Here is a 72,089-nt window from a genome sequence, read left to right as displayed (position 1 = left end):
CGATGTTATACGACGAATTTTGTCGTCTCGCCAAGTATGTGCCCTTTACCGGTAGAAAGCAGCAAATTCAGATATTTCTCGATATTGTGCCACTTATTCTCCTATTGTATGAACATGACATACGTTTTCTCAACATACGACAATAACGAAAACAAAACGTACATGTATGATATTTTCATGGTACACCCGTACGGATACAATACATAGGCCTATATCAGGGCTCGACACTAACTTTTTTTTTCCTCAGCTGGCCCGATCGGACCACTGATATCTTTAGTTTAATTTCAGTTTTTGGTGGTCCGAAAACAAATGTATTGGTCCGTAATAAAAAGAAACATAATGATCGATTTTGAAATTTAGTCGTCCGATCGGACCACCAAAGATAACCTTTTTGGACATTTTGGTGGCCCGACATAATTTTTAATTGGGCCCGGGCGCCACTGGGCCACTGCTAATGAGTATGAATACATCTGTGTGTGTAATGTGATGTGTGTGAGCGTTTTCTCTGTAAGGCATAAAATGAAATCCCAGAACCAGTGGTTCATTCTCCATATTCCTCGACAAGACTACAACTGGGTAGACATCGTGAGTCACACACCCCGGCCTCTGCCTTTTCTCTCGGATACAGCGTTCTCCTAAATCACCTCCAGGTTGTCTAGAGACGATTATGTCACACTATCTGTTTTTTTTTTAACGCATGCATGGACTGCGCACGTTTATAGCGCCAGGAAACAGGAGTACCTACACGCGGGACTACACTCCCATGCTGTCAAGGAAAAGACCTGGAGTTCTAAAGATAGACTGTGATTAAAGGTTGCAGCAGTCAGGCCCCGATGTGACATAATGTTACGTCATGTACAATTTGCGATCCACTTTGTACAATTATTGTTGCTATGGCATGATTTCAAGGAAGGTCATGAGATGCCGAGAGATTTAACCTGCATATGAGATCATGAACCGTTCAAGAGTGTCTCTACCTGGATAACCAATCACATGAATATTCAAATCGATGTATTTTGATTCTGATATGCAACTGATTGACACATGAATATTCATTACAATATCTAACCTTCATTTCATCGGAATACGGACCCATAAATTCAGTGAGGAATGTTTTGTGTCAAGATTTGTATAGCATGCCATTAAGAAGCTTTCGATTTGCAGCGCGGACGCTTGAGGTCGTGTCACACCTTTCCGTGCAAGCCTTGCGTGCGATTTGCGAAGAACAATTGTTACTACCCGGAGGTCCCCCCGCAGATTACCCGCACATGACAGTACCTGGCACGTATCTCTAGCGTAGTCGCCCGGAGGTGCGCACGCAAATCCTTTTTACCCGCAACCATGTTGAGGATGACGTGTGGGGATTTTCCAGCATACCGGACAGTTTCTGAGGGCGGACAAGGATTTGGGCGAGTTTTGCATGTGTCTTACTTGCTGGACGCATTCTATTTAAGTTCTATTTGCCGGTATTTTGTGTGAACTGCGTGCCAGGCGTATGGGGGCTGACAACTCAGTGAAGGACTTCTGATGGAACAGCAGAAGCCTAACAGAATGCCATTATCTTGGCCGCATACGGGGACTGCGAAGTACCTGCGTGGGAGTTGCCTGCAAGGTGCTGCTGCTAAGGGCCTAGCTCCTACTGGCGTTCTGCGTGGATCTTTGCGGGCAGTCCCCGCGACTCACCCGGAAAAAGTTTTGGTCATGCTCAAAACTTGGCTGCTGGTAAATCGGACTTGCGTGATCACCTCCGGGCAACTACGGGCGAGATACGCACTATAGGCACTGTCAGGTGCGGACCAACAGCGGAGAGCTCAGGGTAACAAATTTGTTTCCCGTCAAGTCGACCCGCAAAACATCCCCAGATACTGTATGACAAGGCCTTGAGCATGCTCAAAACTTGTTCCCAGTCACTCGCGGGGGTTAGCCCGCAGAGGTACACGAAGAACACCGGTAGGAGACCCTTACCGGCCGCACCTCGCAGGCAACTTCAAATTAGGTACTTCGCAGTACCCGTAAGTCGCTCGTAACAGAAAACGGATCGGTTCCAAAGCTCTCACGCAGGTCACACGGAATACACGCAAGTAGAACGTAAGTAACACTCATCTAGCAGGTAAGACACAAGTGCGAAACTCGCAAACATTCTTGGCAGCCCGCAGAAAATTCCCCAGCCTGCTGGAAAAATCCCTGCTCGCAACAAGTCCGCGTAGATTGCCCGGAAAGGTGTGACACGGCCTAATAGATTACGCTAGGACGCAACCTATGAAAAATAAAATGGCGCTGATCGGTACAGGAAGTAGCTCTCTACGTCGTGAATTGAGCGGACGTAAAAATACCCAAGAACGCGTAGTGAAAACTCAGACGACGCAAGCTATCAGATCGACTCGATGTGCGCTTTTGCGCATGATTAGATCATTTTTTTTTTGTCCTCTGCACGTCCCCGTCGCGAAATCTAAAGCTCCCTATTAAGTCTTTCATTCCGCTTAGTGATATTTTCATGATACTTCTATTGAAACAAAAAGTAAAGAAAATTACTCTCGGAATGAGAATACAGAAAGCTAAACAGCTAACCTTGATCAAACATAATAAAAGAAGGGAGGATGAACAATATTTTTACGAACTTTCTTTAGCACCAGGTGGCATTAGCTTCTCCTAGCTCTTTATAGGACAAAACATATGTATCCCTGGCACCGTCTGGTATGATAAAGACGGCCAAAACACAATTATATCTTGATCTTTACATTCGGATCCAATCAACCAATACTGGGACCTGTACGGTTAAAAAACTTGTTTTTAACTAGGTTCCACCATATTTCTTTAGTATTCATAATTAGATTCAAACTTTCATAGATTGACCACCATCGTCTATCATGTCTGCAATTGTGCATCCTGGCTGGATATCACGTTTTATTTTGTTAAACCATTCGGTGCATTTTTCATTTAGAAATATGTAAATTTAAATGAAATGAAATGAAATGAAATGAAATGAAATGAAATGAAATGAAATGAAATGAAATGAAATGAAATGAAATGCAACGAAACGAAACGAAACGAAACGAAACGAAACGAAATGAAATGAATTCAATTTGTCTATCATAGCAATTGCCGAAATGGATGCAGTGTGAGTATGACATGTATGCTTATATTTGTATATTTCCATATGGGATGTTATAAACTTTAATAAGCGTCGTGCAGGTCATAGCCACAAGCAGTCTCCTGCAAACAGTAAAGCTTATAATAGGCGCAACACGATGTCATAGTTTGAGAAGGCTGCCCAATCCTTCCGAGGGATTTCGGGCGTGAGGCATTGAGGGAAAATAAATCTGCTAAAGTGATACTCTAAAATCCTGGGTGGGCGAGCTAGAACAAAGATCTGTTTTCATTACAGTTTTTTTTTTTCACATTAAACATATCAAAGTCATGTGATATACATATATGAGCTAGCGTGTTAGTAATGCGTTTGTATCAAATTTCGTTTTAGAGTGCTCTCCCCATAAAGGCTTCAATTCAAATGCTTAAAGAGAAACGAGTTTGTCTATTTGATTGAGCAACTTTTAATAGTTATTGGTGAGAACAAAAGTATACATAACTTATCTATTTTTTTTTTCCATTGCGGAACGACCGAATCTTGATTGCCGTCCATAGAACGAGACCACATGGCATCTCGTTGCTCCATTCTGGGGGAGGGAATTCCTCGGATCTTAACAAGTAAAAGCTGACTCTATTATAGGGGTAGTGCCAAATTATTGTAAAGATACGAGATCACTATTGTCTTAACGCAGATGAGATCGTGGCGCTTTTTCTTGCATGCACATGAATGGAAAACAAAACTTACTCAGGAGTTTTGTTGATTAAAATAACGCACCACTGAACGGCTATGATTAATCTTGCGTCAGAACGCGCTTCATGTGCCCGCAGAAACATAGAAGTTGCGTAGGTTTTTATACGTTTAAATAGTATTAACGTCTTCTACTGCAGAGAGTATTTCTGCAAAGTATTTTTTTTTCGCACGGATCGTACAAAAGGGGAACTCGAAGAGGGCACTGCCTAAACTGGTACTGCTCAAGGCCGATGCACCCCTCTCTCTTGCCAAAAATGGTCCCCTCTCATTTCTAGGCGTCAAATCCACTCCAAAGCCAGACAAGGGGACGGGACTGAAATGAAAGGGAGAGTTTTGAACGCGATCCAAGCTAAGCGAGCGAGAATTGCATTCGTCATCCACAAATCCGTTAACCTGGCATGATTAGTGCACGGGGTAGAGCATGAAGAGACATTTGACAAAGGCAATGCTGAGCATGACTGCGGAGATATCTTTCAGCGTAGAATTTGATAGTGGCCTATTCAGGGCAGAAGAAGTAATTCTTGATAGTTATATTTTCATTTTCCCGCGAAACGGTGATATATGAAATAATGATAATGCTATCAGTGAAAACTAAAATACAGCAATGTGTACGATAAAAGAAATGACGAAATTATGTCATATATTACTGTGCCATCATTTGCTCGAATTGAGTATTCAAAGAAAATTCGAACCTCTTGGATAAGCACATATATAGGATTCCTTCAGTTGAGAAGCTGCTTTTAACATGATGTTTTCTTCTCTCTGTGTGCGTGCGTGCTGAATGTTTGTGTGTTTGCGCAATAATATGTATATGATAATATAATGACCATCAGTTTCATTATCATTTGATTATGATTATCATTTGCTTCGTAACTGCAGAAATTGACCGTTTAACGTCTTCAATGATTGGAAAATATATACCTGTTGAGAATATCATTCGATCTTCTGCAAGTGCATAGAATTTATAAAATAGTGGAAACTTTCAACATTATGCGATTACATATAAAAAGCCCTCCAGTCGCACTTTATTCGAACACTATCAAGACAAAAAAGATGTTACTAAATGATGAATTACTCAAAAAAGAATGATAAAAAATCGCTTCCCATATATACTGTCTCTTGTCAGCTGCATGCAGTCCACAGCCCCCATCGACCCCTCCTGTGAACTTTCCTTGTTATTCTTGTTTTGCGTGAAAACGAGGGTTTGTTAATGCTGCCTCTGTCAGTACCGCAAAATAAACTGATTAGTGGAAGGAGGTAAGTTGGTGACACCACGACTTACCAGGGAGCACTAGGGAACTTCGACCTGTACGTATGGCACCATATGTGGGAGTTTAAGAAAGTGATTTCCGGTCAGCATCCCTCTCTGGTTCTGCGGGGCCGTAGTCCGGTGATTAAACGCGGACCTGTCCATCCGGGGTTCCTCTTGCTCGGCGGGGTGGTTGTAAAGCCCTGCGATTTGTTTGAAGGCCCCGATCGGACTGTCCTAACTCAGACTGACCCTTTTCCGCTTTTTCGTGGTGATTCATTTTGCTTTAATTCCCCTGGATTTCAAGAAAGAATTAATACGAAAAAGGCCAATTACACAGGGTTTAGCAGATAAGCATCTTGCGATATAGGTGAAGTCAAAGTAAAACAGATCACCTCGGTCTCGTTATATCTATGAGATTACGTCTGTCTTGAAATCAACATCTTTGCCGAACACTAACACATACTGACATAATCGTCATCGAAGAAAAAGGACGGCTTTACAATTTCGGGCCTCATACACAGTATGTAAAAAAAAAAATTGCATTGATAACTTTTAGAATAATTGAACATTTGAATAATTGAATCTAAATGTTATTTCAGAGTATGAAACTATAACTTGTTTCGTACATCTTGCAGAAAAACCCATTCTATTTCGTTCAGTGGTCATCATTGGTCATGGAGAAATGCGGATCTTCGTAATGCATGTCATGCATGGGTCCATTTCGTCCAAAGTTTAGCAAATGAAATGAGTTGATAATTTCACATTTTTCTTTAATCATTGTCATACTTTTACTTATGTTTGCAAAGATCAGATATTTGCATCCTCTTTGATGGCATTCATTTTTCTTTTCTTTGGTTGAAAATGAAAAGAAACAAGCACTCATTTTTTTTTTTCAAAAGAGATTTTTGTCAGAGAAAACAAAGAACAACTTGATATCTGTAAGGTGTGAACACATGGACAATGCGTCTCATTACAAAACATGGAGGGAAGTTACTTCTGACATGCTTTACAAGCATTCCGCAGGACGTAGGTAATGAGTTATAATTTCATACTTTGAAATTGCATTTTAATTGAGTCACTACTTGAAGGTTATTGTTGTAGAAAGTCCGATTGCATTTTTCTTTTTCTTTGTTTCTAGTTTTTTTTTGTGTGTGTTTTTTTCTTTCTTTCTTTTTTTTTTTGGGGGGGGGGGGGGAACAGTGTATACGGTATATCGCAGATATCCGAATTCAAAACAGGAAAGGTAGTGTTACTATTACTATTATTAGATTTCTTGCCTTGGCGACAAGTCAGAGTTGTAGATACAATTTAAGTGATACAATTTGTGTAGGAATGATTCCGCATTACGAGCCATTCCATTTCTTCGCCCACACGTCGCGAATCAGCTTTCAGAGATTGAAGCTCTCATAATGTGGAAATTTCGTAACGGGTTAAGAAGTACGATCTTTCATGAAAAATAAAGCAGCATAAAGATGTGCATTTGCAAATTAAGGTGAAGTTCTGTTAACCGATTCAAAGCGTCGTTTGTAATGACCTTCATACAGCATGCAGAATAAGTTGCACCATATAACTTTTGGCTGATTTTAGGACATCTAGAATACTGGAAATAGAAGATGGTTAAATTATTAAGAGTTTTTGTTTTGTTAAATGGCCCCTTGGGTTTAATGACTTAAGCTGGTCAATCTCTGCAAGGATAACACCTGTGACAAAAAAGAAAAAACTTTTTTTTTTGGGGGGGGGGGGGACGACGACGTTGAGGTTTGGGTCACTCTCATCAATGGTGCGAAGAAAAGTGTATCACACTTGAAACTGACCTTCGTGCACTTTACTGCCGATTATGTATTAAGAACAATGGATGGCACTCTGGATCTTTAGGGGGTCAGGTGATTGTGAAGCGCCTGAGAAGTCAAGGGAGATGTGAAAGCTAAATCTACCATCTAAATTAAGATGCAAGGATCCTGGACATTGTACAGAACGATCTCATCCGGTTCGATTATATTATACAAATCATATCAAATTCCTCATATAGACCTACAGGGACATAGCTGTCCAGTGTGGCGTCAAAACAGAGCATGATCCGTAAGGATTTTAAAGGCCAAGCACCCGTGTAATTGGCCAAAGGTTCAACGGAACCTGTCTGACAGCACGACATCGCCCCAGGAATTTGCTGTCATCGCCGTTACCATGGCTACGAGAGCTGCGGGACAACACGTTTATGAATTGAATACTATCTTAAGTATAGGGCACACAATCACTTACCTTAGAACCATAGCAGAAGAACGAACTGAGTTATGGCTATATTTCGCGGTCATTATGTCATAAACTCAAGGGAATATCCTTGATATCCTCGTCCCTGTACTTCAATTTCGAGAAATGACAGATATTGCCCTCTTCCATTCTCCGATAAGACACACAACGTTAACTAAACATTTAAAATTTAACAAACTTTACATGCTATACATATCATTCATATGATTATATATCACCGTTAAGGGATTTAATATCTTGAAGAAATACAAAACCTCTGTGCATACATTGAGGCTCACTCAAATCTCACATTCGTCTTCCCTTCTGATAAAACATGATTTCTTAATTCGTGAGTATTGAGTAGCATCACTGAGCAGTATCTCTTATCAAGTTTATAGAGCACACCCTTGCTGCGGTATATTAGAACCCTGCAGTATTCCGCCATTCAATATTCACTGCAAACAATCGGCAAAATATCAATGGTCTATCAAACCTTCCACTCTTTTGTTCACTCTTTTGCTGTGTTGTATTTCAATAAAACCTTGGATATAATTATAAACATACTATTTGTTTTGACATTTTTATTATGGTATCATCAATGATGCTGTGATTAAAAAAAAATGATGCATCTCCGTCATGAAAGAGAATGAGTTTTGTGGCTGGTTTTTAAATTCATTGTGCTTAATTTGGTCGAGGAAAACAGCAACTGTGTACGAAGATGAAAAGGAGAGAGGTGTGCCCTTCCATAGCAGTATTGAGCGTGACTATAGTGAAGGAAACGTGGGGGGCTAATGGGACCGCAGATTAGCAGCAGGATTACCAGGATTCACCTGATTTATGCTGAACTTGGGGATCTATCAGTACGTGAATCGCAGGTCGTTGGCTTTAGGCTATCATAGTTGTTGATCAAAATGACCTGATGGAGATACCCCTTATCGATTCTCTCTATTCGAACGGGTTTTTTTTCATTATCACTGCCAAAGAACAATGCATAAATAGAAATACTGCCAAGAAAGCCGATCCGTCGCACAAAACGTATAGTCTCGGGAGAAAAAAAAATGAACACAACGTGGTGACGAGATGAAAGGATGAAGGAAGATTAGTGACTTGTCGTCAGGTGGTTCTTTACGTGGGGGACAATACTTGTACCTCTGACGAGTGTGTAACGCATATAAGTGGCTTTCAATTACTATGTAATCAGACTGGAACTATGGAAATCATACGCTGCGATGACTTCATTAAAAAATATTATTACTAACTTTGCTTTGCTGTGACACCTGATGAAATTATGAGGAATAGGAACTGTAGTCAGTTAATACTTTTTATTACGTATTGTTTTCAGTGGAGGCAATGATCGGGTCTATATATAGCTCAATCGGTAGAGTGGGGGAAGATTTATCATCATTGACAAATAAATACTGATACCTCCCAGGCCAAGTTCTTCTTCCCAAAATGCAACAGCAATTATTGGAAGCAAAGCAAATATTGTGGATTTGATCGTCGTGGATTTTACGACAGTGCATGTAAACAATAAGAAACAGATTTTTTTTTTTCTATATCAAATATCGTGTGTTATATGTGTACATATTCACGAATTTTCATGATTAGGTCTATACTTGAATTTAGGATCTTTAAAAAAAAAACCCATACATACGTATCAAATATTACCCAGATGATATGTTAAATATCATTTACAATTTTTCCATGTACAGATCGTTTTGTAGATTACCTTAATATTTATGACAGAATGGATCATTCATTTACTAGGATACGGTACCATCTACCAATGATGGTATTTTATCGTCGCCTGCATTCGAGAGTTATCGTTAAGGTTCCATTAGCTTCTTTGCCCTATAGAGTGTTATAACTATTGGTACATCACTGTCTCTGCATTCGCTTGTTGTGAGAGGACTCCATCATAAGACGTTCCACATTCCATTTATAGCTTACAATGTTGTGATGCTAATAATAAAACTAGCATTTAATTTAGTTTATACGCTGCATAATGTATAAGTGGAATACAGATTCTGGTTCTCACAAGAAAAGTTTGTTGTCACTAAATGCTGCACTTTAATGCTTGACTCGTTAGTGACGCACGCCGAACAGAAGACATGGCAGAGCTTTAATAGTGCATTACTCTGTAGGTTACATCAAAGGAGGCCTGCTACAAAATGTGACAAAAGACAAAACATCTATTAGTGAAGCAAGTTATTTTAGGTGCCCCCTACGACTTCTGGCTTTATAGATCTTCGCGGATCTTTTACGGGGAACGCCACAGCAAGTCAGCGACAGGCGAAACCCAAAACGGAGTTGACGCTCGCGGAAATCACTATTGTCTGCTGCAAAACAATCGAATTCCCTGGGCAGAACGATATGACTCATTAGAAGAGGAAGGGCCCCCTAAACTCCCTAAAGGCGAAACTCTATCCATTTGAACATCTACTATGGCAAACAGTACTGTGATAAGTAAAGCTATGTTAATTATCATGTCTTCAGGACGATATATTCATTAACCCTAACACACGGTAAAGTCAAATATATATTTGCCTGTAGTGAATCTGAACATATATCTAATTTCATGTTGATTAAAAAGGATAAGAGTCAATTTATTTTTGAAAAAAAAGTTAGTCCATTTAAGAAACAGATTATATTTGATCAATATATGTGTTTTGAGAATATAGGAATATGAAACAAAAATACAATAATTTCATATAGATCTTGATAATAAGGTTGGAACTTCTATGAGGTCATATCAAAGCAGAGATTTAAATAACAGTGACCAAGTATTTCTAGATTTTGTTGGGTCTTCAACTATCATAAATCGTCGACTGGAGGAATCCAACTCCATTCCATGCTCTGTACGTTCCAGCGCACAAAATTTTCCTATTATCCATACCCTGATGTTAAGATAACATTTGTGATGTTTGTATACACTTCAAATGGTGTTGTACAACCATTTGAAGTCTTTGAACAGGATATCATCCTTTCTGAATTGTGCGCGAGCAATTTGTTTCTGAATCTTCGGAAGACCGCACCGGATGTTGCATTGATTAGTTCTTATTTCTGAGTGTGCCCCATCCATTCTTTCGTGCCTTTTTAGGGGGAGAGGAAGAGAACAGTCACTAAAAGTTCCATATGCCGCTCAATCGTCGCCTCTTTAGGCGGATTTACCCATTATTGAGCGCTTCTCTGATTAAGGGGACAAACTCTTCATTCCTGCATGCATATGCACGCTCTTTCCAGGTTTCTCCATTATTGCAGGGGCCCCGCGCGGAATCTCTCGGTCCGTGGTAATCCCATCGCCGTAACCATGTGTTCATAGAGTTAATCTAATTTAAGCCGACATAATTTGCGCTTCATTTAGCATGATTAGATAAAAAGTGCAACCAAGGAATCTTCTCAAAATCATAGTGTACGTCGTCGATCAACGAAGAACAAATTACACTTGGGTTGGGTGTATGAAGATAGTACATACTTTTGCATGAATGTATTACGTAGATGCACAATTATGAACACACTCACTACAGATCTGTCTGTATAAAATTCGTACTTCTTGTTTTGTCTGTATGGTTGTCTTTTTGTCTCTCTTTCTCTTACATTAGTGTGCAAGCTCCTGAACAAGTAGACAATGAAATTACACTAGTAAAATTAAACAAAATATCACAATTACTATTTCTATACCGATCTGTCATCATTTTTCACAGTCTTTTCTGTACTCTAGCTGTACTCGATACAAATAGCTGACAAAAATCTTTATCTCTCCGTATTTTATGAGAGAGAGGGAACTAGAACAGATTTATAAAGAGGTGCTGATTAATCTAGGAAAAATGCTGATATGATTTTAGCCCTAATATCAAGTTCCAGGTCCGATGTGATTAAAATATTGGATATCTCGTTGACATCATAGAATGCAGTCACTGCCGTATACGGCACTGAACGTTATAGTTATTGGAGTGCATGACCGGTAATAATAATGTACGAATGGCGCAGTAGTATAAGCAAAATAGAAACGAAGGGAAAGGGAAAAGTTTGCGAAAATGATAACAGGATTGACGTACAATTTAATGTACATGAGGTTAACGAATGTTCACTGACACGCCGTCTGCTTCTGCTCATTGCAGTTTCTGTAAATATGTGTATCAATTATTGTATTCTTATAATTATTATCAATTTAAGTTATACCATTTCGCCGGTTAGTTCCGTATTTAGGAACGAGTTGTATGATTTACATAATAATGGAAGGCTTATCGGCTCTGACTGCTTTAACAGAGTGCCTTTATGTACGTTTTTTAATCTATTGTTTAAAGCACACTTTGAAAAGAAAGGAGGTCGGTCTGAACTTTATATTTCTGACACTGTGCCTGTGGAATATATTTACCTGAGTGAAGGATTCGGGATCCAAGGTTACAGCGTTAATTATCCTTGATTAGCAAAATGATGTATTGACGAATATAAAAGAGCTATGATGGGGGAAGGGAAAGGGTGGATTTAGATTAGTGATTTCGGAAGCTTCGATCAATATCAATTGTTTATAGGGAAAGTAGCACGATAGAAACAACGAATTAAAAGGATATAATGACAAACTGGTCTGAGATGTGTTATTTCATCTTGGTAATTAAAAGCAAGAATTATTCTCATGAAGTAACATCTCTGAATTCAATCATAGTTGAGTTGTCTCTAGCAAGAGTGCAGGAACCCTACGTTTGCTTCACCGTGTTCTCCATGATTCTCATGACGTTTTCATTTTTTTCCGGCTCCCTTTCGAAGTCAGGACACCTACGATACGACTTAAATCATGGAGGAGTTGACAGTCATATAACATTACTATGATTTCAATTACATTAAATTCAAATGGTTTGCTAGTTTTGTGTTATATTTTATTTGTCATCTTTGTCGTTGATGTAATTTGTCCTTCATATAGAAATGTGTTGGCTTCGTGCCACTAGTTCCTCAGAGTATGCGCAACTCAGTGCCGTAAGGAATTGGCCACTTTGCTGTAATAATGCTTGTAAACATTATTCCAGAGTTTGTCGGTCGACGCTTTATTCGGTGTCGTTGATTTCATTGAACTTTAATGAAGATGTGTCATCATGATATAAATCGTGTTGCAAATGGATAACTTGATAATCAATATCACACACGTGAAACTGCTTCTTAAGATGAAATTAAGGCTATATCAAAACTTTAAAAAATCGTTGATGTTTACTCTTGGAACGGAAGCGAATCTTAATGAGGAATTTGACGTAGATACCTAATGCAGTTAGAAACTTGGCCGGTTCAGTGAATACAGCAACGAGCGGCCCATTCAGACTTAAATATCATCTCATCAGGAAGTTGAGCATCAGTTGCATTTAACCCTTCGAATCGTTTTGAGACAGGTCGTGACGTCATAACCCTTTCAGTGCGCCATGAAGCATAGTTTCCTAGTTCGTAGAAACATGAACTGTCATTGGAGCTCAAGACGGCAGCCACCTGTGACGACACTTTGCGTTGACATTTTCACGTGTCCTGGGTACTTCTCACTTAAAAATCATCCACTCCTACTTAGATCCGAATGATGCCACTGTGGCGAGGCGATCATAAACGGAGCAGAAATGAAATCTAAGATGATGTCCTTTTACACACATACAAAGTAAATATGTAATTCCATCTGTAATTATGTGAAGATGCTGCCAGTAAGGAACAAATAAATATATCAATCAGGCTCATAAACCGACATTTATCGGGAACATATCAACCACAACAAGCACTGACAAGTAGAATATAAACGAGTAAAAACACACGTGAGAGCAGTTTCACTTCTCATGTTTTGAATTGGCTTTGCGAAATTAAAATGAAAAAAAAATGACGAAGACCTTCGAAGAAGCCTTTCGGCTGTAAAGCAACCGCTGCCGCGAACAAAAAAAAAGGAGAAATTATCGAGAATAAGTATTGTCTTTGATAACAACAACACTTCAAATATGGCGATACAAGTGACTTTGGTAGTGATGACAGTACACAGAAATGGGTAATAGGGAGCTTTAGATTTTAGACGCGCGGACGTTCAAAGGAAAAAAACATGTTCTGAGCTTGCGCAGTAGCGCGCGTAAAGTCAATCTATTTTTAGCTTGCGTCGCCTGGGGGGCGTTTCATCAACGAGTTTGTCGGAGTTTTCACCGACGAATTTGCTATCAGCCAATCAGACGCAAGGATTTACACTGACAACTGTCAAAAGCTAATGAAATCCTTGGTCTGATTGGCTGATAGCAAATTTGTCGGTGAAAACTCCGACGAACTCGTTGATGAAACGCCCCCCTGAGTTGTTTACTACGCGTACTGGGCTATTTTCACGTCCGCACAGTTTGCGACGTAGAGAGCTTCTTCATGCACTGATCATATGGGGGCGCGATTTTATATTTCATACGTTGCGTCCCAGCGTAATCTAAAGCTACTTTTCCACACGACGCAGGGAGAGGAGAACGTCCAGCGCAAGCGTCGGCTCAAACGTCCGCGCGTCAAAATCTAAAGCTCCCTATTATCATCTATATAGGACGTTTTAGCGGCGCATTAAAAACGCGTATTGTAGTCCGCTCAATTTTTACCGTTCAATATCAGAGCATATTGAACGAAACGCATAGGCCAACGTATTAATTCCCCATAGGCTACCGTTGTTACTTGCCGTTCAAGATCACACCATATTCAATTCTGTCTCGTTTATTGCGCGAGCGCTTGCTGAATGCGCAAATGCTTGCTACGTACTAGTGCGCGTCATTTTGTTACAATTCACAAGCGCGCAAACATCTTGCCTGATACGCAGTTTTAGGGGCTTCCCCTTTTCAGCGCTGGGATGTGACTGCCGAGTCAACTTCAAAGACGAGTAGAAGCCGGGTAATTTTGTGCAGTTTGTGCTTGCTCTACTTGATTGTATAGATGATAATAATTATATTGGATGGCCTTGATTCATGGAATACCAGGGAATATTGCACTCGTTAGGGCCAATATTGCACTCATCTTCGATTCGTGCAATATTGGCCCTAACTCGTGCAATATGGCTCGTGCAATTCATGGCTGAACTCACATTCTTTGAACTTGAATACGGATAAATCTGAGTTTTTAATGTTTGGTTCGAAGACACAATTAGGTAAACTTGACATTAATTTCATCTCCTTTTCCGGCATGTCAATTAGTGTGTCCCAAACCTGTCGCAACCTGGGTGTAATGCTAGATTGTAATATGACTATGTCTCATCAAGTTTCTAGCATTTGTAGATCTGTAAGATACCAACTTCGTAATACTGGCTTCATTAGAAAATATTTGAACCGCTCTTCTACCGAAAAATTAGTCCATGCCTTGATATCCTCTAGGCTCGATTTTGGAAACTCTGTCTTATTTAACTTACCACAAACTCAGCTCTCCATGCTACAGAAGCTTCAAAATGCGGCAGCACGCATCATCACACTATCCAAGAAGCACACTCACATCACCCCTATTTTGAGATCACTTCATTGGTTACCAGTCAAAGATCGCATTATTTTTAAGATTTTACTTCTGACTTTTCATTGCATTCAAGGCACTGCTCCTCAGTATAACATTGACTTACTCCATAATTACATCCCTGCTAGATCTTTACGCTCATCCAACTCCGGTTCTCTGATAATTCCAAGATTCACTACAATATGGGGCACACGTGCCTTTGGCCATGCTGCTCCCACCTTATGGAATAACTTACCTTCAGCTGTAAAAAATTGTTCTTCATCAGACTCCTTTAAAAGCAGTCTAAAAACTCATTTGTTTCAAGCCTCAATTTGACTACTCATTACATGTACTTGATATTTGTATGTCCTTCATCTCCTTCACTTTCTCTTCCTTCCGCGCCTAGAGCACTCTGCAGAGTGGATTTGGCGCTATATAAATCATATCAATTATTATTATTATTATTAATATTCCCTGGTATATAGCCATCCAATATAATATAAATATTAGATTACTATGAGAAAAAAAAAAGGACAGGTTGAATTTCATACTATTTGAAGACTTTTACCTTTTCCGGTTGGTAATTAACACAAAGATTATAATTCTCTACGTTTAAAAATTCTCCTTTTTTTGACAAATCGTCTCATATTGGATATTCTCTAGGCGAATATGATGGCACGGTGGTCTCTTTTTCATTGTTGTTTACCTAATGCAATGGCTATGCCGGTGACTATGTCTGATAACTTTCATATTGTCATCGAAGCGCTCTGTGACACATCTTAGTACGTGATGACCTAGAAAAACAAATCGAGCTCAGTCGATCAATTGCCATCTGACATTATGCAGATGACTAAACTCGAATACAATGCAATGAATAATACCATCCAGGAGCGCGTTGGTAACAGGCCAGTTTCGACTTTCTAAATATAACGCCGAGCCTTCAGATGCAAAATTACGATCAAGTCACTTCGGAAAAGTTGAAAATGCGTATGATTATAATCTTATTTGTACTCTGTTTGCCAAGAGAGTTACATAATTCTATTTCTTTTTTTATAATCATCTTAATTTCCGATAGATGACTGTCACTGAAGGCTGAAGCCATTTGCAGCCAATTTCTGAGCTCGAATTAGGGCGATGATATCAGGATTCTTACTCAATCTCTACAGTCTACCTGCACTCTGCCGGTCGTCTTCCGCAGAAGGATACTTAAATTCAATATCTACTTTAAAGAGCGACAAAGGAGGGGATATGGACATGATGGGGACGACACAGAATTACTGAAATGTCATGAGAGTTTCATTCTGTGTGAGCTGACCTAAATACCAACTTGCACAAAAACATCTAAACCTCTGATCCTTCTGGTCAATTTTAGCTTCTCAGTCAACTTGCTCTCGTTTCTGCAATGACTCGTTAATCAATAAATCAAATCAAATCAAATCAAATCAAATCAAATCAAATCAAATCAAATCAAATCAAATATTAACCTTCTTCCCGTTTCTTTCTAACGTTGCTACAGATGTTTCTGGAGTCGTTCGGCTACATGAAGAAACACGCCCCGTCACACTTAGTAACCAGAGAGGAGATTAAGCCGCACCTTGCTAGAATGCAACGATTCTACAACATTCCTGAAACCGGCGAGCTCGACGCCATGACGATGTCGATGATGAGGCGGCCCCGGTGCGGGGTCAGCGACGTCAGCCTGGTCGATATGGCGGTGGAAGGGGGAGACGCCGCGGCCGCCTCCCCTGTCGAGGGGAACAAGTACAATTTGTTCATCCAAGCAAGGCGGAAGAAGAGATACACCCTATCGGGAGCGAAGTGGGGCAAAAACACAATCACTTACAGGTAATAATTATTGTTGAATGGCGGTGTCTAAAACACACAAATATTCAGGTTGTCAAGATAACTGGCAAAAACAAACTGGAGGGGAGGGTACATGAATACAACATTGTTATTTGCGTGTTCATGCTGTTACCAAGACCAAATTCAATTTGCTTTGAAAGGAATTGGAGGGGTGTGGTGGCAATGATCAGCATCCGGAATTTACAACTCAACGGCACTTTTAGGTGATGAATACCAGTGGTGATGTTACAGAGGACTCATATAGTCGATACAACTCACAAACGAGCTGAGGCACTCGCAGCAGAGTTTTTGTGTATTCGACCAGATGCACAGTTCAGTTTATGCCCCAATATGTCCAATTTCAGTTCAAATTTGAGGTGTCGCATCTTGCCTCATTTGAGTTCAAACTGTCGGAAACATGCAACTGAAATTAATTACTAGTAAATTAATCTTAACCTGTATCAACTTTTCATGATAATGACTACAGACCATTCGAACCGGACTTTAACATCACTTTTTAAGAAAATTCCAGACACGGTAGGGCATTGATTTTCTAGGTCAACTAGGCTAATGACAAAAGCGAGATACGAGATTCTTTCTATAAGATATATTACTTTTGTTCAGTTTTTTTTTTTTTGGTTTGATAAACAACAAACAAGCATAACAAAGTTACAATGAATATTACTGAACAATAATATTTGTCTTTGTTGATGCACAAAAATACTAGTAATCGAAACGTATATTCTGATAACATATATGTATAGTACATTATATTGCAACAAATGTTAGTCATTAGAACCAAAGTGGGAGAGCGTAAATCAAAAGCAAGTTGCACTTTTCTTTTCCTCAGAACTGACAGACAATAAAGTGACTTTTTAATAACATAGTCAAGTGCAGCTTTAACATTTGTGATCCCGACCACGATCCGGAACTTGAAATAATTGTTTCAATTTCGATAAATAGCATGATTATACGTGGTAATATATTAGCCCTGATGATCTGGCGTTGTACTGAGAATCCAGGTTCAGCTCTATAGTACTTGGAACACCTGTGGCGCAATGTTGCCTAACCAATTATTAGTATACCTCCTTGCATAGGGTGAGTAATCCGCCGACGCGATGTAATAGCAAAGCTGCAGCTGCTAATAATGCGAAGAGTCATCTTGTATCATTCAACAAGGAGCAGACTTTGCTAAGAAAACCGGGGCCAGGTATTCGTACGAAGACTCGACATAAGGCACCCGTGGGTCGACACGCGTAGGCGATAAGTCTTACAAGAACCATTTGTAATTTAGCCCTTCTCTTCTTCTTTTTTTTCCTGCCAGAAATTTGACTGTAATCGTTTTCGACACGACAGTTTCTCAACATGTCAATACATTCCTTTTTAGGAAATATGGGGCATGTGTTTCGTGATTTCCCTCCTACCAAAACCTCATAGTGTATACAAGGCCTACGTTCTTGAAGCAGATAATGTCGGTGATCATTTCATAACTACACAGCGCTGGGTGAAATGACCACCTACATCGCCGTTTATGCATCTTTCTCTCTCCTCCTCCCTTCCTCTCGTTTTCTTCTCCCTCTCTCTCTCTCTCTCTCTCTCTTCTCTCTCCCTCTCTCTCTCTTTCTCTTCCTGTCCCTCCGCTTTTCTAGCTCTCTATCTTGTTATTTTGGTAGCAACAATTGTTACCCTACAAATTCCAATTCATCAATGTAATCCACCTTCTATGAAAGAAGAAGGTTTATTTTTTGTTTTTCTTGGGGGGGGGGATAATTGAATTTTCGGTCACATCTTTCAGAGAAAATTACTCTTTGGAGTGATGTACACTATACATATGCACAACCACGCACGCGCACCCGTCTGATAAAAACCTCAACAGAATTAATCAAAAACTTTCAAAATTGTTGAAGAATGGAGGCAGTTTTAAACATTTCAATGGCTAACAAAAGAAACACTTTTTCTGCTCTAACCATGTTAGCAGCGATGCTTGTCGACTGTAACTTCTTTTGTGTAATATTTGGTAACATGAAATATCTTTATATCTTTACATGCACAATTTCTAGTTTGTTTGAAAAAAAAAATGATATACATACTATGCTTTATAAAACGAAAATAATTGATTTAGGCAAGGGACTATACGCAGAGTAATGTAATGATCCTGCATGTCCTTACAGCTTCCATTGGGATTTACCGTATATCCCCTGTGCTAGATTATCTCATAATGTATAAGGTGTGGAAAATATGTTTCGTTGGGCCTCATGCAACACCCTTCGTCAAAGTGTACAGAGTGGGATTAAAGGAGAACTACTCCCCTACACATGATACTTTCACTAATCGATTTGCACTAAATTAATGAGTTACGGAATATAATATGTCACCGGCTTTAATCCTGTTAAGAAAGATCCATCAACGTTTTAACAGGAAGCTAAAATGGTGAACGAGTAATCACGTATAAAACAAAAAGAAGAACAAAAATATTCCGGCTTACTTTCAAAGACATCTCCCTATAGATATTTCCAAGAAATATCCGTCAATAAACAAAAGAATGTTATCTTGTGGACCACTAGCATTATTTGTGTTATTGCTTCATGCTAGAAAAAGTGACAATAAAAGTGAAAACGGCACAGTGCCGTATTTGTTACTTGCTCAATTCAAATTCAATTCAAATCAATTCAATTCAATTCAAATCAATTCAATTCAATTCAATTCAATTCAATTCAATTCAATTCAATTCAATTCAATTCAATTCAATTCATTTCAATTCAATTCAATCCAATTCATTTCGATGGAATAATTCATAAGGTGTGAAAAATATGTTCCGTTGTGCCTCATGCAACACCCTTCGTCGAAGTGCACAGAGTGGGATTAAAGGAGAAATACTCCCCTACATATGATACTTTCACTAATCGATTTGCACTAAATCAGTGAGTTGCGGAATATAATCCGTCACCGGATTTAATTAATCCTGCTAAAAAGGATCCATAAACTTTTTTAATAGGAAGGTAAATGGTAAAAGAGTGATCACGTGTAAAAGAAAATTGAAAAAAATGTCGCTTATTGTCAAATACACTTCCTTTCTAAACAATTTCCGTCAATAAAGAAACACATCTTATCTTGTGGGCTACTAACATTATTCGTGTTATTGTTTCGTGCTATACGTCATGAGAAAAGGTGACAATAGAAATGAAAACCGCACAGTGCCGTATTTGTTGCTTGTTCAGTTAAAATTCAATTCAAATTCAATTCAAGTCCATTCCATTCCATTCAATTCAATTCAAGTCAACTAAATTCAATTCAATTCAATTCAATTCAATTCAATTCAACCCAATTCTATTCTATTCTATTCTATACTATTCAATTCGATTCAAATCAATTCAATAATCTATAAGGTGTGAAAAATATGTTCCGTTGGGCCTCATGCAACACCCTCCGTCGAAATGCACCGAGTGGGATTAAAGGAGAACTACTCCCCTATACATGATACTTTCACTAATCGATTTGCACGAAATCAATAAGTTGCGGAATACAATCTGTCACCGGCTTTAATCCTGCTAAAAAGGATCCAAAAACGTTTTAATTATAGGAAGTTAAATGGTGAAAGAGTAATCACGTGTAAAAGAACATAAAAAAGATAAAATCTCGCTCACTGTCAAATACATCTCGTGTTACTGTTCTATGGTACACGTCATGAAAAATAGAAAAAAGAATGCCGATAAAAATGAAAACGGCACAGTGTCGTTATTTGTTACTTGCTCCTCTGCTTCGGTAGAGCGTATTGATTACATAGATATTGGATTTAATCTTGGAACTACGTAGTAACGTGCAGGCACATACATGCAGAGTACGTGGCAATCAGTTGTGTATGATATGACTGCTAACGAATACGCCCATATGTTAGACCTTACACACCCAGAGAACCAACGTTGTTTAATATTACTAGTATACAAAGCGGTTATGTTGCTTTTATTGAGCCTTACATGCCTTCGTGTTGTATAGTTCATCAACACTTTCTCTTCAAAGGCTGCGAAATGAGGATTTACCACACTTCCTTTCCAGCACATTTACGCCACCAATGCTTTCTTTCTCAAATTCCAACCCAAACATCTCACAGATAACCATTAACAGAATATTTTTGTGAGATCCGACATAATGCATCACGCGCATTTCAGCCACATCAGTGTGTTAGATCTGAAACTTTTACATACTCTGCTCCAGATTAACTAGCCTTTAAAATCGTAAATTAGCTAAATCCGGTAACGTTCCCTGAAACCTGCCTTCAACCTTCAAACTAGCAGTACCTAAGAGTTCTGATTCAGCTGCTCAGAACATTATTTCAGAGACATTATATAAAGCTTATTATTTTGGAAGTTAAACAAGGAAAAGCCAAATGTGAATTTGCTCAGTTTTAGATCGACCTCTGCCGTCGATCACGGAGAAAGAACTTTTCCGGTTGAATTTATATCAAGTACCAGATCTTAGCAGCTCAGTGCTTCATTGTCAGAATGAGATAACCATCAAAGCAAAAAGCGACAGCTCGGCACTCTGTACGTGATTCACCGTCGTGAGATTTCCAGTTTCCCTGCGGAGAAACGTAACTTAAATACAACTTTTTCTTTTCGCAAGTCTGTAAAAGATGATAATAATTGTCATGACTGTTGAACGTCAGCAGATCTTCGATCGGATCGTGGATTGTTTTAGGGCACACATTCTGTGAAATGTTCTTAGCTTCGATTCAAGCAATGTAGAGCAATGTAGAGAGGGTATATGGAGCACAGCGAAGATAGCCACGTAAGACTCACAGTTTACCTTGTTGCATTCACATCCTTCACGTTTGTAGGTCTAGAGCAAAAAGATCTTATTTCCCGAGTGTCCATTTTGATGAGTTCGTCAAATTCGTTCGAGAATCTCTTTTCTTTGTCAATTTTAGTTCGTAACCCTCACCAAAAATTTGATGAAGCCACCTCAAGTATAAACAATCTTGTGAGAACAGAACGGAGACATGCAATGGGCAGATGATTTTCGGTGATAAAGTGCACCCACTTAATATAATACTCTCTCACACAAACACTCACTCGACATAAACTTCAGGTGTATAAAAACAAGAGAGCGAAGGCGATAATTGATTATTGTTGTTTTTTGTGTGCTTAATTTCTTTTGCACTTCGTCAAGCGTTCCTCATGATGCTAGAAATATATTCTGTCGCTCATATCTCTCCTTGCCGGCCTCTTTGCGATGTACACCGAGTCGGATAGCCCACTCTAGTGTCACCCTAAATGCGCACGATGAAAATTATCTGTTTCCAAAAATACGTCGACAAGCTTTTCTTAATACTTGCGCTTCTACAGTGAACGACTGGTGAACTTTCGACTCTCCTACCCAGGTCGCTCGGGAAAAAAATCGTAACTCAAACCCATCCTGAACTAAAAGGTAGACGGGGAAGAGCCCCTATCATGTTGATGAGAGCGCATCACCCACCTCATTTCATCATGGCGCGAACCGTTTTTCCGCGATTCCAATCCGACAAAGCAAAGTTTAATAAACCTCATTTCCCACAATCAGCCGGTTTCCGCTGCCTCGTAACATACCATAGAAATAGAGGAAAGTAAATGTAGCAAGTACGAATCCAAAGATGCATTTTGTTCGAATGACATGATAGCAGGGAAACCAATTAGCAGCAAAACATGCGATTTTTAATGACTGTTTCGTTAGTCAGTTTGTTTGTTGCTGACCCGCAAGGTCTTATCTTGGAAAGACACTGAAAAGTTTGAATTTGCAAGTATGCTGATAAGAAAGAGTCATTGTTGCCGCAGTACATGGTTCTAAACAGTTTAATAGCCCTTTAAAGCTTCGCGTGGCTCTGAATCATATCCCTAGATACTTTTCTTTTCATTTTTTTTGTGTATTTTTTCTTATCTCCTTTGTTAGTCCAGTGTTCTTCTCGCCATAATGCCGCCTTCCCATCAAGTACATTAAACCTGGCAGGTGTTTTCCTCATCTTTTGTGAACAATGATGAACATTATTGCAAGTGGACCTACATTTAGGTTTTTTTTTTCTACTCCAGAAAGAAAAGAAGAAAACCGGTCATTTTGTATGGCTCCACACCTGTTCATTTTACTGACGTATTTTCCATTCGATAACCATAGAATTACATGACTCAAATCATCTTTTTTTTTTCTTTTTGTTTCTTCATGCAAAGCCACTACTTGTGGTAATTTTGATCATTTCATCAAAATCGTCTATCACCATTATCGTCATTGCGCAAGTGATAGTTAAAGCAATAGTAGTAGCACTAAAAGTTGGCGAACTTTCAGTAATGGTACAGGTACTAACTAGAAGTTGAAATAGCACTGACGGTAGTATATAGAAGTAGTAGTAGTAGTAGTAGTAGTAGTAGTCAGTAGTAGTAGTAGTAGTAGTAGTAGTAGTAGTAGTAGTAGTAGTAGTGGTAGTAGTAGTAGTAGTAGTAGTAGTAGTAGTAGTAGTGGTAGTAGTAGTAGTAGTAGTAGTAGTAGAGCAGCAGTTGTTGTTGTCGTTGTTGTTGTTGCTGTAATTGTAGTAGTAGAAATATATTAGTAGTTTTTGTACTATAAAAGTCCCGTAGAAGTAGCAGAGTAAGTGGCATCATGTTACTATATATTTTAGTGTAGTAGAAGTGATATTCTGCTACAATGACTCTATTGTTAAAGTGGTTTGATGATTAATAGAATCAAGGTCAATATGAATGTGTTTCGCATATTTCCCTCTCGTCTTTTCCCCCGCCCCAGTTTCGACAACTACACGCCGGACTTGCCGATCAATCTAGTTCGACGATCCGTTCAGGACGGACTGAAGGTGTGGAGTGACGTCACGCCGCTTAGGTTCCGTGAGGTCAGTTACGGGCAGGAACCCGACATCCACATCCTGTTCGCCGCCGGCGAGCACAACGACGAGTACTCGTTCGACGGACCCGGAGGAACGCTGGCACACGCTTTCTACCCCGGCCAGGGACTCGGAGGGGATGCGCATTTCGACGAAGACGAAACGTTCACGGCCGGCACTCACGAAGGTTTGTATACTGATGTGATATCAAAAGCATATTGTTTGTTTGTTTGTTTTCTTTCTTTCTTGTTTTCATCTGACAAGAGAGCGGGGTATCCCATATTAAGGGTACAATAGAAGGGGTGTCACATGAAAATTCAATGTACATCAACAAAATAAATTGTAAGGACCGAAATGGATTGCTCTCGAAGCTAAGAAGCTCTCCCCGTCATTTCCATTTTTTCTTGGCCTTAATTCTATATGATCATCAATATCATCATTATCATTCTTACAACAACGACATCGGGTTAATTATATTCATGCAGAAGGTGTGTACCCAGGGCCCCGTTTTATCAAACGATAAAATCGATTATACATTTCCTTACTACACAGGCTGCATAGACTTACAGTTGAAATCAACTGTCTAGTCAATTGTAACTCTTCACAAAACAGGGCCCGTGTGAATATAATACAAAAAAGAACAAGTTGATATGGAGAGTTACCTTACATCATAATTTTGTAGTTATGATTATACGTTGTAGTTTGAAAGATGTTAACATGGCGGAATATTGTTAGTGTCATGTTACCTATCAATAGACATGCTATCAATGGCAAATTTATACATACTGAGAGGATGAGAATTCAATGGTAAAAGCGATTTAGAAGCTCCTTTAATTGACACCTTTTAGTAATTAGCAAGTTTGTTAGCAAGGTTTTGACACCAAACCTCACCCCAGAAGCGATATTCATGTTGGCAAAAAGGATACTGCTGTTTCATGTTCGGGTGTGAACGTGACGAAATGACTCTTAAATATGAAGAGACATTTGGGGTTCAGTTAAAGGATTAACACGTCAGCAAGCATTCAGATAACATGAGCACATGTGCACACATCACCTCTCAATACCGGTTACGCATGGAGTCCATTCGTGCGTCGCTCCAGATCGGTACAACCGCGTTGCCATGGCGATCTCAATTACAGGGAAATTAGTAAATCCTTGGGAGAAGGGGGCGGAGGAGGGGGGTAAGGGAGCCAGGATGACACCATTCTCAGGGAAGAGACGGGGGCGGAAGTCACCTCCTCCTTTGCCCAGGAACGTTAACCCAAGCAAGCCGAGGGGGATTCCAAAACTACCGGTTCTGTCAAAGGCCGATTCTCACTTTTAACGACTGGGGAGGACCAGAAGAACGGGGGTTGATGAGGAAGCGAGGAGAGCACCAGACATTTTTAGCACGAATGTCAAACGGCATTAAACCTTGAGTCATACATGTGTATAGTTGATAAAATGGCTGTCCCCTTCTCAGCTTCGCCGTCACTCTGAATACACAACGACTCATCAGTGCTGTGAAGGAACTTTTCGAGTAGATTGCTCTGTTATACAACACTGCAAGGGGGTTGGAAGAAAGGGGTGATCAGAACGATCTTTACTTTAGAACAATTAACATACCCCATTTATACAGGAAATGAATATGAAAGTGACAAAAATATTGACTTGGCTTTTTAGAAAATCGAACATTATAATGCCACTGAAATGAGTAAACTATGATTGCCAAATTTTGGGAGTACATTCGTTCCAAATATTAATACAGACATAGATGTAGCGTATCTTCCAATTTTGCCGTCTGCGGTAGTCCATTTGCTACTTTTATTCTCCTTTGGAATCACACAGTCTCCAAGTTAAAGATTGATGGAGTGGCTCCAATTTCGCCTTATACAATGGTCTGCTACCAGATCGTTAAGGATGCTCATAGAGAAGATCTGGTAGCGCATGTCCAGCATTTTCTCATAAACTTGGTTGTTCTGCTTGTCTAGATTTTGACTTAACTACTGGTTGCACAAACAAAGATTTTTTTCAGATAGTGAGGCTGGGGTACACAAACTAGGAATAATTATGTTAATTATTTTCATATTTATACCAGAATAGACTTGTGTCTGGGAATTATCGTAACCCTTTCTCACCGGCTCAACTCAGATAGAAAAATACCAATTTTCCCGAAAGATTCACCTGACGAGCATTTTCACCCGAAATTCACATGGAGCATGAAATATCGCTATTATATATACATGGAAAGTTTCGAGAGTTTGGTGAAAAAAAAATGAAGGAGATACGCTAAGGTAAACTTTCGGGAGTTTTTGTCTTTCGCTTAGCACGGTGATTCAATGACCGTTACAAATTCAAATGCCTTTGCTTCTTTTCGCGGAGTTTATTGCACGCTATCGCTGATCCCTGGACCAAGCAGGACCATCCAGTTCAACCTGCTACATACTTATTTCATCGTTAGAGGGCGCTGATATTCTGGGAAGCCAGACTTGATTCACTGCAGCTCCATGATATCACTATGCTCACATTGCCATTCCCTCCTATTATGCTTACCTCCTTCCAGGCACAAACCTATTTTTCGTCGCTGCCCATGAGCTGGGCCATAGTCTCGGCCTCGGCCACTCTGACGTAGCAGGGTCGTTGATGGCGCCCTATTACCAAGGCTATCAACCTAACTTTCGGTTGCCGGAAGACGATCGCTTGGCCATCCAAGAACTCTATGGTAAGTATGGCCTACTTGGGTGTTTCTATCTCATTTGTTGATATTTCAGTGTCAAGAGAAATAAGTTACAATTTTTGTAAGTAAAGTGACACAACTTTGCTTCCTATCGTTCCAGCGTCAAAGGCTAGAATGCGATCAGATATATTGGAAAATCCAACGAAATATAAGCACACTAGAATCTCAATAATCCAGTCACTTTGTTGTGTTTCTACAAGTTTGCCATAAAAATCTTTGTTGGTAAAATGTTCATCATCAATCAAACCTGAATCTACACAATTTTCTATGATTTTTTCTTGTTTTGTTTTAATGTCATCATTTAGATACCAATCTATAAATTGGTTAACATATCTGTGCATTTGTGGTGCTTTTTTTTTCGGACTGGAAGCTAAGAGTGAATGTGCAATTATTTGTCTTTTTCACTGAAAAAAAAAAACAGGTCCAAATCCAAATCCCGTTCCACCCTATCGACCGACCAGAAGTCCTTACTACCCAGGACAACCGACTCAATATCCAGGAGGAGGAGGAGGAGGAGGTGGAGGAGGAGGAGGTGGAGGAGGAGGAGGCAGCATCTGCAGTGTGACCTTTGACGCCATTGCCAGTTTGAGAAACGAACTCTTCCTCTTCAAGGTAGGTGGGAATGAGTGAGCTGAAAAGAGAACTCCCTCTAGATAATCTGCTGTTGGAGATTCTATTTCAAATAGAATATTAAAGAATGCGCGTTTAAACTGATGGGATATACATACATAAATATGGTCCCATTGTAGGAGAGCTTCACGATCTGTTAAACTCACAAAAAAGCAACCAAACTATCAAACAAATCTGCAGAAGTTGAGAGGTTCCTCAATTCCAGTCCTAACTGATACAACATTGTTTGTTCAAAATATTGATGAAATTCTTCCGTCGAGTTTTTTAGATTGCATCTGATTGAAAAATTGCCCCATGTGCATCGATTTAATAAGCACTGAATCGATCAGTGTTTTAGTAGAAGCCATGATAAAAGAAACCATGGGCGTACATAATACTCAAGCACGATTCCTGATCATCGGTACTGGAGAGGCGTCTTATCGACCAGATCACCGAGCTTCCAGCTAGTGTTGGTTTTAATAACATGCAGCGAGTACTGCGTAATATCATTCAAATTGACTAAGTTCTTCCGTGGAATTGTTTTTATTGAAACTAATTGTCAAAGCGGGCAGAAGCTCGGAGGTCCGGTGATCACTGGGTATTGGGTTCGAATCCTGCTGGAGTTTGTTTGCCCATGATTTCTTTTATCATGGCTACTACTGAAACCCTGATCAATTCAGTGCTTTATTTACGTCGATGTAGGGCAATGTAGTGTAAAGATTATCTTATCATGCTTATTTCGAAAGCCTTACAAATTGAAAAATCTGAGCTATAAGCTCATTTATGCCAAAACGCAGGAGTGTTGGAGCAACCCGTTCAGTGAAGAGCAAAATAACATTGTGATATTCTTCATAATGATATATAAAAGGAAAACCGTGATTGTAACAACACAATTTTCAAAACTCTGATATGATTAATTAAGTGTACAAGTATTTCTTTTATCCATTGAATATCACTATGCTACACAGACGTTTGTCTGTGTATGTTTGTGTGTGTATTTTGTTGTTGTTGTTGTTGTTGTTGTTGTTTTGATTGAGCCGGCAGTGTGTAGTTATTGATTTTTTTTTCTTCTCCCTTTAAGGGTGCTGACATGTGGCGGATTGGGAGCAACGGTCAGATGTTTCCCGGCTATCCAATCAGAATCGCCTCCTTCTTCAGCAGGGCACCTAGTAATATTAACGCCGCTTACGAAAAACAAGACGGAACCACTGTCTTGCTAAAGGGTGAGGTTCTTATCCCGTCCCGGCAATGTGATTGGCGAGCTTTAGATCTGCGAGGCGAACGCTAAGACGACGTAACCTCCGGGGGTTGAACAATGGAAAGAGCTGTCTCGAGCATGTGTATAACGCAATGCTTAGTGTAGTTAGCGTTCGTGTCGCAGATGTAAAGGTCACTGCTATGTGTATGATGTGAGACCATGATAACAACATGTTAAGCTAAGAGTAGAAATGCAAATGATAAGCTCCAAGGCTGACTATATATCCTCAATAATGAACTAATTTCTTGTAACATACTATGAGAACATGAAATCAAAGTCAGATGACAATTCATAAGTTATCTATATATACTTTATGCTCGATATCTCAATATACGTTCGGTTTTGCTCTTTCCTGTGAAGTTCTAAAGAATATATCAGAGTATTGAAAGGCACGAAGATGTGGTTCTGAAGATTATGTGTAAGATTAAGCACGTTTGTACTCGAAATATTTTTGTCGCAAGGACTTACTGATTCTGATATCGTTGCTTTACTGGTGATGAACGCGTCTGTTTTCTAACTCTTTGCCGGACATGATTGTGTCTGACAAAATTTGCGCAAAGGGATACTATGTTCTTTCTTTTGTATCCAGAGCTATGTATGAAAATTGATTTGATTGATTTTAATTTTATTTCTGAATTTCTTTTTCCATACATAAATGAAATAAAAAGTCAATTGAATTGTTCAGAGAAGATTTTAACCATTGTCTGACTTCATAGTCAGAAATATTCGATGGAAAATGACGTAGTTCTGTCACCTATCTCTACAGATCGACTTCTGTAATTGTCTGGTAAGTGAATATTGAGTGAATATGAAAACCTGGATCCTGTTTTAAGATCTCTCCACATGAACTTCATAACGCAGATTATGCAAGTACCAAGGGTTCCAATGACGTAATGATCTGCTTTGTAGTGAGTAGGATTCGTTGATTCTCTGCTCAACAGGTTCAATGTATTGGGAGTATAACGGGTTGAACCTCAAGCCCGGTTTCCCGCGGCCTCTCAGAGTCATGGGGTTGCCTAACAACATAGAGGGTGCCTTCAGCTGGCCGCCCGACCAGATGATCTACTTCTTCCGGGGCGAGGATTACTGGGGAATGTTCAGCTACCAGATGGGAGTCGATCTGAACGAATATCCACGAAACGTGCAGGATGATATACCGGGACTTCCCCCTCGAATCGACGCCGCTTTCTCATCCAAAGGTATGCCACCACGTCCTCTCACAGGACATCTTTGCAAATTATCTCTTAGATGATTCTTGTGTTTACTATTGCATGCGATGAGGTTATACTCATGCTCGTAATGTCTATTTATTTATTTTTTAGTTCTATATTCCACGTTTTAACAAATAAACCACAAACATAACAAGAAATTACAAGACTGAATTGTAGACTACAACAAATAAGAGAACGACGACATGGGAATTTATGTTGAAACTACATAGGTTGTTAATCGACTATTTGCCAGAATATTTATGAAAGCAATTATTATTAATACGTAAAGAGGTTACGAATGATAATTCAGAAAAATAATTCTAGCCCTCAGTGACAATATACTGAGTTTTGAGTGCTAAACGTTTTGAAATAATATTGCTGCATATGATAATTGACTACAAAGCAGATGATATAAGAATCTTTTTTTTTTGATAGTTTTGGATTACCTAAAGGGTGTGTACAGTTCTGGTCGAGGTGAGGATTTAGCTTTTAATGTTTTGCGAGATATTCAGAAACCATTCTATGAGATGTCAAAGAGCGTGGAATTCTAAGGGGTATCAAAAGTTTATTTGATGAAAATCGGTTTTGATGTGGCCGAGATATCTAAAAACAAGGTGAAACAAGGAGATCCTAATAAAGTTATGGCCTGTAGTCTTTTATTATTATCACTTTTTTGGATATTTCAGCCATTTGAAATGAATCCTTCTTAAAATTACATGCTCTTTCATATTCAATAATAGGTTTCTCATTATCTCACTTAGGAATGTAAAAAACATGAATCCCCACCTAAACCAATACTGTACAGCCCCTTTAATCATTCATCCGTTTTATATTCGATATTTTTCTAGATTATTTAGACTGTTTTGTGTGCTATGTATTTATGATAAAGTAAACACATAAGTGTAGTGTTAGATTACCATTGTGTATCAAACTTTCTTGTACATATGTTGATGTTATGAATAAGAGAAAAACCAATATTATATTGTTTGATATCAAAACTAAGCATTCTTTGCGTCGACGTTAATGAGTATGATTGCGTGTGACAATGTAAATGGTTTGCTGATTTTGTTTTGTTTTGCTTTTGTTTTGTCTTGTTTTTGGTCTGTTTTTCATTCCCTTCCTCATTTTGTTTGTAGGATCGACATACTTTGTCAGGAGAAACAACTACTGGCGCTATAACCACAACACTGGTGCTCTCGATCGCGGATTCCCACGAAATTTTCACGCAGACTGGCTGGGCTGCGGTGGCAGACGACGCATGCGACTTATGAGTGGGCCAACTAACTCCACTTCCAAGAGTTACAACGGCGCGTCCGTAACGTTCTTCCAACCAATCACAATAGTCCTATCGGTTGCAGCGACCATCGCGACTAAACTATTTATTTTGAAAGATGCGCATTATATATGATACTCAAAACAATGTCATGGAACTGAAAGACGATAATCAGATGTGAATCTTGAATTCAACGTCAATTCTTCAGTGAATTTAATGCTACATAAAACATACAATCATCGATGAATGCTTCTGAAAAAGTGCTCAGCTGACGTCATTAAATCCATGGAAGTACAACTAACTCCATGTCCAATCTACTGTAAGTTTGTAGTACGGAACTGCTGACAATTCCTTCTTACATGCTGGATTATTTCATAACTGCCTCAAGTGTAGCATGGAGGTATTACCAGGCGAGCTAGTACATACTTGGATATATCCTCTTATGTGTAACAATATGTGTTTTGCTAGCAGTGATTTGTTGATGGACGGATAGTATTACAACCCATAGATATATTCTTTCACATCATGGACCATTCTTTTCACTGTCTTTCAGTATTACGGAGATAATAATCAGATTCTTTGAAAATCTATTCCTATGCATCATTTTGTGTCAGTACATGAAGTACATCATAGACTGGCGTAGCCAGGGGGGGGGGGGGGGGGGGGGGGGCGATGGGGGCGGTCGCCCGCCCTAAGATTTGGACCGGGGATTTGGGAGGCGGAAAAAAAATGCGTACATACTGTATGCATGCACATGAAGCGGGTCTCCTTTGCAACCTTTCATCAAATAAGATATTTTTTTTGAATATTTCACTCAAAGTGTGCACCAGATCATTGAATTTCAATTCAAAATATGCAAAATCTCTCGTGCTTGGGAGGGGGTATCCCCCTCCCAAACCCTCCCCCTCTGTGCTTCTTTCCCTAGCTAAGTACACTTTTTAGATTTACAAAAAATTCTGAATAATTCTGAGTGCACAAGACTTATCACTTATATTCCGAAAACTGAAGGTTCCCTCATGTATAAGGGGAATTTCCCCTTTTAATCGACCCTTTCCTCCCTCAGCCCCCCCCCCCCCCCCCCCCCCATCATTTTTTTTCTTTGGTGATTTCGCAAATGTTGATTCCATCAAATATGCGTATACGAGATATCTCAATTTCAACCCTAAAAAGATAAAGGCTCCATCGGAAGGGAAGGGTGGAGATAACACTCGCCCACGCTTTCTCCCTGCTCGCCCCCCCCCCCCCCCACTGCGCCATGCAAAGAAGTAGACTGTGGCTATACCCAGATCCCTTTATTTCAATTCTAAAAACGCAAAAGCTCCGCGAGCGGGAGGGGGAATCCCCCTTCCCCTAAGCTCTACCTCACTAAGACTTTATACATACGCACAGATGGTGCACATTCGGAATAAGAGCTAAATTCCGTGATTTTAACACTTCGATGAAAAAGTATTGCACCAAAAATTTGCACCAGATCGCTGAATTTCAGGTCTGAAAACGCAAAATCACCTTCGTGTGGGAAGGGATATGCCCCTATCTACACCCTCGTGTGCATGCTTTTTCTGTTTGATTGCTGAACAGACAGCGTTCATGATATTCAGTGTAAGAATTGATACAAGAAGACTAGTGTATTTAAATCATACCATTTTATAGGCAATTGTTCAATAATAATCTACACTAAAATATACTGCAACCTTAAACAAGTGGGATTGTTTCAACTCGTTAAAACACGCAAAAACATGCATCAAATTGCACCATTTGCAACATCAAAATGCAAAAAGTTCTCACCGTGGGAGGGGGGACACCCCCCTCCCACACCCTCCCCTACCCCCTCGCTCGCTCAGCTCGCTCGGGTTCAGTCGCGTACATGATATTCAGTGAAAAGAATTAATACAAGAAGTGTATCTAAATTATACCATTTTATAGGCAAATTGTTCAATAATAATCTACACTGAAATATACTGCTACCTTAAACAAGTGGGACTGTTTCACGTCGATAAAACGCGCAAAAACATGCATCAAATTGCACCATTTGCAACATCAAAATGCAAAAAGTTCTTACCGTGGGAGGGGGACACCCCCCTCCCACACCCTCCCCTCCCCTCCCCCTTCAGTCGCGTTCATGATATTCAGTGAAAAGAATTAATACAAGAAGTGTATTTAAATTATACCATTTTATAGGGAAATTGTTCAATAATAATCTACATCAAAATAAACTGCTACCATAAACAAGTGGGACTGTTTCACGTCAATAAAACGCGCAAAAACATGCATCAAATTGCACCATTTGCAACATCAAAATGCAAAAAGTTCTTACTGTGGGAGGGGGGACACCCCCCTCCCACACCCTCCCCTACCCCCTCGCTCGCTCCGCTCGCTCGGGTTCAGTCGCGTTCATGATATTCAGTGAAAAGAATTAATACAAGAAGTGTATTTAAATTATACCATTTTATAGGGAAATTGTTCAATAATAATCTACATCAAAATAAACTGCTACCATAAACAAGTGGGACTGTTTCACGTCAATAAAACGCGCAAAAACATGCATCAAATTGCACCATTTGCAACATCAAAATGCAAAAAGTTCTTACTGTGGGAGGGGGGACACCCCCCTCCCACACCCTCCCCTACCCCCTCGCGTATCTATAACTATTGAAGGAGCTTTGGGGGGACACAAGACGTTAAGGAGACAATGTGTGTCTCCTTAACGTTTTTAGCGATCTTATACTCCATTCAATCCAGGGTTTCTGATGACAATGTTTGATACACGTTTTCCATACAGTGTCTCCCTAAAGCGGGATTTCGAGTTGCGTTTATCATAATACATACTTTATTTGTTTCCGCTGTGAGGAATGCTTCGAAAAACAATGATGTACATAATCTATCCTGTCGAACAAAATATAGTGTGATTCTCTCTTTTCGACTGCTAAGTTGTGAAGGAGTCATTTATGACAGTACTTCAAGACATAACATTCACGAGGATAATAGCGAAACAAAAACGCAAGAAGGCATATTAACACAATTCGACAGCAATATCAATGCATAATCTGTGTGTGTTTGGTGCAGACGCACCTTCTACTACTCGTGTGCCTTCAGAGATATACCTTACTGCACTAATATACAATGTGCTAGTATTGCTTTATGATATGTATAAAGAGAACATTATTTTTTAATTTGTTCTCACAGATTTGTGAAATATATACTAATAATGCGTACAATGGTCAAATCCACAAAATAGTTCAGAAGTGTCCCTTAATCATTGTTAATTGGCTGCTATATGCAGAATACGGAAGTGTGGCGTCGTAGCTATTTGTCACTATGGAACTTCTTTCCAAACAATCTCACCTTGCCCAAATATCTGTGAACGCTATTGTTGCTATTAACCATGCTCGCACCTGGCTCCAACCAACTACCCGAAGCCTGTGTGTCAGGATATCATGGTTAGAATCAGAATTAAAATAAACTAGAGCAAAAGACTGTGATATCCGATCACTTTGGTACTCTATACGCCAATGTTCCTTGCATTTACCATTCGCCTCTGAGCACGAATAATCATTAAACCCGCGAATGGTAAACCATGGTATTTCTTCATTTTGTTATTCTTGCTGTTGTTTTATGCTGCACTAAATTTCATGTAATTAGACGGTATGCGAGATATTTTCGCTACGTGGGAATCGATATTCCATCTAGAAAAAAAAAAAGATCCAAAACAATAAAAGATTTGAATCACTTGATCCTATTTATTGCAGGAGTCTGTAATTTTAGATTTGCCAAGATATACACATTGTCCAAAATCAATTGTCAAAAATTACTTTTAATACTGTTTTTCACTATTCATGTTGTAAAATGTTCGAATCCAAACTGAAGTGCAATACAATAAAGATATTGAATTGTAAAAAGAAGTCCTATAATTGTCAATATATTGCCATTTATAACAATTGTACCTTCATTTAATGTGATGACATGATTGACTTTATATCAATGTGGCATTTTATTTTTTTTTAGTGCAAATAAAATGTTTCTTTCTCAAATCAAACGGTAGTCATAGTATTTATAAATTTCTCTTTGTATGATATTAAAAAGAAAGTGTAGTAGCCATGAGGTGCGTACGCAAGTCCGATTTAACCGCAACCAAGTTTTGAGCATGACCAAAACTTTTTCCAGGTGAGTCGCGGGGATGCCCAGAGAGGTCCACGCAGAACGCCAGTAGCGGCAGCACTTCGCAGGCAACTCCCACTCAGGTACTTTGCAGTCCCCGTATGCAGCCAAGATAATGCCATTCTGTGGGACTTCTGCCATTCCTCAGAGGAATTCCTTCACTGAGTTGTCAGCCCCAACGCGCCTGGCACACAGGTCACACAGTATACCCGCAAGTAGAATTTAAGTAGAACGCGTCCAGCAAGTAAGACACATGCACTGACTTGCCCAAATCCTTGTCCGTCCGGTATGCTGGAAAATCCCTGCACCCAACAAGCCCGCGTAGATTGCCCGGAATGGTGCGACAGGGCCTAAATATGGTCGCAGGTAAAAAGATTCGCGTGCGCACCTCCGGGCTGCTACGGTTGAGATACGTGCTATATACTGTCATGTGTGGGTCATCTGCGGGGACCTCCGGGTAGTAAAAAATGTTCTTTGCAAGTCGCACGCAAGGCTTGTGTGACACGGCCTTTATCACGTTAATTGTGGCTCTGTGGGTCATGTTATCGAGTTCTGTAAACAGTTCGAACGTTTACCGAAGTTTGTGCCCCCTCCTTCTAAAAAATTGTCACAGCACTCACTTTTCCCATCAATGTATGAACCATGTAATACGAGTCACGGGATATGAACAAACATGTGAACATGTGAACAGCTTTATTGGTTCGTAACATATTGCTGAGGATTAACTGTATGATAAGGTCAGAAGAGAACTCGACATCAACAGGATGAAGACGTGCTTGACTATTACTCTCTTGTTGGCGTGTACTTGCGCAGCGCTGGGTCGGAACTACGATGGGTAAGTATCAAAACCATGATTTATATATATATATATATATATATATATATATATATATATGTATACCAATATGTATATATATATCATCACATGTACATATGTATATACATCATATACATGTATCATAGTCATCCTGTTTTTATCTCTTCGTATCTCTATCTATTTCTTACTCACTCCTTTCATTATTTTTTTTTTAATGTAAACCTAAATAATTTTTCTGGAAGCATGGAAAACGCCTGTTAAAGGGTGACGATTTTTTTTATACTAATTCATTGAGCATTGCTGAATGCAAGCCTGGGGAGAAATATTAAATACATACAAAAGATGAATTTAAGTACACTAAGAAATATCCCGGTGGTCTCTATTATCATGATCAACATTAGTGGCTAATTCCAATTGTATTTTCAGGCTAGTGGAAATTGACGCATTTCATTTCTTCTTTTTTTCTATTCTGATACATTCCTTCTTTGTTGGAAGAAAAGCAAGAAATTAACTTTTAATATAGATTTAGTAAACTTTAATGGGGTGACTGGGGGGGGGGGGGGGTGTATTGATAAATAACTTCGATACTTGCCCTTGACAAATGTCGTTACTTGGCCCTCAACAAAGCGCAGTATTTCAAATATGTTCATAAGGTAGTTCGTAAAATTAATGTGGTTTTTATTTCTCTTCCCATTTATGTTTAGAACATCCGCCAGTACTCACAATATCGATGTAATAATAAGGATTGATAATTAACAGTGCTTGCATAGGGTATGACACAAAGTGCATATGCCCCCATGGGCTCAAAAATGGAAAGCTTTCACAAAGACATACAATGTTACAATTACATAATGTTACAATGATAATTGCGTTTGTGATTTTATTATGTTTGTTGCAGAGATTTAAAGAATTGATGCATTAAACAAATGATTCAGATAGAAAAATATGAACATGATGTAAAGAATACATGGAAGATGCTAAAACAGGCCATGAATATATTAAAAAAAAAGAAATTGAATGTTCCAAAAATAAGATTTCATTATAAATTTTTTGAAGATTCTGGTGATATAGCACATATTTTTAATTCTTATTTTTCAATGATTGGAGAGAATCTGGCAAAAGAAGTACCACAGTCTGATACGCATTTTGCTAAATTTTTAGGTCAATCCAATCCCAGTTCTATTTTCTTTGCTCCAACTACGAAATATGAAATAAAAGACGTTGTTACTGCAATGAATAATAGACGAAGTGCCGGTTATGATGATATAAGCAATTTTGTTATAAAGGCAATTATATTTTCTATTACTGATCCACTTTCTCAAATTTTTGATAAATCCATATTGCATGGTGTTTTTCCTGATTGTATGAAAATTGCTAAGGTTTTTCCTTTATTCAAAAAAGGTGACAGTTTTTATATAAGTAATTATAGACCTACTTCTTTACTTTCATCCCTATCTAAAGTTTTGGAAAAATTAATATTCACAAGAACGATTAAATTTCGTAATCATCATTATGCTTTTACGAATTCCCAATTTGGGTTTCGTCAGAAACACAGCAACATTCATGATGTTTATTGATAACGCCGCACACACTATAGATAACCATTCTCACCTTGTTGGTATTTTCCTGGACTTCTCCAAGGCCTTCGATACAATTAATCACGACATTTTACTTCATAAGTTGTCGCATTGTGGTATACGAGGGAAGGCCTTGGAGTGGTCCAGGAGTTACCAGCAAAACCGAAAACAATATGTATCTGTGAACGAGCACAGCTCCAGTCTTGAAGTCACTAAATGTGGCGTCCCTCAGGGTAGTATTTTAGGACATTAACTTTTCATCATTTACATTAACGATTTTTGCAGATCATCTAACATACTTTCTTTATACTTTTTGCCGATGATTCAATTTTTTTTTCTCCTACCAAAATCCAATTACTCTTGACCATACTGTCAATTCTGAATTAAAAAAAGTGACTCAATGGATAAGAGGCAAGAAATTATTACTTAATTTTCAGAGAACTAAGTATATGTTATTTAGCAAGTCTATGAATCTGCTCTAACTATCAAAATTACTGAAAAGACAATCCTTAATTCCGCGTCTTCCCGGGAATCTTTCACTTGAGTGGAGAATGAATAAAATAAAGGGAAAAAATACAGGGATGCATGTTCTGCCCTTTCAAACAGTTAAAACATCCTCCTCGATCTCATAGCTCCACTTTCCCCTACTGGAACTCATTCTTGAACGATGCTACACTTTACATCTCGAAAAGTTAGTTTTCGTACCTGTAACGACTGTGTAAGCTTCAGGCTGTTTTCCCAAAATGCTCGAACCATTCTTAAATTCTTATAATGTTTCGTCCACAGGTACGAAGTATTGCGTCTAACGCCCTCCCACGACGAACATCGGCAATGGCTACGGGAGCTTGAGCATAACCTTGGCGATATGGTAACGATAATAACATTCCTTCCAATGATTTTTTTCTCGTGTTAAAATTCCTTGCAATATCATCTCTTATAGATAACGCAATACGTATCAAAATGCAGGCTAAAGGCACTTTAAAATTTCCGTTCTATACATAGGTATTGGCTTGCTTTTGATAAGTGAAACAATCTTCCTAAATAACTAAATTCTTTATCCAACACCTGTCCAAGATTGTCACAGATACACAAATCTGCTTTCAAAAGTACTTGAAATTCTACTCGTTTTTTACCCTTGAACAGAGCCTGTGTTCTAACCGACTCGTGACGTAACAAATGAGGCAAGAGCTTTTTAAAAGGCAATAGAGCGCTCCGAAGTCCCCGGATCAGCTGTCTCTATGGTATATGCATGCCTAAAACAGTATTATTTGCCAAACGCCTTGGATGAGCCTAACACCAGAGATCTCATCAAATGTCTGATCTGCGGGGGGGGGGGGGGGAGTTTGATGAAATATTTCTTTGAGATATAAGTTCTAATTCAAAAGAACTGAATAATATTTGTATAGAACATGTTACTGAGAGCTATATATTACAACATTCTCACCATTCAATGTCATTCGGATATTTGGTTATACCCCCATCTCACTAGACGGCGATCATCAAAAATCGACAAAGCGCGGCGGATCGTGGCTTGATCGCTTTAAATCTTCTCCGTCGTATCTTGAGCGGTTCAGAAGCGCGGAGGGTCGCCACCATCGCCATGGTCGGCGACCTCGCTACGGAAGTTTTGAACATGTCCAAAACTTCCGTAGCGAGGTCGCTGTGGGTTTAGAGCGTATCACAATCGCCTCACGAGCGCATTAACAGCGCCACATTCGTAGCTCTGACGGGGTAGCAAGGCGTTAGGCGTAACTCAAGCGCTGCTCAAGCGCATTGAAAGCTGCCCCCATCGCCCATGAAAATTACCACCGCGTAACAAGAACCAACCATGAACGAAAGATAGTGATGCCCAGAACAGGAAGGTGGACATGGAGAAATGCGTATAAAATTCATTTGTCCACGTACACTCAGTACGAATCTACTCTGTTTGTTACATTGTTTGTCATATACCATTGCAAGTCAATGAAAGTGAATTTAAATATGTCTTCATAAAATTGTCTCAAAATATTATAGGATACGATTTGTAGTTTGCTCGTAAGCCGGTTTTTTCATATTATATACATATTTTACCCTTTTAATTGAATGGATGACTTAACTAATGTTCTAACTGGTGTGTTCTAGAATGCTAAGATGTAAGGGTAAAACCATATTCTGCATATCCATGCTGGTTTGACACTGACATCTGCCTGAAGACATTCAATCATGAAACCCATTTTATATCCCGATAGCTTGAGATCTAGCATGAGCCCGGCGTAAACGTATCACTGTCGCTCCGATTGTATCACTGTTGTAGTGAGATCTTGATAAGCGTACGAATATCGCAATACGATCGTTTTGATCGCAGAAGCAGCGCGTCTCGTCGGCTTGGAAAAGCAGCAAAAACGTGGCAGCGTCGTAGCTTTATCGTGGCACAATCGCCTACAGCGCAGGTTGAGCGTAGAGAAACCGTAGTGCAATCGCCTGGGAGGCAAAAGATGGAGACCGACGGCGATCGCGCCACAATTTGTTAAATCGTCACAGATCGCCATGGTCGATGGTCGCCATGGTCGCCTACCTAGTGAGATGGGGGCCTTAGTATTACACTGGTACTCGCGCTTTGGTCGGGACGATGGTCTGGGCTCTGACTATACGGGGGCCTGCACTGTTGCCCGAGCTGAACTATACTAGTCGAGGCTGAGCCGCTGAACTGGCGATTGATCCGCTATTTACATTGGTGGTAAGCTGAAACCACCCTTGACGATACATTATTTTTTAATTTTTAATGTGTAGAGCTATTTTGGCAAATCTAAATGGATTGTATAATATCGGTTGAGGTGAGGATTCAGTTTTTAAAGGGGCATTCCGGACTATTTTCCTCATTTCAAATCATGTAGTACATAAATCGACAGCACCATGTATAAACTTCTGGAATCCATTGTGGACCCTTGAGCAAAGAAACCAATACTCGGAAAAGTTCAAACAAATTACACCGAACAATGTTGATGACATAGGAGCCTCGCATAATCTCAGAAATGTAGCACTGTAATTCCATTACAATACCGCTTGCTTAACAAGTTCACCTGTGTAGAATCTATAATGCATGCCTTCTTCTTTTGTTCTGCGTCCTTGAGCCCCAACTCACGTATTCATATAGTGAGGCTGTTATGTCATCATCCTTGTTCATTGCAATTTGTTATAAATTTTGAAAACATTCTTATTCCTCGTCCCAATCACTGTACATTCTGCAACTATTTTCCCAGTATAACTAATCTTTAGTTGTTCACGAATGAATATCTGCAATATGCACCAAAAATAGAGCTGAACGACGTAACATTGTTATGGGAGGCTCACGAATCACTTTCATCATGGCCATCATGCCAGGTCTACGAACAGAACATCATCAACACCCATTATGCCAGGAAGCTGGAGCTACAGACCATTTTATACCAGAGTACAAAAACATCTCAACAAATTACACAAAATAAAAAGGTATTTGGACATATTATCTTTTAGCAAATTCAATCTTCTATTTTGATAATCTCCTCTGTAGTTATGGTAATCAAGTGCAACTATAAATGTACCTGATATTCTAGAACTTTTATTCCATCTTCATGATACCACCTGGCCTATTTGATAAGTCCGAGTCATGTGAAGTCTCAATGATAATTATACAGCAACATGTCGCGCTCTAAACCTACTTTAGGCGAGAGATCCGATATCGCCCTAGGTCCCACTTGTGACGTCATTATTCTGTACTCGGTAAATTTCGTGTTTAGCTAAGTGCATTCGTGTTGAGAAAGGTCTTGGAAACTGCTGCTTATCGCCTTACACATTGACATTATAAACCTCAGGTTAGATGATTTATTTTGCGGTCTAATCAGTGCAATTTGTCCATTCTGTTTTATGGTTCTTCGCGCAGGTACTTTAAAGCTATACTGAGAAAGAGTGAATCTATGTATTTCAATCCAATTTATCAACGACGGGTGATGTGACTATTATAATTTTTAGAGCATATAGGCGAAACATTTGTTTGAAAATAGCACCTCCTATCTATAGATTAGAGACTTATATACCAACCGTGTCCTGCAACGCGTAGAAACGGATTTGACAATTCTCTGTAAAGAATAATATTATGCAGATGTTACAGTAATTATGATTAACCGGTTCTTTCTATATTTTATTGTTTTAATACACGCGCCGTTTGTACCATAATATACAGTGCATGCAAGCCATAGACAACACGCCGATATGTAACAGAACGAAAGAACACGTCAACAATCAAACTTCCGTCACTGTCTTGATCTTGATCATGAATATCGATGAAATTATCTTTGTGCTTTTTAAAGCGATTTTATGCAATACTCCATGCTTGTAGGCCCTGATGCGCATTACTCAACGGTACATTGATCAGAAAAGAAACAGAAAATGTGCGCCCTCTATTGTTAGCTCTTACAGTCAAGTTACAAATGAAGGGGTACAATTTATTCAGCAGCATACACATGGAAAGCGAGCATTTCATACTCAGTCTAATGCTGTCCTTTTCATAGACATCCAAAAAAAAAATGTTGAAATTCCAACGTCAAAAATCTAAGTTAATATCCATACATGCCATATGTTGCCAATGTCTCTACTATTGTATAAAACAAAGTCATGCAAAAATGAATTTCGAAATAATCTGTAGGCTCTTTAAATTATATTTTTGCAATTCGTTTATTGTTTATACCAAGAAAACGCGGTGATGACAGTGAGAATAGTGAAAGCTGATTCCTGACCAATTCAATCTGTAATCTTCCAATTTTTCAATTATACACTACTTGGACACATTTCAAAAATATAGGTTTTCTCGGCCAATTTCGCACTTTTTTAGTCCAATTCCTAATATGCACATTCAATTTAGCACAATTTAGCCTAGATGGCATGTTCGGTATTTCAATTTTATAATCTTTTCATTCAAATTCATTTTGGAGCATTCAAATTACCTTTAACATCATTCGAATCAGCACTTTTTCAATTCAAATTCGTAAGCACCATTTCGCAAATCGTTCATTCAATTTAGCATGATATTAGTCACGTGATCACGTTCATTCGAATTCATTCTTGGGCATCCAATTTCGCACTTACTGCAGTCAATTTAGCAGACACGTTATTGGTTTTATTCCTTTTTTTAGAATTTTCATTCATAATAGGTATTGTCTGTAAGCATCTTAACATTTCATATTTTCGTATTCATTCTTTATTCTGATATCACCTTTTCAACAGTTCTTTCAATATCATATATGTGTACGTGTTTATAATGTTCGATAGCGTTATTTAATTCACAGATACATGAATCTTAAGTTTATTTTTATATACATTAATTGGGAGAAGGAGGTTTCAATTTACATCGTGATTATTTCTTTCATCTGCATGTTTCATTATTTTCATTTGGTGGATGCTGTATTGCGTTAATCATCATTAGGAATAAAGTTCTTGGATCACCTCTAGCCATCAATTTGTCAAGGTTATTACCCTCAAATGCTTCTATGATTCTTTCCCTGTCTTCTTGAGAGATACGCCTGTATCTAACTCGTACTGCCATGATTGGACATAAGAAAGTGAAGTGAATCTATGGTACTGGTCCATGTATAGTTCTGATAACATGTATAAAAGAAGAGGGGCGTTACAGAACAACAAACTTGAATCATTTAGGGTCAAAGATACCTTTAACAGTGTGTGGATGAAGCAAAAATTCACATTCAAATACGTATAAATCACGGTTCTCACCTTTTCTAAAATAGAAATAACATTACGCCAATTTGAATGAACATGTTTGGAATTTGACTGCCCATACGCGGAATTGAATGACTGAAATACCATTTTCCGCCAGTGCTGGCGAATTTGAATGACTGAAGAGCACGTGCCAATTTGAATGCCCGTTTTACGATTCGAAAGGCACATGTGCGAATTTCATTTATCGAAATGCTAAATTGAATGAACATGATGCAATTTTGAATGACAGAATGTGCAGTAACAAGGATTTTCGCTAAATTGAATGAACCTTTCATCAAATTGACTGACAAAAGTGCAAAATTGGCCGGAAAAACCTATATTAAGTGCAAGTACCGTTGATCCATATTTGTGCTGGCAAGTTCAAGCAGTCTTCGTCATTATGGCCAATCACCGATTGATAAAGATATACCTCCAGTCAGACCCTATTGAAAATAATCATTAGTTATCAGTGACCAACTGCTGTTTCACACGCCGAAAATTAGCTTCAAGTTGACGTTGGGTGTCGTAATGGGAGTTGGCCCACTCTTACTCGATAATGAATATTTGAAATTGATGTAACAGAATTTCTTTCTTCCACTTCTTATCAACGAATAGGAGGCTATAACACAAAGTAGCACATTATCGATATTTTATCGTGATTCTAGGATGTTGCAAGCAAACAAACATTTTTACGCTAACGATCAGAAGATAATAAACATAATAAACGACACATCAACTCAGGCATTGTGGTATGTTAAATAAGACTCTCGACTTACAAAATGATGACGCGAGTTCAAATCCTGCCAGGTGCACGCGTCCTTCTTGACCTAGGTATAAAATAGGGGGTGCACGTCACGAGACCGACACCCACGAGTCATATAGCCCTCAAGTTATACAGCTCACAAGTCACACAGCCCACGAGTCATACAGCCCACAAGTCATACAGCCCACCAGTTATACTGCCCACGAGTTCGACACTGAGTAAATAAAGCCCATGAGTTCGACATCAAGTAAAATGAGTCCAGGATTTATACGGCTCAAGAGACCGACACTGCGCACAAAAGGCTCATGAGACCGACACTAAGGGTGGGATTTCACGGAGCACGCGAATGATTTGCGAAGGACGGGAATGACAAAATCCAACATTCGGAAAAGTTTTTCTCCGAATGTTTTCCGACAATGAAGCCGAAAACTATTCTTGCGCAATTTGTGCGAAGTTTCCACGACGTATGTGTGAATGTCGTGTGTATCATTGCTAAAGTACAGCATGTTACGTACACGAAGAACACGCGAAGGAAATGCGAACAACGAAAAATTTTCAATAATCATGGGAGAAAATGTACCGAAGGAGAGGTGGAAGCTGTCTTGAGTTAAATTTTTTTCTTTCCTCTATTTCTCCTTTCTTTTTCTCTCATTTTTCTATTGTGTGCTTGCCTACATTTTTTTTCCTAGGACTTATCTCCACTAGTAAAGCATATGATCTTTTTTTTTTTGCAGTTCCTACAACACATAATCTCTATACTTCAAATGAAATTCACATACTTTAGATTAATTTTAACTGTATTCTGCGATTTTTTTTTATATCAAACATTTCTTTCTCTTTGCTAGTCTTTCATTTCTTTTGTTACTATAGTTGTTGATAATTGTTTGATGTTTAGGTGTATGCTACGATTTTTATTTGTAGAAAACGTATATGTCATACATTCCCCAAACGTGCGCTAAACGTTCGCGAGAATGTCTGAAAAGGTACGCGAAGAGTTTGCGATTACGTCGTAAAATGATCGGAAAAACTTCGCAGATTTCGCGTAACATACGCGAGACATTTTTCAAAGTTTCGGAGTCTGTTTGGGGTTTCACGAACATTTTGCGAACATCGCGCGTGTCTTGCGAAGGTCTTGCGCATATGACGAGGCTTTAAAGACACTTTCGAGAACAATTCACGAGCAAATCACGACCAAGTGTGCGGAAAAGGTTCGCAGAAAATTTCAAACTTTTTTGAAATTCTCGCCGAAGTAAAAACGACATTCGCGAACAATTGACGACGCTTCCGAACCCTCACGTTCGTTTGGCGATCTTTTGCAGACCAAAATGCGAATGCTGGATTTTGCCATTCGCGTCCTTCGCAAATCGTTCGCGTGCTCCTTGAAATCCCACCCTTATTTTTTAGGGTGGGATTTCAAGGAGCACGCGAACGATTTGCGAAGGACGCGAATGACAAAATCCAACATTCGGAAAAGTTTTTCTCCGAATGTGTTCCGACAATGAAGCCGAAAACTATTCTTGCGCAATTTGTGCGAAGTTCCCACGACGTATGTGCGATTGTCGTGTGTATCATTGCTAAAGTACAGCATGTTACGTACACGAAGAACACGCGACGGAAATGCGAACAACGAAAAATTTTCAATAATCATGGGAGAAAAATAAAATGTAGCAAGGAGAGGTGGAAGCAATAAAAAAAAAGATCAACTCAAATCAGCTTTCTTGAGTTGATTTTTTTTCTTTCCTCTATTTCTCTTTTCGTTTTCTCTCATTTCTCTATCGTGTGTTTGCCTACATGTTTTCCCCTAGGACGTATCTCCACTAGTAAAGCATTTGATCTTTTTTTTTTTTGCAGTTCCTCCAACACATAATCTCTATAGTTCAAATGAAATTTACATACTTAAGATTGATTTTAAGTATATTCTGCGAATTTTTTTTTTTGTATATCAAATATTCTTTCTCTTTGCTAGTCTATAATTTCTTTTGTTACTATAGTTGTTAATAACTGTTTGATGTTTAGATGTATGCTACGATTTCTATTTGCAGAAAACGTACAGGGCATACATCCCCCAAACATGCGCTAAACGTTCGCGAGAATGTCTCAAAAGGTACGCGAACAGTTTGCGATTACGTCGTAAAATGATCGGAAAAACTTCGCAGATTTCGCGTAACATACGCGAGACATTCTCAGAAGCTTCGGAGTCTGTTTGGGGTTTCACGAACATTTTGCGAACATCGCGCGTGTCTTGCGAAGGTCTTGCGCATATGACGAAGCTTTAAAGACACTTTCGAGAACAATTCACGAGCAAATCCCGACTAAGTGTGCGGAAAAGGTTCGCGAAAAATTTCAAACTTTTTTGAAATTCTCGCCGAAGTAAAAACGACATTCGCGAACAATTGACGACGCTTCCGAACCCTCACGTTTGTTTGGCGATCTTTTGCAGACTAAAATGCGAATGCTGGATTTTGCCATTCGCGTCCTTCGCAAATCGTTCGCGTGCTCCGTGAAATCCCACCCTAAGCAAACAAAGTCCATGAGACCGACACTACACTTAAAAGGCCCACGAGACCGACGCTACGCATACAAGGCTCTCGAGACCGACATTACGCAAGAGGTTCACGAGACCGACACTAAGCAAAGAAGGCCCGCGAGACCGACAGGATGAACAGCGCCACCTATAGACCAATAAATTGTATAGGGTGCCCTGATAATGGCATACGGAAGATATGAGAGATGGAAAAGAAGAGTTGCCAGGGTGTTACCCCATCAGTTGCCCCCCACCCCCACCCCCTGAAATGATCAGGATCTTTCGTTGTGTTTGCGTGGGTGTGTGTTTGTGAAAAAAAAAAGTGAACAAAATTCAGTAAAAGTGTACAGCAGATCTTTCCACATTAACTTAAAGATACCAGACACCCTCGTTTGTATGTTAACCATATGACCTCTTTTATATATTTCTACTCCCCCCCCCCCCCCCCAAAAAAAAAAACACACACACACACACAAAACAAAACAAAACAAAGAGAGAGAGAGAGAGAGAGAGAGATCTGCCTTCGATGATTGTTATCATATTCTAGTGGGATCATCGAGAGGTATTTTATAGAGTGAAAATCGGCATGATTCGAGTATGCTTTTGGGTTGAATAGAGAAAAATCGGCTTGTAAGAAAATTCTTAGTGCAATTCCATCTAATCTACATATACAAAGTGGCTACCAAAATTGTTACGTTTTTATTCTTGTAGGCGGTTGCTTGTGGAAAACTCGTCACAGAACTGGCAAATTAACATCACTTAAATTACATGATGAGAAGGTGGGGCTGCAGACAAGGATTTAATACAAGTCAACGAATTCGGAAGAGCATAAAGCATAGATACATTTTTAATGCAAATACAATACATTGAATGGATGAGAGATAAGTGATTTTAGCTACTTCACGGATTTTGGGATCTTATGAGATACTATTGTCTTTTGTGCTATGATGTCATTCTGCATTGGCTTGACGAATTAGATAGGAAAAAAAAATCACGAAATGTAATGGCAGTAAATGATTAAAAAATGATAATTTCTCATATAGGTCCTCTATATCATATACATATTAGATTCGGATTCGGAAAAAACAAGATGCATCCATGAAAACAGCTATTTCACGAAAACTGTACTGTTTGGAAGAGAATAACACAAGCCACAAATCGAGGTGAATCCCTGCGATATAAAACGTTTTAATCAGTTGAGTTACATACATTATAGTTACAGAGAAAATTACAAATAGATCTTACTCCAAAACGTGTAAGCAGGAGGGTAGGATATCTAATATAGCCTAAGTAACTAGTGAATCGAGAAAGAGAAGAGGTAAAAAGTACATCCTGTCCATCTTCTAGCTAAAAACTGGGAAAGCCTATTAACAATAGCACGATGGCATTATCAATGCACTGAAATTAATCCATACATCCTTTTTGTCCTCTTTTATCAATTCATTTGTGGGGTTTTTTTTTTTCGTCTTTTTTTTGGGGGGGGGACATGAAGAATACATTTCTATTTTTCTAATTGGTAACAATGTCGCTCCCTGACAGACCTGCCCCCTAGAAGTATGTAGAAATACATATTTGATGTCGTTCATATGTAAATGGTCACCATCTTTCACTTGATAGCGTGACGAAATTGCACTCGCCAGTATGTAATTTTTCCGTTCATGGAACACCCTGTAAAGGTATTGACACGTAGATGGCGCTGTTTATCCTGTCGGTCTCGTGGGCCTTCTTTGCCTACTGTCGGTCTCGTGGGCTTTCTTTGCTTAGTGTAGGTCTCGTGAGCCTTTATTGCTTAGTGTCGGTCTCATGGGTCTTTTTTTGTGTGTGTGTGTAGTGTCGAACTAATGGGCTGTATGACTACTGAGCCGTATAACTCATGGGCTGTATGACTCCTGGACCTATTTTTGATGTCGGTCTCGTGGACCGTATGACTCGTGGGTGTCGGTCTCGTGGGATGACCCCTAAAAGAGGTACCTGGCAATGATAGGATATAAATAATACGTGAAGAAGGTCCTCTAGAGGAGGAGAAGTGGTAAGAGTGAAGAGGATCCCTTGGGTATAGAATATTACTATCATAGTTATTGTTTATCATTATCAGTAGTAATAGAAATTTAGTTGGTATTATATTTTTTTGACCCCAACAGGGAATCTACTTTCTTCATATTCAACATTCGGACATTTTCTGGCATATTTAAAAAAGAAAACAACCAAACACTTTACCACCAGTTTTCATTATTCACATCATCTTTTGATAGATTGAGATACTGTTTCATGCAGTTCAAATCTTCTTCAATTCTATTACAAAATTCTCCTTCGAATAGATAGTGTTAATGAAATTGAAACGTCATTTTCCTGTTTTATTTCCTAAGAGAACATGCATGTAAATGTACCAAAAAGGAATTGCCAAAGGCAAGTGTAATTGATCTCTTTATGAGATTTTGAGTGAATGCAATCTTGTTATTTCAGTTCAACATCATAAAATGAGTTTTATGTTTAAACATGTTCAAACTACACTCAACAGCGGCGTGTAAATAACTTTCATCTATCCTGTCGCGTTCATAGCTCACCTTTCCGCTGCGGTATGCTATCTTTACTGATTTACTAATAATAGATTGTACATAGAATAGTACTTAGAATTAAATTACTTTGATAATTATGTTTTCTTTACAGAAACATAAATTCATTTTTATAAACATTCGTCGAATAATCAACTAATTCTTTCCATCATACTTACCAATTGTTTTGTTTTCATTTAAATGAAAAAGTATTAAAATTGTTTCTTTGAGATATCATAAATAAGTTTATGTTTTTCTTCTAATTATTGTACAAATGATAGACATTTCAAATATTCTACTACCATATCGATAGTAGATGTTTCTGTATAATCACGTCTTAATGATTCAGGAAGAGCTTAAAATAATAAAGTATATATATATATATATATATATATATATATTTTGCTTATAATTCCGTGTTTTAATTTTTGGTTATAAATATAAAATTTTCATTCTTTAAAAAATGTATCGTTCAGAAGGAAAAGATCCGGCATGATACGACGTAGCCATCAGAAAAAAAGAGCGTTTTAATGAGTTTCATTTTAATCGTGTAAGAAAAAAATTGCATTATACTCCTTTTACCTTCTGTTCATATTTCAAACAACACTTAGTATACAAAACCTCTCAATTTTCAGTGTCAGTTATTGACAGTTGTTTATTCATATCGGTTTTTCATATTACTAATATCTCAAATTGAAAGACATCATGTCCCAAAAAGATTCAACCAGTTAAAACCCATTTTACTCACATTTACTCTCTTTGCATCGAAAGTGCGCCTAAGGCATTCCCTTCGAAAGCTGAGATTTGGAATTTGTAGGTCAACAATCTAAATATTCACTCCTCCTTTTTTAAACTGCTTGGTCATGGTTGTTCCTTTCACTTTTAAAGTTTTTGTTTGCCAAATAAAATTAGATTTAGAATATTAATTTTGATCTGTTTCAATTTTTTTTTCAGAAATCGTGACAACCATGAATATGTGGACTATTTGACTTTCAAATTAAGTTAACTTTTCACACCTATTATTCCTCCAAAAACATTGATTCTTTGATCTTCTTCGAATATCTAAAAGCTTTTTTAAACGAAATTATCGAATAGATCTTATAAGGCTTCAAACTTTTAAAGCTTTCCGAACGTTGGACATAATTGTAGTCGATAATTGGGGCCGAGGTGATTAGAAAGAGATGCAGAATTAATGATATTGATTCCCTGGAATAGCATTTCAAAACACCTGTATAACGATGAGGCTGGAACAGTACCGAAAAGACATCCATCACCTGTTGTACTTTAATAGGACGGTCAAAATGCTCTGTATATATTTGAAAAAAATGTATCTTCAACTTGTCAGGATGATTATAGTACCTGTTGAGTTGGTAAACTGACCCTGTCATTCCTAACTGTAAATGTCTCTCCCTATAATAGCTCGACTTCTGGTCAGACGTGAAAAAGATAGACGGCTCGACGGTGGACATCATGGTTCCACCGGCCCTCCAGGCGGACATCCGCGACACTCTGGCAGCCAAGGGATTGGAATTCACGGTAATGACGGCCGATGTCGGGGCTACTCTAGCCTCTCAGGAACAACAACGAGTCCAACAACGGGCCTCCCAACCTTCCAACCAAGCCCTGAGCGATTTTGACTACACCATATATCACAACTACGAAGAGGTATGATAATATGGACGGCACGGTGATGATGATAAGTTGGTGATTGCAAATTGCATGATCAATAACACTTTTTGCGATTAAGAGAAAAATGATATCCAGTTCTAATACACAAACCTAAATACACACACACACACACACACACACACACACACACACACACACACACTCACACCAGTGGCCGATCATGAAGGGGGTGCACCGAGCGCGCGCCCCCTCTTTATCTCTTTTTAAACAACAGAAATAAAAAATGGGGGGGGGCACATTTAAGTTTGTAAAGACGCCTCCCTTTTACGGAATTCCTTGAATCTGCCCCTGCACACACACACACATCATGAAAGAAAGAATAGGAAATCAAATGATGCTCAACTACATGTTTTTACTTTTGATATATTCATCACAATGTGTTTGGGATCGATTGCATGACAGTTTGGATCTATCACTTGAACTGTTCTCATATGTGATACTTATGCAAATATCTGTTCATGGGTAATTAATTAATACTACTGTTTACTTAATTGACTTCTGTATATGCATTTGTAATTCTATAGGTTTCATCCATATCTTTTGTACATGGATAACTGTCTGACTTACGAAACTAGTTCAGATATTGTGAGCATTGAAACCCCCCCCCCATATCGCTTGAAAATTTTAGGTTCTCCCTGCTTTATAACTTCAACGTCAAAAAGAAAGATGGGAGATTCGAAATTTGCTGTCTTTGATGATGATATACCCTTGCGTTTTGATTTTACCAACTGCTTTTAATTGCTTAATTTCCTGTTCGCTCTAGGATATGGAAACTTTAAGTATGGGAACTTAATTAAAAATGGAATTAGATTTAGATTTAAAAAATCAAGTTTTAGGCACTTGATAAGGTTTACATGGTGACAAATATGTATATATATATATATATATATATAAAGTTATATATAGGCATATGATTTTACTTTGATTATTTTGTATATGTATATGAAATTATTTCTTATCCCTTACTAGAGACCTTTGCTTTTGTAGCAAACTTATGTAACTGTACTGTATGTCCCCCCCCCCCCCCGAAAAAAAAACCGGGACCCTCCGCAATGATAACTTTAAAATTAGTGAAATCAATCCAAATATAATATCAGGGTATGAAATTATAACATATTACCCACATCTTACAATAAACCCCATCCAATTTGCTTCAGTGGTCAAGGAGAAATGAGGAGCATGTCAGGAATCCATTCTCTCCAAGTTCTGTAGATTGTGTTCACACAATATACAGTCCAAGAGCATCCAAGTGCTATACTTGGAAGAATCAGACACATGAAATGCTTTACAATGATTTACATTTCTTTGTGATGGGTTTTCTGAGAAATATAGCTAAGATGTTCTGTTTCAAGACCCTGAAGAGGCATTTAGACAGTTTAAACATTTTGGAAGTTATCAATGCAAAAATCCGAATGCATTTTTTTTTTTTTTGGGGGGGGGGGGGCATACAATATTTAAAACTGTATGTACAGTAGCATAGAAGGTTAATATGAAATATTAACTTAAATTTCAGATCCAGCAATGGGTTGATGACGTGGTGGCTGAGTATACTGGTCTGGTGACAAGGTTCGAGCTGCCGAGTGAATCGTATGAGAGCCGAGTAATTTCCGGATTAAAGGTGAGGCCTACGCACTGAAGCAAACTGAACAAAAATGATAAAGACACATTCCTTTCTCTCTTTACTCGTCTGTGTCCATTTCCTCATTGTTCGGAAACTGTCTCAAGTTCCTTTTATTCCCTTCCCTTTTGAAGACTATGTTCGATTTTATCCATCCCAAATGCCCGAGAAATAGGAGATGATTATCAATTTGCTCTATATAATACATCTATTAACAAACTTGAGATTTGATAAAATTGTATTCCGTATCAACCACACAGATTTTTGGTTTCTAATCGTGTTGAATATTACAACACAGGCGGTACAACCGCTGTCCACGGCAGTCAACACTTAAGATTACAGTTCGACCTCGATTATCTGGCCTCATTTTATATCCGGAAACCTCTATTATCCGGACGCGTTCACGCAGTGAAGGACTTTTTTTTTCATCCAAAAATTGAGAAAAAACAGAGACTTTAAAATCTTTTCATGGATCTATTTCACTGTTATTTCATAAGATGTGCATGATAGGTTTCTCAATATCTAATGAGGTAAAACATGTATGATTTTCACATAAAGATATATTTTATTTTTGTGAAGAAGGGACTACAATTTTGCGCAGGCTAGCATAGATTAGGCCTACACCATCGTTGCGGGGCACGCAACCTGCCTAGCTGCCATTGCACTGGGACGGCAGCTTGGACGGCTTAAGATTGTGTCTCCCATATCCGGCCAATTCGCTTATCCGGATGACCGCCGGTCCCGACATGGCCGGATAATCGAGGTCGAACTAAGCGACACTGATGTATCGATGATTATGTGATGTGTACCAGTGTGTGCCATTAGAACCGCATCTCGCGGACTTAGCAGTGGCCAATCGCGGGTATGGCAAAAAGTATTTACGATAAAGTATATCACATAGTTATGTGATACTAACACTGCATGGATGCTGGGAGAAAAGCATCTCTCGGTCACATGTTCCAAATTCAAGTAATCCTACTGGTCTAACATACTTATGTGGGATATAAAGTGCTGTAATGTCATGAACATATTGTGACTCATCAAGTCATAGTGTTAAACAGAGCAATACTATGTGAACACTGTGAAACATCACAGCTGAAATATTTCTCTGAATGTTTGTATTTTCTTCTTATGTAACTGTTTGTCTATTTTGCTCATGTAAAGGACCCCTCTGTAAATACAATGCAATGCAATACATCACAGTGTGAAATCGTTTTCACGTTATTAAATTCGAGACTTCCCACAGTACCGACTATAAGAACCCACTGTTAACACTCTGTGGGACCCTGTGTTCTTTCCATCAGGGTTATTCGTTAACCCCACCACAACCGTCCTCATACAAATCTAATCAAACATCATAATCTGCCAATCCTTTGCGTATATATTAGACGATGGATTCACTCAATGACGACATATACAAAGTCGTCACGTGACTCTCTCTCTCTCTCTCTCTCTCTCTCTTCAGATCTCGTCAGGGGGCGGTGGGAGTAAGCCGGCTGTGTACTTCGAGGGTGGTATCCATGCCAGGGAGTGGATATCTCCTGCAACAGTCATGTACATTACTGCCACTGTGAGTAAAATATTGTCAAAAAAAAAAAAACTTTCAACATCAGCAGATGAAATGGAGATCATGCTAGCAACAACAAAAAAATGCATTCGGAAGTGTGTGTATCATCGTCATAACTTTTGGATATTATTCTTATCTGCGGTAGGAGAAGTATTAGCGCTTTAGCAATGATAGACCAACACAATGAGATATAATGTGGTGTGTTAACCAAGCCTCGCTACTATTTCAGAGTGTGTTATCATCATTACCCCCAAATATTGCAAAGCACCAGGTAAAGTCACCAAGGTCAAGATGAATACAGTGCCTTTTAGAACATATCGCCCAAGCATATGCCAAGATACCAGGCTGATTATCAACATTTCCCTTTGCTTACTTTATACTTGTCTATAGATGCTTAGAGACTATTCATACGGTACTGATCCAGACGTACAGGAACTCATCGACAAGTTAGACTGGTACATTGTCCCATCTCTGAACGTCGACGGATATGTATACACGTGGACAGATGTAAGTGATCTCCCCTCTCTCCCCCTCTCTCTTCCTTACCTATTCCACATAATATTATTCGTATGTATGTATGCATGAATGATTGAATATAAATGTATTATATATATTTTTATGAAATTCATTAACTATACATAATATGTATGATGTATTCATAAATATATATACATATATATATATATATATATATATAAATTATATATATATGTATATATATTTATGTGTGTGTGTGTGTTTGTGTGTGTGTATATATATATATATATATAAAACTGTCAATAGGGCGAATATACGTATGGAAACTAAAACGAAGTATCCTACGGGGAATTCGCTCCAAATGAATTTTTTTTTTCCTTATCAGGTTTTGACAATGTTTTTCATTTCATTTCATTTTTATTTCATTTTATTGTTTCTGTATGGCACAATATAATCAACTCTGATCACTTTCAGAAATAAACATATGATTCATAATAATTCATGGCTGATTTTGCACATGACAGGTAATCAAATCTTAGTGACAAAGAGCGAAGACATAATGATAATAAACAAAAAGTCAAGGTACCATACAGGAGGATCCCCAGTAAGCCGAGCTTGATATTGGGGCCTCATACACAGATAAATGAATAAACAGTTTCAACCAACTGTCGGTTTACTTAACTACAACAAGACAAACTAGTTTTACACAACAAAAACAGTTACACAACAAAACATACACGGATATGTACGCAGGTGATGCTAAGAAAGAAAAACAACGAAGAAGGGGACAGCGATAATGAAAGATGGTGAGAAAGAACAGGAGAGAGAGAGAGAGAAATAGAAAGACTCCTTGTTCACTGTACAATAACACACTGTGCAAATACAACACTATTGCAGGTGCATACACCCTGTTGCCAGGTAACGGCTGGGTGTAGCAACGTACGGACCAGTTACATCTGTATATAAAAATAGAGAAACATTCCATGACATGCCTGCAACAATGACTTATCAGTGATCTAGGGCCCAAGAACTACTCCACATTAGGACACAGATGGCGTAAGGTGTGTAGATTGAGGACTGTACCATCATTACAATTTAGGGAAGATTGTCAGCGATGCAAAAAAAAAAATAGTGCATATATTGGATGTGCATAGAAAACGGGTCATTGAGGGAATGTGGTATAGGTATATTATCTGCTTTTTCTCCACACACAAAAAATTGTATTTTCTCATAAACATACAGAATTTAGAGGTATAAGGTGCATTTTGTGCTCTTGTCAGTTCAATTCTGCATTGAGTTCATATTAATGCATGATTTTTCAAAAAGGGTAATATTTGCATTTTTTCTGAATATTTTCGTGCTTTTTTATCAAAATTCCTCAAACTATCATTTATTCCGCATTTCCCCTTATGACTGGAAATAGCTTTAAGACTCGACATATGTCGACATAGGCGGGTGGTCCGGGGCCACCAGAAATAGAAGTTGGACCACACGTTTTAAGGAAAGATAAGGCTTGATGATTTTATCTGTTGTATCATTCATAATTTTATGAGTTATTGAATTAGTGCATTTTGCAAGAAATAGTTTGATATAAAAATTCAATAATCAAGTGAATTTGTCTCATAGTTGTAATTTCTACCATTTTCAAGAGTCTGAGTGGCAGTGATTTGCCCACAGTTTATCATAATATCTACAGCGACAGACCCATATTGACATGCAGATTTCTTGGTGACTATTGTTGAACCTTTACTCATTTTTATTTATTGACTATATAACCTATGCTGTGCAGGACCGCCTCTGGCGTAAAACTCGCTCCAACAACGACCACGCCGGTGGATCAGGATGCACGGGCACTGATCCTAACCGGAACTGGCCATTCGAGTGGGGAGGTATCGCTTATACTTCACATCGTTATGACATCTGATTTGCCTCTAATGTCTCTTTAATAAACTCAGTTATGTGTTTGATACCGACATTTGATTACTTGGTCGTATCAACCATACAAGCAGTAATATTGAAGCTGATTTGGAATTCAATTTGAAGACAAATCCCTCATATGTAAGTTACATCGTACTTGTGAAATTTAATCCCAGGCCTCGATTCATGTTAAGCAGCTGCTTATGATCGCGGATTCCTGCTGGGGTTTTTTCTTACAATTACAAATATTAACTCAAATAAGTAATTCCCTTTTCTTCTACATTTTCGTTATCGTAATGATATAACATACTTTGAATGAATATTCAATCATTATCTATAGCTAATTTACAATTGCTGTTTTCATGTTCTCCTTCTGATTTACTTTCTAATGTAGTATGCTAAGACTTCTACAAACAAACAAGGCCTAAATGCTAACGAAAAATCACATTCAAATTGTAATGCTACACAATCATTAGTATTAGTATTTTCCGTTGTTTTTCTGATATCTCCCTCATCAAATGAGGATGTTTTAATCGATGCGTTGAGACTTTAAGACACCATCATTCACTTTTGTTGTTTACCCAACTTCCAGGAGAAGGCACGAGTGTTTTTCCCTGCTCCAACGTGTACCGAGGCGAAAAAGCTCTATCCGAGCAAGAGGTTGAAGCCGTTGTCGATTTCCTCAGGGAGAAAAAGGCTGCTGGACAGGACTTCATCTGGTTCATCGACTGGCACAGCTACACGCAGCTTGTCATCTCGCCGTGGTCCTTCTCAGCCGAGGAAGATGTTCCGAAGGACATGGATGATCAGGTACAAACCTTCTATGGTGTTGTGTGGTACTCTGGTCTTCAATCCATACCATTCATGTCAGTTCACTTGTCAGTTTTGGTTATTCGACACCATTCCTTGCAACACAAGTTCACTCTTGGCGTATTAGCATTAATGTGGAGCAGGAATGAGGAGAATAATCGAGGACAACCTCTTCCCCTCGTGCCTTCGATGGCTCTCCTCGTATTCAAAAAGCATTTGTTTTATAAGGTTGTTGGTTAGGTTCTTGCTTTGGAGGATCGAGGTCGTTGACTTGTTTCAGGTCTTAAAACAGATGAAGAGTGAGAGGGGGCGGTGTTTTTGTAATCAACATCGATAGCGGCGAAAAAGGTTGGATATGGCTTTGGGTAAATGAAAGAGTTGTGAGTACTTCCAGTGTCTTGGCCATCTACTGGGAGGTATGATAGGCACATTTTGTGGCGTGAGAGGGAGGGACTTGATATGGGGGTTTCTTAGAAAGAGAATGTGTGTCTTCTTCTCAAACGGAAGGGATCCTACTGTCTTTTGACAGATTCTACATGACAATAGTAACGCATGTAACCATGGTAACAAATCGATTTCTCTTTCCCTTCTCCCTCCCCCTTTCTCTCTCTCTGTCTCTCTCCCTTTCTTCGCCTCCCTCCTGTTTCCTCATTTTATTTGTACCTGTACGTGTGCTTTGCTAGGTCTTGTTTTGTTTATTTTACTTTTTTCTTAGTCTTTGTCGTCTATCTAATATGTTCGCATATAATATATATATATATATATATATATATATATATATATATATATATATTTATCCCTCTCTCAAGCTATCTAACTCTCTCTCTCTCTCTCTCTCCCTCTCTCTCTATCTTCCCCTTCTCATTTTGTCTGTGTTGTGTTTTGTTTTTCTGACTCTTTCTGTATCTGCAATTACGCGTGAACCAAATACACTCCACAGCTTAGTTTGAGACCGTGATAACTATTTTGAATCCCATTTCCTTTTTTCACCTTTTATTCTGTTGATGCACAATGCAAGTTCAAGTCAGTTAAGTCCAATTTTATTTCTTCATTCCGTTTTCAATATGATATATGGCAGAATGTAGCAAAATGTCATGAATCGTATCATCTGCTCCTACGCATCAGTACGCATGATAATTGTATTAATAATGATGAAGATGATGATAATAATGGTAATAATAATGATAACGACAATGATGATGATGATAATGATGATAATGATGATAATAAATGGTATCTTTATAGCGCATCTCTAATGAACTGATCAATGCGCTTTACAGCCACATTTGTCCAAGTGACAAAGTCAAAGAGAATATAGGAGCTTTTTTTTCAAATTCTTTTTGTATATTAAAAACCGAGGGTGATGAGTGGAGTTCCTTTGGCAAGGTATTACATGCCTTTGGCCCGCAAAAATGATAAATTATACGCTCACCAGCCTTTGTTTTCACGCGTGGTATCCGTAGTATCCGTAGAATCCATGGCAGAGCGCAATTTATAAGCTGAACTTTGGGGAGAGTGCAAAAGCTGTGACAAGTATTTAAGAGCAGAATTGTGTAGGCAATGAAAAACCAACAAACATATCTTATATGCGACTCTCTTGTCGACAGACGAACAATGTGATTGTTTAAGTAGTGGAGATGCACGATAACCCCCGCATGCTCCAAGCACAACACATTATGGAATACACTCGTATATAAAGGAAAACAATACTTATAAAGATGAAAATATAACACAATATCAAATTAAAGGTACACTTTATACGAGAGGAGACATTTCGACTTAAATTTCCTTCGTGTCTGCATCATATTCAAACAGTCGGTAGAAATGCGAATGTCATTTCCTTTTAACCCTTTATTCTCTCTCCTCCCTCCCCCCCCCCCTTTCTCTCTCTCTCTCTCTCTCTGCCTCTCCCTTTAATGTGCGTCATCAGCTGGATGCGGCAAATGAAATGGTCAACGCAATCTTCGCCACACATGGAAAAAATTATACAGCGGGACCAACCGCTAAACTATTTCGTGAGTGCCCTACCTTTGATTGTACACTCTTGAAACATCCGAGTCAGAACTGACCCGGAACTGGGTCCGTTGGGGTCACACACCGTTCCGGGTCACAAATGCCTTGGAAGTTGGTCATGAAGACCCCAAATGGGGTCACCCTCATATCTGACCCCATTCCTTGTCATTTCTGACCCGGAACGGTGTGTGACCCCAACGGACCCAGTTCCGGGTCAGTTCTGACTCGGATGTTTCAAGAGTGTACAATCTATTGTATATTATTATATAAACATTTGAAATTTGTCTTCGTATTAGATTTGTCTTTAAAAAACAATCAATTGAAGGTACGAAAAGAAATGGTACCGCTGGAATTGTTGTTACGTAAGATCGTATAACAAGACCGACTTGAATGAAACAGTAAGATACAGAAATAATTTTGATCAGACTGAGGAACGTTGGAGAGGACTTATTGTGTCTCTACATAGTAAATGATTTGTCCTTCAAAATTTCAAGTTTATATTATAGTTGTTCATATTTGTAACTTTTTTTGTAAAAATTAGGGAGTAAACGCATAATCGCCTATTCTTTATGACATATAACTCATGAACTAACATCAGCGTTTATTTTTCTGAGGGTTTGTTCATAAAACTACGTCGACGTAGTTTTATGTACAAACCCTTATCATTATTATAATCATCTGTGTAAATATCACCTTCCTCATTGTTATCATTGTTACAGTTACTATAATGAGTAATATCGCTGTTTTTGTTTTTACTAACTACTACTACTTTTACTACTCGTATACAGCAGGGTTGTATACTTAGAATAGCAGTAGAAGTACAGCTTTTGCGAGTTCTTTTATCTGTTACTACTCGCTAACTTACTACTTCTTATACTACTACAACTATCATTATTATTATTACTGCTACTTCTACAATTACCATTACTACTTAAATAACTATTATCATTATGATTATCATTGTTATTTCTACTACTACTATACGACTTCTACTGCTACTTCTCTTATTACTATTACCACAACTATCAGCTGACTATATTACTTTTACTCGAAATACACCATAGTTGTGTGCGTAAAGTGGAGATTCAAAGAAAATTACAACTTGACACAAACTATATTATGCTGTGTTTATGCTAGAATCTTGGAAAGAATTTTTTCTCATCCCACAACGGGGAATGAACAACAGCAAAGAGAAAATCCATACGACGTCTAGGGTAATGACAAAACTGAAGCAGGTTTTTACAGACGTAATTTATCTAACAATCCAATCTACCAGCAGGCAACGACGCGTCGTATGGATTTTCTCTTTGCTGTTGTTCATTCCCCGTTGTGGGATGAACAAAAAATTCTTTCATTTTGTCATTTCCAAGATTCTAGCATAAACACAGCATATAGTTTGTGTCAAGTTGTAAATTTGAATTTCCACTTTACGCACACAACTATGGTGTATTTGACGTGCCATAGTTTAAACAATGTAAGTTCATTCATTGCTACTAAAGAATAGGTTAAGGGGATGGCTAGTAACTGATCAGCGGGAATGCGGGGGGGGGGGTGATTGTTCCAATCCTTGTGGGATTCATTTGAGAGTACATTTGTTATCTATTGTTGTGTGAAAATTATTTGCTTCAGAATGGTCTCATATTCAGAATGGCCTGTACAGTGTCGGGGCGATCAACAGGCATGCAAACCTGGAAACATTAAACTGCATATTATTATTTGAATATGAAACCATTCTAAAGCAAATCATTTTCACACAACAATAGATATAATGTAGGCCTACTCTTAAATGAATCCCACAAGGATTGGAAAAATCATCTCCCAGCATTCCAACTGATTCCCACTGATCTGTTACTAGCCATCCCCTTTAAATTACTTCGATTTAGGGTAATTGTGATATTCTTCGAAAGGAAAGGTGGTACAGAAGTCTAATTTACCTGTGCCTATACCATCACTAGAAAGGCATATTTAAGTTTTTTTTAGAAGGCAAGGACCATCGTATTTTGAAGTTTGAAATGTCCGCCTAATAATTGTGACTGTGAATGAACAGCAAACCACCGTGTATAATAGATGAATGCATAACTCAAACAGCAGCAAGGTCAAGCGAATGCTGGCAATGACTTTGGCCACAGTGTTCGGGGCAGGCAAGAGCATGAGAGACATGGAATTTTATTTTTTATTTGATAGATTGTTGTTACTGTTGATGTTTTTAAAGCAGATCATTCAAATGACAAGGAAAAGCGTTAGATCACTTTGCAATGGAATGGCGCATATAGCCCGGGAAAAGTTTTCAACTTGAATCTGCGCCCTTGGTCTGTTGGTTATGTCACTCTGTTTTGTTATGAGGCGCTATGTTGGTTCCGCCCAAGAATTACTACACTTTGATAATAAAGTTCCTGGAGAACTACACTGAAGTTCTGTGATTGTGTTCTTCATTACTGGTGTGATGACAGCTGGAAACTTGAATCCCGTGCGTCGATCACCAATTTACCTATGAAGGAGGACATTACTGGCAACCCTTGTCGTCACAAGGATAAAAAGTAGGATGAAGATGGAGATGTTGGTATCATTGTGGAATACCTCAATCCTTCTTCCCTGGTACAGAAACCCCTTGGTGGTTACAATCTCGTGACTGCCTTCGCTGATGTTGGCCGGTATTCTGAACCTCAACTATCACTTAAACCAGATGTTGATTCCACTCTGCGCAAGATCAGCCAGTGGAATATTGTAGCCTCAGATCTGACATATGCGTTTTATCCTATCCCCTTCTCCCATGAGTCCATGAAGTACTGCACATTACATGGTGTTGCTACGCCCTTCCGTGGAGTGCGTGTGTACATTCGCTTGGCTATGAGAATGCCTGGCTCAGAAACCTCTCAGAACTCATGTGTCGCGTACTGGGTGATCTCCTGATGGAAGGTGTTGTCGTCAAACTTCCTGATGACCTGTACGGTGGTGGTGACACACCAGAAGCCCTCTTGCATAACTGGGGTCATGTCCTTCATGCGCTGAGCAAGTCAGGGCTCAACCTCTCTGCTTCGAAGACTACCATCTCCCCCAAGACTACCACCATACTTGGATAAATATGGTCTCAGGGCACCCTCAGGGCTAGCCCCCATCGTATCGCTGCTCTAGCAGCATGCTCCCATTTATCTATCGTCAAAGGTATGCATTCTTTAATAAGATATTTTAGGATGCTTACCCTCGTTAACCCCTACTGCGCTTCCTATATCTTTCCATTTATAGATGGCGTCGTTGCAGGTCGATAGTCTCGGCCGGATGCCATTTCCTGGACTAATGACCTCCGCTCTGCATTCCAGGAAGCCCAGCATGCCCTTACCTCCCCCGCACGACCACTCTCCCCCACTCTTTACTGACCAACTGTGGCTAGTCACAGATGGATCAGTAAAGAAGCATGGCAGCGGTTCTACTCTATATGTCATGAGGAATCAGAAACCTCTTGTGCGTTTTCTTCAGTACCAAGCTAGGGGAACAACAGATTACCTGGCTCCCATGCGAGATGGAAGCCTAATTATCTATTGCTGCCTCGTCAACCTATACATTTATAATTGTTCAGTCCAAGCACCGCTCATGTGTCCTTACGGACAACAAACCATGTGTCCAGGCATTCAAGACGTTGTGTCGCGTTGAATTTTCTGCCAGCCCCCAAGTGTCCAATTTCGTGTCAACGATGAGCACACACCAATTGTCCCTCCGCCACCACTCTGGATCTACAAGTGTCCAGTCCGATTTCGCAAGTCGTCATGCACCAGATTGCAATGACTCATATCATGTCAAGTGTGCACATTTGTTAGACAGTTGGAGGACTCTACTGCATGCACGTCGCATTTCAGCAGTATGATGACGTGCTGTCTGGGAACACTCGTCCCCACCCCCACCCCCTTACACATCTCGACCATCTTGGATCAAGATTCATTCTGAATGTCCGTCTTAACGACGCACTCGTGCAAATCTTGTCCAGGGTACGCGACCGTCTAAGAAACTCACAAATGTTCAGGGTGTCAGCGCTACCTCGTGATCCCGGTAGCCACAATCGCACAGGACGAACTCCTAACAGGTCCGTCAGGAGCAAGCTTTGGTGTCCCCCTACCCCCCCCCCCCCCCACCCCTCGAAGCCATTGTCGTCCCTCGGTATGTCATCAATGGTCTCACTGCCATCCATGTCCAGTTAGAGCACCCTAATGCTCACCAACCTGCCAACTAAAGACTGTTGCGTCCCAGTATTTCTGTGCCCTTGACATGGAGTCTGCCGTCCAACAGGTCACTACATCCTGCAACCACTGTGTCTCTCTTCAAACTGTCCCTCGGTTGGTCCACCCGCAGTCCACGTGTGACCTTCCTGATGTGGTTGATATCCCCTTCGCGGCTAACGTGCTGAAACTGTCTCGCCAACTTTTCTCATCCTGCGCGAAACGGTCAGCTCATATCCCCGCCTTATCACTGATGAGAAGAAGGAGGCTCTGTGTGATGCCATTCTCCAACTCTGCCTTGAATTGAGACCTCTTGATGGCCCACCATCAGTTATATCCGCACACACCCAGCTCCTGGCTTTTCTGGTTTCCTTTCGTCCCACAATATTCGCATCGTACTTGGGCATGCAAAGAACAAGGACTGAAATCATGTTGCTGAAAAAAGCAATTCGTGAGTTGGAAGATGAACTACTCCGCCATGACCCTTCTGGTGCCTCCATTACATTTCTGATCATTGATGTTGCCACTGCCTGCCTGAAGAGTCGTCTTTGATCCCGTGGCTTGTCAGCAAGGGGAATATAAATGTTATGATCATCTCACAAGCGAGTAGGTTCCTTTTTCAGACAAGGGTCTAATCACTGCCCAATATGTTCAGCGACTGAGAAATCATCCATACAGCTTGGAGTCAAAGACTACATCAGGCCTCACACTTTCTCCACCTCGCAGCTGCGTTGGTGCCCTCGAATACCTCCTTGCTGATCGGTCATAACAACATATCAGACCACGTCACCTGGTTTGCTCTATCGACGGCGAGTGGTGCAAACATCCGGAAGTTCGTTGGCTCGACCATCTTCCTACCGTGTCAGACATTCCGACTGCTTGAAGGTCCCTTCTACCCTTTCTCCTCGTCACACATCGCCTCTTGTGGAATCTGATGATGAACTTGAAGGAGACGCTGAGGTTCAGCCCCACCTAGCCATCCCGCCTGGTTAGGCCCTACCTCCTACCCCTCGAACCTGCCGCCGATACTCCTTCTGCATCTCCTGATGACCTCCATGACACAACTGAGGACCCTGCTCCACCGTGCCCTCCCTTAGATGCTCTTCCTAGAGTTCCACATTCGGCACAATTCTCAATATATCAGTTACAATAAGGGAGTTTAAGTGAAGGTTGCTTACCTGTTAGGATAATAGTTGTATGAAGACTTGTTCTAAGACATTTCAGTTAAGTTTTATGTGATTTATTATTCACTGTGGGAGAAACAAAAAAAAAGAAGGGGGAGTAGAGAAATCACGCCATTTGTTACATCGCCATCTTCTGTTATGAAGCGCTACCTGGTTCAGCCCTAGAGTTACTTCACAAGATAAAGCTCCTGGAAAGCTGCAGTGAATTGTGTGATTGTGTTCTTTATTACTGGCGCTGTGTATTGTGTATAGGACACGAGTTTGCATTTGCTTGTTGATTCTATTCAGTGACGTCACAAATATATCAAACGTGATCGGCGAATTCCGGCAGGTTTTTGAAAAAGAAAGGAGAATAGTAATTCTTCTAGCTTTGTGTTGCACAAATCTTTTTCCGTGAGTTTTCCGTTAAAATGATTGGGGCTAAAACTGGCTAAAACTCTCATTTACTATTCCATTCAATATGATTCATGTTTAATATCTTTGAATGTAAAGTTTGATATAGCAGTAGAAGTACAGCTTTAGTGAGCAGTTATCACTTCGATTTTTAGCAACACATGTTACTTCTCACTCTACCAATGTATGCCGTTTGCTATTTTTTTTTTATTTCTTTCTTTTATTTATCCAGCCCCGCGTCCGGTGCCAGCCAAGACTGGGGCTACGCATCATACATTAGTGGTGAAGATAAGATGTCGAGCGGTCTTGGTGCCAAGTACTCCTACATAGTTGAGCTCCGAGATACCGGAGAGTACGGTTTCTTGCTCCCTGAGGACCAAATCCTCCCAACGGCCGAAGAGAGCTACGCGGGCATGAAAGCAATGGCGAACTTCATCATAGCTCGAGAGGGAATATAACATCTGCACCCATCTCGCCAAGTGTAACATGAATAAAGAACCAGTAATTAAAGCTTGTGATGTGCAGGTAATAGATTTATACAGTGATGCAATTCAAGTTGACATTATACATACGTATAAGATAATTAAGAAATTTACACCTGTAAAATTACTTGAATATTCCAGCATCCTCAGCTCTTCTCTTTCCATTATCTCTATGTCAGGAAAGCCTTAAAATCAAAAGCAAACATGTCACGCAGCAACATGATGAACACCCTCAAGGAAATTTGCGAAATGTTTCTCAGAAAATTGCACCACACTGCGTGAGGGAAAGATCGAAAAGATAGCATTTTCAAATTGTTTCGGCCCTTTACATACATAATCTTAGTAGTGTATTAAGCCTATTACACGAGACTTGCTGTTCTGCTTTCAGCATGCAACCAATTCGGGCATAACGGGTTTATTTCCCCTTCTTCTCCTTCATCTTCATTGTATTCTACTCTTTTATTGCCCTATATAGGATATGGAATCCTGGCTTGTGGAAACTGCTGTACAACGAGACTTAATTCTTTATCATTGATAAAGAAAAGAGGCATACGGATAATTAACTTCGCTACATTTCTGGAACACACTAATGCCTTATTTTTTGTTTTCCCAGTAGAACACTTAAGATCCAGGATTAATATTATTTCAATATCGGATCATTCAAGTATCAGTTAAACTCAGGTGGTCTCCCCGATGTGTTTTCCTCGAAGTTTGTTTTAAAAAATCCGGAAGTTCATTCTTACCCCACAAGACAAAAAGATTCCTTTCATCTCTCTCCTGTACCGACTGTATCTGCTTTAAAAACAATAACTACTACAGTACCTAAAGTTTGGAATGATTTGGATAGAGAAATTATCCAATCTCAGTCTCTTATTTCATTTAAGCATAAACTTAAACTAGTTTTTCTGAATTCATGTTTTTAGCTATTCTTCAATCCTCCTCGACATTCTCTGTCCATACTTTGTATTACTGTCATTATCGATTATGTAACATGTGCCTCGCTCGCTATTTCTTATTATCTCCTGGACTTTGTGCATATTTTGTATTTCTGCTATTGTACACTGTATTTGACTTGTACCTTGCTCAGGTGATTACACAACACTCAAGAAGTCTTTGTTTTCTTTGTCTTTTCTTTGTCTTTTTTATTCTTCGACGTTTATATTTCCCCAATTCACATATTGTCATTCCTTACAATTGTAAATTTCAAGTAAGAATTAATCTCACATCCTCATCTGGGAATCTACAACCTACAAGCAATGCTTCTATGTAGATTCTTCATATTTCTCATGTTAAATTGTCCTAAAGCTGTACTTTACAATTCATCCATGCTTTTGTATTGTTATGTTCATGGTTTATTTATTTGTTGAAATGTCGAATATGGAAAAATTGAAACAAACAAACAATCTTCCTTTCTCTTCTTTTTCTCCTGCTCCTCCTCTACTTATTCTTCGCTTCACATCGGTCTCCCTCCATTGTGAATAGTATTAACTTCTGCATGTAATGACACCTTTTTTGAGTGATTAGAAGAATACCGGTACGTATAACGATACTGCGAGCTCTGCATCAAGAACGGCAATACAATCCACTTCATACACGATACATACACTGATTTTATATTAAATATATTGACAGACCGGACTATGGGCCCTTAAGTGATCATGAACTACATTTTGTATATCCAGTTACCTGAATTACCCATGATGACGCCCAGTACGTCAAAGATTTGTAGATGGCCATTCAAAGGATCCATTCTGAGCCTGAGGAGTTCCATGTAGAAATTAGATAATAAAACAAAAATACAGCTGAGGCCAATATGATGGTATGCTGATGCGCATCGTCGTATATCTTATTTCTCTTATAAAATTCAAACAGAATGATGATAGATCGTCAGTTGTTGTTGTTGAGTTTTTGGCGCTTTACAGTCAAAATTGACTATTTACGCCACTCTGTACGGTGCGTTTGTTGTGCTTGTACAGTGGTCTAATCGGCACCGCCTGGTCTTTTGTTGTTGGTTTGTTATTCCCTTTCTTTTGTTAATAATTAGCTTTTGCACTGATGGGAATAGATCGTCAGCTCATCTTTCTTGCCATTTGAAGGGGGGTGAGGGGCAGGAATCGGAGCTTAAAGGGATCATATAGTTTTGGTTGAGACCTAATTTCAGGTTTCTAACATTTTTTGGTGAGATAATGCGAAACCTCTCATGAAATATGAAAGAGCATGTAATTCCATGATGAATTCAAAGTTTATTCAATTAGAATTGGTTTTGAAATGGCTGAGATATCCCAAACAATAAATTCTAATAAAGTGTGGGACCCACCTTTTATTACAATCGCTTTTTTACTTTGTTTTTGGATGTTTCAGCCATTCCAAACCCGATTTTCATCAAATAAACTTTGAATTCCTCTTTAATACCAATACTGTACCTTCCCTTTAAGAACGGGGAGTTTTGATCAGATTAAAAACCAAAATTGTTTATTTCAGAATAACTATATACAGGTACAGAATATACATGGGAAATGATGATAGGAGCTTAAACTGAATAAATACAAAGAACTCACTCTGTGGGGTTTCGCCACGTTTCCACTCAGATTCATTATTCATCAAATACAAGATTTTAAAAATCAAAGATTTGTTTCTTTTTCAACTAAGTCAATTCATGTTCAAATACAACACAAATGCTCTCCACAATATATTTAATTCACTGTTTCCACGAAATCGATGTTTTCATGATTATCCTACTCGGCAGCCTAATGAGTTTCATTTACCTCATTTCAGAGCCTTATTAGCTCAGAATACATTTATATACACCGGCCCTAAATTTTGGAATTCATTAAGTTCTGAAATGAAAAATTCTCCACCGTTATACTCTTTTAAGCGTAAATTGAAATCTTTTTTGTTAAATTCTGGCTGAGATATTTATTTTCATTACCTATATAGGCCACAGCAAACATGAGGTTCATCATCAGTTATTGAATTCATCCTTATGTAATGAAAATACGGCATCATAAAGTAATGAAATTCGGCATTTTATTTCCTTAGTTTTTCCACAGCTGAGTGCAGTCGCCAGCTGTTTGAAATACTTCCTCAATCCCCTCTTCCGTTTCTCTTGTCCAGCGTGTAGGCATTCTCTCTATCTCTTCTTTTTTTTCCCTTTCTTCCTTTAGATTTGATTTGTTATAGTCCTTTCAATCGTATCCCCCTCAGTTTAGTCATGTCATGTTGTTCTTTCATGTTCTCTCTCTCTCTCTCTCTCATGTTGTCTCTGTTGTTTGTTTCATTTTGTCTTATTTTCTGTATTATGCACTTGTAATTGCAATAAGTATTTTTGGAGATATTTTGAAGTGGTCCACAATCTCCAAGCAATGCTTTTAGTGAACCTCTCGGTTCTCATTTTTTAAGCCTTCAAACATAACTTTGTAATTCTAGTATGTGTGCATATCTATATAAGTTTGTTGATTACCATTGATTGTCACACCTTGTAATGTATATATGCTTATGATAGAAATTCTGATTTACTTTGTGTTATGTTTTGTTGAAAGAAAAGCGAGAATGAAATAAATGAAGTGAAATAAACCCCTTACGCAATGTTCTCTATGCCATTTTATTTTATTTCAGTGGTCAATGCTTGTAACTGTTGTGTGTTTACGTATTTTGTGGGGTTGTCGCGACGTAGAATAATATATATGTATATATATATATATATATATATATATATATATAAAATGTATATGATATATGTGCATACAATATATAAATGTATGTATATATACATGTACATACATATATGTTTATGTATATAGTTATATATAATGTGCGTGTGTGTGTTTGTGTAAAAAACACAACAATAAATCGTAATCAACAAATTACTTGAAGCAACAGCAGTCAAACGATATACACGTATACGATGTGAATGATTCAGTAAATAATGTCAGCAAATATATATATATATATATATATATATACATTATATATATATGTATATATATATATAAATTATATATATATATATATATATATATATATATATATATATGTATATAACAAACATTGTAGTTGTTCCGCGTATTGGCAGTACTAGAAATAGCAATAATAAAGTCACAACAGAGGAATGCAGGGAATGCATTAATAGCCAATCTTGATTTAATGAATAATCCGAATTTTCGAGGAACCTTCCTCTTCTTCAGGGATGACAGTGCGAATATTCACAATGATTATTAAGAGATATAATAATGACTCTTAATAATCATTGTGAATATTCGCACTGTCATCCCTGAAGAAGAGGAAGGTTCCTCGAAAATTCGGATTATTCATTAAATCAAGATTGGCTATTAATGCATTCCCTGCATTCCTCTGTTGTGACTTTATTATTGCTATATATATGTATATATATATATATATATATATATATATATATATATACTTACAAACTGGCATACCTGGCGCTGGCATACCTCACATTTTAATCCGAATCCAGGTAAACATTACATGAAAGGTCTGAACACAAATCATAGTGAAACTTCACCTGTGTTAAAGTTGTCTTCAACAGCTATAGGTTACAACAGGTGATTTTACAATGAAAACAAAACAAAACAATTCAGAGCAACATAATAAAGACAGAAAAAAACGATCAGAAACAAAAAGCAACATCCTATATAAATCTTAAAAGTGATTTGCATGCTTGTATTTTATATCATATCTTATCTATCCCAATCTATCCCAAATTTTCTCGAATATTTCAGTTCGTTTAGAAAAAGTAGCGAAAGTACTTTGGTGCAGGCAATTGGTTTTTACAGGCGGAAACTAAGCATGAACAAAAAAGGGTATTCATCGCAAAAGCTCGGAAAATTCCCCAAATCCGGTCAGAGTTGTACATATGCGCTTACATAATTTCCAAATTGTTGAAGTAATTTTTTCCAAAGCTTATTCTTCCATAGCGTTTAAAAATGTTGCCATGTGTTATAGATACATGTGCATTGTACTATCATTTCTGGGCGCTTTATTGTTCCGCGGAGAAATATGTAAATAAAAGAGTTCGACAAGATGACCGACATCGACCAAACACCCTGTTTGAGAGTCTGGGTATTTTTGGAGGTTATGATGGTTCTTTAGGCCAAGTTAACCTCCGTAACACATGATAGATCCATCTATGTCCCTGTGCAAAGAGAGGAATGGAATTTCTCTAGCTCTATCTGTTTGATCAAGGGAGTAATCAGGCAAGCACCTGTTCTCCATGATGGAATGTCAATCATGCATGACAAAGGACCTACTTTAAAATGTAGGTCTACTCAGACTAGAATCTTTCGGATTATGCATTCTGCAGAGAACTAACATTCCTGGAGTGAATTCGCAGCGGAAGACATTATTATTTTCATCTAAAGAGACACTTTGTATCTATGCAAATAAGCCTTAATTTGCGTAATTTATGCAAAAGTATTTTTATGAATTAATTTAAAAATATATATATATGCATCCAGCAGAAATACCTAATTTGGTAGAATTATTCTATAGAGTATGTGGAAACAAATCCTGCAAAAATTGATTTCATACCTATGTAAACAAACGTAAAATTAGCGTAGTTACGCAAGTTATTGTGCTAAAATCTGCATTTTTGAAAGAATTTCTAATCTATTAGGCTCGTTTTGGGGTGACCTCAGGGATCACTCGAAGATTTTGGAGTGATCCCTAAAGTCACTCCAAAAAGAGTGAAAATGAACATTTTCACTCAAAATTCAAGTCAATTTCACTCTAAATTCACTCTTTTTTGCATTCACTCCTTCAAGAGTGAATATTTCACTCGATTTTTGTTTATAGAGTACGGAAATTTTTGAAGAGTTTCATCATGTCCTCACAAGTTGATTTCCATTTCCACTTTGACCAGGGCAGTGTCTGGCACAAAGTTAGTTTTGCTAGATCGAATATACAGTGGAACGGTTTATACTATCAACGCGGTCGCGTCTGGATATTCAGAAATCCACCAGTGTAGCTACCTGCATGTTCAATATACACGTCACTGAAATAGTTAAATCATCCGTGCCAGCATTTTGTGTTGTTAATACAGACAATTCAAGGGGGCTATTTCTGCAGGGTGTACAGGTTAGATATATTCGGCTACAGTACAAACACGCAAGTGCATTACTCCTAATCTAGGTAAAATGTAAAAGCATTTTCCTCGTCGGGAGGCCATTGAATATGTTGATATGTTTCAGTTCAGTTCAGTTCAGTTCAGTTCAGTTCAGTTCAGTTCAGTTCATTTAAGTTCAGTTCAATTCATTACAGTTTAGTCAGGTACAGACAAGTTCAGTTCAGTTCAGTTCTTTTGTATTATTATTCAGTTTTACATTCATGTCCAAACATTAAAATGTATAATCACAAACGACGAATTAATTTTACATTCCATGTAACATAAAGGCATATTATAACAATAGAAATGCATCTTCTTTCCTGAGACTGCTAAGGGGACTGCTAAAGACAAACTTGTATAATGCAGTCCCTTTGCTTACAGTACAATATTACACTCAGCAAAAAAGAAAGTAAACGCTTTTTCAAGTTTAGATTTATCATAGAATATTTGGCTGAAAGCTAATGTATTATATCATATTGATGGTAATTTAATTGACTATCAACCTGGTAGGGGAACAAAAAGGGAATTTTTGCGCATGAGTGAACACCCTTGTGTTTTTTCTTCCAGGGCGCAAAAGTAAAAACTGCAAATTTTAACAAGTTGTCATTCATGCATATGTGCTCTTCCATAGAACAATAAGTACAAACAACAAACTTCACACAAAAAGAAACATGAATTGAGTTGCAAAAATAAACCTTTGATCTGTATGATATCTTTAAAGCCAAAAAGATCACTATCTTATGCCAAATCTAAAAAAAAAATGAAATAAGAGAAGATATTAAGTAATAATTAACAAAAATGGTAGAAATTTGAGCTTTTTTTCAAATTGGGAAATTGTAAATAATGTTTGCTTTTTAAATTGTCACATGGATTCTTGAATCACTAGATTAAGAAAAATAAATACCATAATTCTACTCATTCAATCATGTTTATGCTTATTA

The 72,089-nt window shown here is 38.6% G+C and overlaps 2 protein-coding genes across 2 annotated transcripts; both read left to right on the top strand.

Annotated features, from left to right (window-relative positions):
• The first annotated feature begins 16,305 nt into the window (after positions 1–16,305).
• Positions 16,306–30,689, top strand: LOC139735192 (matrix metalloproteinase-18-like). Its single transcript, XM_071645952.1, has 7 exons — positions 16,306–16,634; positions 23,394–23,674; positions 26,030–26,188; positions 26,625–26,815; positions 27,894–28,035; positions 29,012–29,269; positions 30,418–30,689. The coding sequence occupies exons 1-7, from the start codon at positions 16,306–16,308 to the stop codon at positions 30,687–30,689; spliced, it is 1,632 nt and encodes a 543-aa protein (XP_071502053.1).
• A 4,355-nt stretch (positions 30,690–35,044) lies between these two features.
• Positions 35,045–65,003, top strand: LOC139735191 (carboxypeptidase B-like). The gene is made up of 13 exons (XM_071645951.1): positions 35,045–35,075; positions 35,523–35,544; positions 37,890–37,971; positions 50,089–50,334; positions 51,872–51,976; positions 53,442–53,546; positions 53,934–54,050; positions 55,810–55,909; positions 56,530–56,747; positions 61,362–61,583; positions 62,004–62,162; positions 63,102–63,193; positions 64,778–65,003. The coding sequence occupies exons 1-13, from the start codon at positions 35,045–35,047 to the stop codon at positions 65,001–65,003; spliced, it is 1,725 nt and encodes a 574-aa protein (XP_071502052.1).
• The last annotated feature ends 7,086 nt before the right edge of the window (positions 65,004–72,089 follow it).

Source organism: Diadema antillarum, unplaced genomic scaffold (genome assembly GCF_040938485.1).
Source record: "Diadema antillarum isolate AM-2024a unplaced genomic scaffold, OU_Dant_1.0 seq00000565_RagTag, whole genome shotgun sequence".
Taxonomy (NCBI): Eukaryota; Metazoa; Echinodermata; class Echinoidea; order Diadematoida; family Diadematidae; genus Diadema; species Diadema antillarum.
The sequence above is the reverse complement of the archived record's forward strand: the minus strand, read 5'-3'. Positions and strand labels throughout refer to the sequence as shown.

Coding starts and splice junctions, on each gene's coding strand:
- LOC139735191 (XM_071645951.1), top strand. CDS start 35,045: ATGGTGCGACAGGGCCTAAATATGGTCGCAG. Junction 51,977..53,441: donor GAGTAATTTCCGGATTAAAG/GTGAGGCCTACG, acceptor CTCTCTCTTCAG/ATCTCGTCAGGGGGCGGTGG. Junction 54,051..55,809: donor ATGTATACACGTGGACAGAT/GTAAGTGATCTC, acceptor TATGCTGTGCAG/GACCGCCTCTGGCGTAAAAC.
- LOC139735192 (XM_071645952.1), top strand. CDS start 16,306: ATGTTTCTGGAGTCGTTCGGCTACATGAAGAAACACGCCCCGTCACAC. Junction 28,036..29,011: donor AACCACTGTCTTGCTAAAGG/GTGAGGTTCTTA, acceptor TCTGCTCAACAG/GTTCAATGTATTGGGAGTAT. Junction 29,270..30,417: donor CGCCGCTTTCTCATCCAAAG/GTATGCCACCAC, acceptor TTTTGTTTGTAG/GATCGACATACTTTGTCAGG.